At 36.4% G+C, this 72,089-nt stretch overlaps 2 protein-coding genes across 4 annotated transcripts; one reads left to right on the plus strand and one right to left on the minus strand.

The window, feature by feature from the left end:
* The first annotated feature begins 13,167 nt into the window (after nucleotides 1-13,167).
* On the plus strand, nucleotides 13,168-38,307 carry LOC108202882 (rho GTPase-activating protein 7). The gene is made up of 22 exons (XM_017371480.2): nucleotides 13,168-13,563; nucleotides 14,265-14,301; nucleotides 16,563-16,639; nucleotides 17,206-17,276; nucleotides 17,378-17,456; nucleotides 17,666-17,810; nucleotides 17,943-18,062; nucleotides 18,431-18,508; nucleotides 19,112-19,167; nucleotides 19,494-19,563; nucleotides 22,099-22,186; nucleotides 24,188-24,431; nucleotides 28,628-28,849; nucleotides 31,802-32,137; nucleotides 32,683-32,732; nucleotides 33,049-33,109; nucleotides 33,204-33,287; nucleotides 35,408-35,521; nucleotides 35,604-35,776; nucleotides 35,896-35,965; nucleotides 36,716-36,907; nucleotides 37,804-38,307. The coding sequence occupies exons 1-22, from the start codon at nucleotides 13,522-13,524 to the stop codon at nucleotides 37,984-37,986; spliced, it is 2,592 nt and encodes an 863-aa protein (XP_017226969.1). The 5' UTR covers nucleotides 13,168-13,521; the 3' UTR covers nucleotides 37,987-38,307.
* Nucleotides 38,308-38,900: 593 nt separating this feature from the next.
* LOC108200182 (PH, RCC1 and FYVE domains-containing protein 1) lies at nucleotides 38,901-47,071 on the minus strand. Of its 3 annotated transcripts, XM_017368236.2 has the most exons (9): nucleotides 46,584-47,070; nucleotides 46,215-46,301; nucleotides 44,452-44,541; nucleotides 43,896-43,976; nucleotides 43,586-43,780; nucleotides 41,351-43,474; nucleotides 40,756-40,902; nucleotides 40,024-40,475; nucleotides 38,901-39,538 (listed from the first exon to the last, which is right to left on the minus strand). In XM_017368236.2, the coding sequence occupies exons 1-9, from the start codon at nucleotides 46,638-46,640 to the stop codon at nucleotides 39,409-39,411; spliced, it is 3,363 nt and encodes a 1,120-aa protein (XP_017223725.1). In that variant the 5' UTR covers nucleotides 46,641-47,070; the 3' UTR covers nucleotides 38,901-39,408. The 3 variants fall into 3 exon arrangements, with proteins under 3 accessions (XP_017223725.1, XP_063941021.1, XP_017223726.1); XM_064084951.1 differs by lacking the exon at nucleotides 44,452-44,541 and having other exon boundaries at nucleotides 46,584-47,071; XM_017368237.2 differs by lacking the exons at nucleotides 43,896-43,976; nucleotides 44,452-44,541; nucleotides 46,215-46,301; nucleotides 46,584-47,070 and having other exon boundaries at nucleotides 41,351-43,469; nucleotides 43,586-43,727.
* Nucleotides 47,072-72,089: the final 25,018 nt, after the last annotated feature.

Consider the following 72,089-nt stretch of genomic DNA (forward strand, 5'->3'; position numbering starts at 1 on the left):
TACTTCTTCATTGGTGCCATTGTAGTTACAGAGAAAGCTTGAAGAGAAGTTAGAGTTTGCTTTTGCACAGAGAGAGAAGAGAGCTTTAAGAATTCGAAAGAGTGAGATGAAAGGAAGTGAAAATAAATTAAAACACTTAAATACTTTCTCAGAAAATTGCTGTGATTGGCTGAGAAATTACCGTTGAGAAGAAATTACTCTTATTTATCTCTACAAAAATTACACACACGACCGTGTGTATAAAGTAGGAGAGAGACAAAAGAAATTTCAACGGCTCAGATCTGATAATACTTTCAACGGATGAAATAAGCGCCTCTTTAAACTTCCTATTCAACTGATGAAGATCAGTTGAAAGCGTCTTCAACTGGTGTCATCAGTTGAATGAAAAACAAAACAAGAGGATATTGTTTCAAACATCAGTTGAAACAATTTCACTAGTTCATCAGTTGAAATATTATAGACTTTATCCAGAATTATAACTAATTCAATTTTGATAAATCAAAATTAATCAAATTCTGGCTGCCAAATTACAGAAAAATTCACTCTAAATTAGGAGAAATTTAACATACCTAATTTACTTACCAACCTTGTGAATGTGGATTCATCAAGAGGCTTTGTGAAAATATCTGCAATCTGTTCTTCACTTGGAACAAAATGCATTTCAACAGTACCAGCCATCACATGTTCTCTTATGAAGTGGTATTTGATGTCAATGTGCTTGGTTCTTGAGTGTTGTACTGGATTTTCAGTTATAGCAATAGCACTGGTGTTGTCACAAAATATTGGGATTTTTGAGAGATTTAATCCATAATCAAGTAATTGATTTCTCATCCACAATAATTGTGCACAACAGCTTCCAGCTGCAATGTACTCAGCCTCAGCTGTAGAGGTTGATACAGAATTTTGCTTTTTGCTAAACCAAGAAATCAATCTGTCACCAAGAAATTGACAGGTGCCTGTTGTACTTTTTCTATCAATTTTGCATCCTGCAAAATCAGCATCTGAATATCCAATTAGATCAAATCCAGAGTCTTTAGGGTACCAAATACCAAGATTTGGTGTTCCCTTAAGATATCTGAATATTCTTTTTATAGCAATAAGATGTGATTCTTTAGGATCAGATTGAAATCTAGCACAGAGGCATGTAGAAAACATAATATCTGGTCTACTAGCTGTCAGATATAAAAGAGAACCAACCATGCCTCTATAATTAGAGATGTCCACAGATTTCTCATTAGGACTTAACTCTAATTTGGTGGCTGTTGGCATGGGAGTCTTAGCTTCTTTGCAATCCAATAAATCAAACTTTTTAAGTAGATCATAAATGTACTTAGTTTGATTTATGAATATACCTTCCTTTACTTGTTTAACTTGTAAACCAAGAAAGTAGGTGAGCTCTCCCATCATGCTCATTTCATACTGACTTTTCATTAGATTAGCAAACTTCTTGCAAAGTTTCTCATCTATAGAACCAAAGATTATATCATCTACATAAATTTGAACCAGAATAAAGGCACCATTTACATTTCTGTAAAATAGTGTTTTATCCACAGTTCCTCTGGAAAAATGATTATCTAACAAGAATTGAGACAGAGTGTCATACCATGCCCTTGGTGCTTGCTTTAGTCCATAGAGTGCTTTTAATAAAAAGTAAACATACTCTGGAAATTCTGGATCTTCAAAACCAGGAGGCTGACTGACATATACCTCCTCTTCCAGTTCACCATTTAGAAAAGCACTCTTGACATCCATTTGATAAACTTTAAAGTTTGCATGAGCAGCATAGGCCAGGAAGATTCTTATTGCTTCCAGTCTTGCAACTGGTGCAAAGGTCTCATCAAAATCAATTCCTTCAGATTGAGAGTATCCTTTAGCAACAAGCCTTGCCTTGTTTCTGGTGACAACTCCATTCTCATCCACCTTGTTTCTGAATACCCACCTTGTTCCTACAATAGTTCTGTTTTTAGGTTTGGGTACCAGCTTCCATACATTGTTTCTCTCAAATTGATTTAATTCTTCTTGCATAGCAAGAACCCAATCAGCATCTTTGAGAGCATCTTCTATGACTTTAGGTTCATCCTGTGAAAGGAATGCACTGTACAAACACTCATCTTGAGTTGCTCTTCTTGTTTGTACAGATGCATTTGCATCTCCAATAATTAGCTCAAAAGGGTGATCCCTTGTCCACTTTCTTTGTGGTGGAAGTGATTGTCTTGATGATGTGGCTTCATTATTGAAGTTCAGGTTTCCATGTTGGAAAGCTCCCCCTAAATTTGACATCTCATTATTTCTAGACTGATTGAAACTTTGAGACATTCTTTCAACTGATGATCCTTGAGGTGTTTCAACTGATCCCTCCAATGTAGTTTCAACTGATGCTTCAGTTGAATTTCCAATTGCAGTTGTTTCTTGCACCAAAGAGTCATCAGTTGGAATATTAATTCCAGGATTAATTCCAACATTTTGAATAATGTCATCATCATCATCACTGTCATACAGATCACCTTCACCTTCATTCTCAAATCTGAGATTATCATGAAATCCTTCATCAGAGAATCCTTGAATTTTCTTATCATCAAAAACTACATGGATTGATTCCATAACAATGTTGGTTCTCAGATTATATACTCTAAATGATTTTCCATCAGAGTATCCAACAAAAATAGCTTCATCTGCCTTGGCCTCAAATTTTCCAAGATTTTCACCTTGATTTCTTAGAACATAACACTTGCATCCAAATACATGAAGAAAGCTAATTGTTGGCTTCTTTCCTTTGAAGATTTGAAAAGGAGTTAGATTATGAGGTTTGGTAATTAGTGAAATGTTTTGAGTGAAACAAGCAGTGTTCACAGCTTCAGCCCAAAAATAGGTTGGAAGTTGAGCTTCATTAATCATGGTTCTTGCAGCCTCAATAAGAGTTCTATTCTTCCTTTCAACAACACCATTTTGTTGTGGAGTTCTTGGTGCAGAGAACTCATGAATAATTCCCTCTTCTTCACAAAATTCTTTCATCACAGAGTTCTTGAATTCTGTTCCATTGTCACTTCTTATCCTTCCAACTTTGACATCTGGATTGTTGTTTAATGCCTTGATATGATTGATGATGATTTTCCCAGCTTCATCCTTAGAATGCAGGAAGAAAGTCCAAGTAAATTTTGAAAAATCATCAACAATCACTAAGCAATATTTCTTCTTTGAAATGGACATTATGTTGACTGGTCCAAATAAATCCATATGCAAGAGCTGAAGGGGCTTCACAATTGATGAAAGAGTTTTGCTTTTGAAAGAGCTTCTCTTTTGCTTTCCTAGCTGACAGGCTCCACATAATCCATCTTTGGAGAATTCCAGCTTGGGCAGACCTCTTACCAAGTCCTTCTTTACTAACTCATTCAGGGTTTTGAAATTTAGATGAGACAATCTCTTATGCCATAGCCAACTGTCATCTGAGCTTGCTTTGCTGAGAAGGCAAGTGATAGATTCAGACTTTACAGAATTGAAGTCAGCTACATACACATTTGCTTTCCTTTGTCCAATCAAAACCACACTGTTGTCATCTTCTTTGGTGACAACACAGGCTGCAGGAGTGAAATTAACTTTGTAACTTTTGTCACAGAGCTGACTGATGCTAAGCAAGTTGTGCTTAAGACCAGACACCAATGCAACTTCATCAATGATGACATTCTCTTTTGCAATCAAGCCATATCCCATAGTATATCCTTTGCTGTCATCTCCAAAGGTAATGCTAGGGCCAGCTTTCTCCACAAACTTTGTGAGCAGGGAGGAATCACCAGTCATGTGCCTGGAGCATCCACTATCCAAGTACCACAAATTCTTCTTGTGGTTTCCCTGCACACATTTCACAAACAGATCAAGTTGATTTTGGTACCCAAATTGCTTTGGGTCCAGATTTGTTAGTCTTAGCAGCCTTTTCCACTTTCTCAATCTTTTCCTTGGATTGAATTGGTTCAATCTTTGGTTTTGGTTGAGAAATTGGGATATCAACTCTGTTTTCAAACACAGGCCTTTGAGACATGCATAAATTGTTCATTCCATGCAAATTTGAATGAAATTGAGGCATGTTAAAGGCATTGAAATAAGGATTGAACATATATGGCATGTTAGGCTGAGAATAAGGATTGTGAGGCAATAAACCAGGCATCATATTCATAGCAGATAAATTCATGTGAGGAACAGATGTCATAGGAATAGGCAAGGATAAATTAGGGGCAACCACAGTTTTACAATTAGCAGATAAATGATTTACACTACCACACTTACTGCAGGTTTTCCTAAGAGCACTAGCATTGGGAGTGTAATTGGTGTGCTTGTTAACTCCTATTTTGCCATTTCTATTTCCTTTCTTCTTTTTAGTCTCCTCAGATTTATGCTCACTAGTATCCAACTTCTTCTTGTTCTTGTTACTGGAATGAAGAGTGTTATTAACACTATCACTGGTCTCAGAAGAACTATTCTCACCTTTAACAAAATTCTTTTTAACAGGACCATATTTCTTGTTAAGCTTCTTGAGAACACTCTTGTCAACTGATGAGTTTTTGTTCAACTGATGACTCTCATCAGTTGAGACTTTGCTCTTCAACTGATGATCATCATCAGTATTCTCATCACCTGAACTGTTCTCAGATATCTTAAGCACTTTCTTATTCCTCTTCCACTCATTCTCTACAAAGGTCTCTCTACCTTGCATGTTGATGATATTGGTGGAAACATCCCTGCCAGATTTCCATTTGGCAATAATCTCTTGTTCCTTATCAAGCTGCTTTCTTATGATCTCTTCTCTTTTCAGAACAACCAAGAGATCATCCTTGGCTGTCTGACACTCAATTTTCAGCTTCTCAAACTCAATAAATTGAGCTTCTAAGACACTGTTTCTATCACTAAGAAAGGTGTTAGCTTCCTTAATCCTACTATTTTCCTTAGTGAGAGATTTTAAAGAAACATGCAAGTGATACAATTCTGTAGACATTTCATTAATAGTAGCATTGCATTCATCTTTAGTTAACTCAACTAGGTTTGTAGTGAATACCTGACTACTGCTTCCAGTGTTTTCTTCTTGATCTGTGGAGTTGGCCATTAGAGCTAGATTGACAAACTCCTCCTCTTCATCAGAATCATCTCCAGCTGCCCGATCATCCTTTGTGATGAATGCTCTTTCCTTTTGTTTGAGAAGTTCATAATATTTCTTTTTGTAGTCAATGTTTTCACTTGACTTCTTCTCAACTTTAGGCTTTCTGCACTCATTTGCAAAGTGACCTGCATTCCCACAGTTGAAGCACTTGAATTTTGATCTGTCTACCATGCTTCTATCAGACTTGGGATTGCCTTTAAAAGATTTTGCAGAATTAAAATTCTTTTTGAATTTCAGTTTGGAGAATCTTCTTGACAGGAAGGCTAGATGTTCATCAATTCCATCACTTTCTTCACCAGAATCAGCTACTTCTTTCTCCTTTCTTCTTCCTTTGCTTGACTCTGAGCTCTCCTCTTTGACCAACTTCTCAGTTTCTTCAACTTGAGACTTTCCCTTGTCCTTGACAGTATCCTCCAGAGATGCAACTAGAGCCACAGATGAATGCCCTTTCTTTTGGCTTTTCTCAATCTCTTCATCTTGTTCCATTTCAAGCTCATAAGTCTTTAAGGTTCCATACAGTCTCTCTAGAGTATAGTCTTTAAACTCTTGTGTATTTCTGAGAGAGACTGTCATGGGCTTCCATTCTTTGGGAAGAGCTCTTAAGAATTTCAAGTTTGAATCCTTAACTTGATATACTCTTCCAAAGAGCTTTAGACCATTTAACAGTTTTTGAAATCTGTTAAATGTATCACTCAAACTTTCACCAGCCTTGAAATGGAATGACTCATATTGTTGAATCAGAAGCTGCATTTTGTTCTCTCTTACTTGCTCATTCCCTTCACAGATGGTCCTGATGGTGTCCCAAACTTCTTTGGCACTTGTGCAGCTAATAACACTATCAATCATTTCTTGATCCAAACCATTGAACAGAAGGTTCATGGTTTTCTTGTCCTTGTGCACTTCTTCAGTATCTTCTTGAGAATATTCATGGATAGGTTTTGGAATCATCTTACCTACCATGTCTTCACCATCAGCTCCAATACTTGTGCAGACCTTCATGGGGACATGAGGTCCTTTTTCAATGCAGTTCACATAGCTTTCATCAATGGACAACAGATGCAGATGCATTCTCACTTTCGAGTGAAAATAGTTGTCTTTGTCAAGAACAGGAATCTTCACTCCAGCATCCTTCTTTCCCATCTTTCTCTAGCAGTGTTGATCTTTTTCCCTGCTTGTTGGGAACCTCGCTCTGATACCAATTGTTATTTTACACCAACTATAAGAAAGATTGTAGAAGGGGGGGGTTGAATACAATCTTTTACAAATTTAAAAGATTCAAGAATAATACACTAAGAACACAGGAAACAGAAAAACACCAAGTATTAAAAATACGGGTGGATTGAATGATCCACCCATGAGATTTTATATAGAAGAATCTGTGGATTGTTTACAATTCGCACAGCTGCTGGTTCATCACTCAAACAAGTTCTAACTCTCAGATTTTTCTCTCAAGTAATTTGAACAAGTTCAACTGATGCTACTAACTTGGTTATATACTCCAAGTTTTACAAAGCTTTTAGCTAGATTACAAAATGTACTCTAATCTAAAAACAATGCTGCACAACTTTGTCTTATGCATGCTTTCTGAGATGTCTTCATCTTTTACCATCATCTTGATTTGATCCAGATTGCACTGCATGAGATAAGTATGTTTCTGCTTCTTCTTTATTTTCCTAATTAGGCTTCCATGTCTATTTTAGTGTAATTCGATCCATGTGATTTGTCAGACTTAAGCTCTAGTCACTTTCAACTGCTCTTTGCTTCATCAGTTGAAAGTTCTGGTTGCTTTCAACTGCTCTTGACTTTATCAGTTGAATGCCCGGCTTATCAGTTGAATGAATTACAGACTCCATCAGTTGAATGCTGTTCCAGTCTCATCAGTTGAATTCCTCAGCATCATCAGTTGAACACTTTGTCATCAGTTGAATGCTTGATTTTCATCAGTTGAAACATCATCCAGTCTTCATCAGTTGAATAGTTACATCTCATCAGTTGAACATCCTTCACTTAGATAAAATTACATGGCATTGGATATTTACAATTAGCCATCCTATTCTACCCATCCGTTGATAATTCCCAAAGACAAGAAATATAACAATTACAACTGAAATTTGATAAAGATTCTAAGTAAGACATGTTACAAAAATGTTTATGTTATCATCAAAAATTATTGATTCCTAACAATCTCCCCCAATTTATGACTGGAGAAGATGCAGACATAAATTCTACACTTGATGATAACAAAACATTAATAAAATAAAATGCAGAATTTAAATACTAGAGTTAGAAAATATTACAGATGATTATGCTCCTCTAGACTGAGCAGTTACTTGTTCCTAGAAGATCTTCTTCTTCTGGACTTAAGTTTTTCTTCAAGAATATTAATCTGCTTTTGAAAGATCCTGTAGAACCATTCTTCATCACTATCTTGTCTGTTGAGCTTGGATTGGAGAGTCTTCAGAGTATTCAAGCTAGCAACCTTGAGTTGATCTTTAGGTCTGAAAAATCTCCTAACACCTTGATTATCCCTAAATTCCATGACTGGAGTAGGTTCATGATGAATTTTCTTTCCAGTGTAGGGAATTTTCAGCCTTCTTTGTAGACTAGCATCTGAGTTCCATTCCTTCCTGATCTCAAGGATTCTCTTTAGTACCATTTGCTTTGCAGGTGGTGTAAATCCTCCAGTCCTCTTCATAGATCCATATATTTTTGTTAGAGAACTGAATCCCTCAGAATTCAGAACTCTGTGAAGAGGCCAGATGACATCACCCTTGTTTTTGTAAGAGAATACCAATCTTTCAGGTAACTTTGAAGTTGCTTCTATTCCTCTTACTTCTTGAAGATCATCCAGCTCCAGATCCAACTCAGAAATTTCTTCAATGTTAGCAATGATGAGATAGTCATCAGGATTTTCAGGTTCTTTTGGAGGTTTAGGAGGGTTAGCCATCCTCTTAGCCACAGACTTGACTTTCTTCTTTGGCTTAGAAGATTCTTGAACAAGAAAAGCTGGAATTGGGATATCTTCCAAGTCAATTGGCTCCTCCTTTGGCATTATTGGCTCATCATGGAAGTTGACATCTGGATGTACTACTGTGGTATCCTTGATTGGAGAAGAAGGCTTTGAGATAGGCTTTTCTGGCACTTCTTCTCTTCTCTTGGCTGCCTCAGGCATCTTAGTTTTAGATTTGACTCTCTTTTTCTTTGGAGAAGATTCAAGAGGCAATCTTTTCTCATTTAGAAGCTCAGCTGCCAACTCCTCTTCCAGCTCAATAGCATACCTTTCATCAACCTCTATTTGGTTCAAAGAGAGTTGGGATTCAAACTCCTCTTTTTCACATTCTCTGGCCACCTCTTCAGCTTTTGCAAATGAGTAGTGAGGATGGCCAGTTCCAATAAACAGCTTCTGGCCTTCTCTGTAGATGATGGCAAAATGAGCTTTTAAAGCCACATCTGCACAGTCTTTGTAACTTTTGATCTCTTGGCCCAAAAGCTTGTATTCATTTTTGTCAGGCCTGGCTGGTGGAAAGTAGATTGAGCTTGAGTCTTTTCCAGGCTTGGAGTAGCCACAATTGTTTGGAAACAGAATGGGCTTGAACTCATTCAAAAATGATGGCTCACCCTTTTCTGTCTTGGAAGGGATAACAATCTCAGGTGTAATCACCCTGAGAATTGTGGTTGTGGTTGGAAAAGAGATTTGAGCTGTGGTGGCTGTAGAAGATGTGGAAGATTTCTTGCCCAGTTGAGCCACTCTCTTTGCAATAGAGTCCAATTCTTTCATCCTTGCAATCTTCTGCTTTTCCCTTTCAGTGTGGAAAGGAGGAGGAATTTGACTGATCAATTCTGCAGGAGTTGGTAATTCTTTCTCCCCCTTTTTGTTAGCAGCAAGTGTAGGGGATGGACTGGGAAGTGAAACACCAGAGGCAAGAAGAAGATGTTGAAGAAGTCCAGTCTGAATTCTTTGATGCTGCAACATCTCATCCATTCTAGAGTTTAAGATATAGACATTTCCTTCCAGAGCTTCCACTTGCTTTTCCAATTGGAGTTGTTTTTGTTCAGATTCAGAAAGAGCTGATTTGACCTGAGCTGGAAGCTTTTCATCAATTTGTTTGGTCAGATCAGTCTTAACAGAGGCAATGAGAGAATTGAGATGCTCTATCTCATGCTGAAAGTGGAGAGATTGATACTTGTGGAGCTTGAGATTGTCCAGAGCTTGACTGGCAATGGTGGCAGAGATGGCTGGAGAGGAGGATGAGCTTCCAGATTGTGATTGAAGAATGGTTGAGGCTTGCCTTTCCAGCTCCATGCTAACAACAGTGGCATTGGCAGACTGCATGGAGAGCCATGAAGGAAGAGAAGTTGAAGGTTGTTCAACAAGGGATTCCTCAAGAGCATCATTGAGGTCTTCATCACTATCATCATAATGAAAATCATCTCCAGCATTGGCAGGCAGAGCTGTAAATGCCTCCTTTGCTCTAAGCATAGAAGATGTAGTGTGAATCAGATTGAGGTGCCTCTCAGCTGCTTGATTGTCCAGTCTGGCAAAATCTTGAATGGAGGACATCCCATGAGTAAAAGTCTCAGGGTCTAGTGAAACACTATCCAATATGGATCTGTATTCAGCTTGAAACTCTTGTTCACTAAACCCTTCATTGACACCTGCATTTCTCTCAATTTCTCTCTTTTCTTGCATCAAGGGCTCCCCTTGGCTCACCACACCACTTACCTCTCCCTCACTTACCCTTACTAAAGGGTCACTCTTATAGAAGAATCTGTGGATTGTTTACAATTCGCACAGCTGCTGGTTCATCACTCAAACAAGTTCTAACTCTCAGATTTTTCTCTCAAGTAATTTGAACAAGTTCAACTGATGCTACTAACTTGGTTATATACTCCAAGTTTTACAAAGCTTTTAGCTAGATTACAAAATGTACTCTAATCTAAAAACAATGCTGCACAACTTTGTCTTATGCATGCTTTCTGAGATGTCTTCATCTTTTACCATCATCTTGATTTGATCCAGATTGCACTGCATGAGATAAGTATGTTTCTGCTTCTTCTTTATTTTCCTAATTAGGCTTCCATGTCTATTTTAGTGTAATTCGATCCATGTGATTTGTCAGACTTAAGCTCTAGTCACTTTCAACTGCTCTTTGCTTCATCAGTTGAAAGTTCTGGTTGCTTTCAACTGCTCTTGACTTTATCAGTTGAATGCCCGGCTTATCAGTTGAATGAATTACAGACTCCATCAGTTGAATGCTGTTCCAGTCTCATCAGTTGAATTCCTCAGCATCATCAGTTGAACACTTTGTCATCAGTTGAATGCTTGATTTTCATCAGTTGAAACATCATCCAGTCTTCATCAGTTGAATAGTTACATCTCATCAGTTGAACATCCTTCACTTAGATAAAATTACATGGCATTGGATATTTACAATTAGCCATCCTATTCTACCCATCCGTTGATAATTCCCAAAGACAAGAAATATAACAATTACAACTGAAATTTGATAAAGATTCTAAGTAAGACATGTTACAAAAATGTTTATGTTATCATCAAAAATTATTGATTCCTAACAGCGTTAATTGTGCCTTAATTGAAGGCTTAATTGTCTCTTTTATGAGTTATGTTTGTGGAATATTTTGACCACAATTAAGTGTCATTTATTGACGTGTTTTTATTTTTAATTAATTACTATTTAATGTTGGTGTATTTGAATTGTTTCCATACTATTTTATCTTTAGTGTTCGCTAACTATTTTTATTTAATGTTTATATTATCTTGCAGGTTCAATGTTAAATATTGCACTCTACGGAATTTTAGAGGTAGCAGATGGAAAAGGACATAAGTGTACAAATCATTTTAGCATCGGAGTATACGAGTTTTATCTTGTAATTTCTTTGTAAAGGATGTATATTTGCTTTGTAGGGTACTCTTTTTCCCCCTTGAGTTTTTTTCCCATAGGGTTTTTACTTTTGCGGGGTTTTAACGAGGCCCAATTGGTGGGTTTTCTTTTCGGACATTAAAGGTCATATCGTCTAAGCGTCCGGGAGTACTAGCTTACTTTTCGGTTAGATGGTATACTTTTGTGGATGAAAGAAACTCTGTTCCGTCGGATATTGTATCTTTGATATTTAGTATCAATGGAAATTTATTTTCCTTTTCAAAAAAAAATAAAAAATACATCGAATGCTAGTTCATAATAGTTCGTAAAATTCATCATTATAGAGCATTTCTTTCGTATAAAAAAACCTGCAAGAAAGATGAAAAATTAAAAATTGATATGACTAATGGAGAGACATGAATAATAATATTACGATTTTTGTTCTCTAGAATATGTTAACAAAAATAACTTAGCTAAAGTTAATTAGGGTAACTAAATCATCCGATTTGATAAATTGTATTACTCAATATAAATATTAAATGCAAGAAGATATTATAACTTTGAATTTCAACATTGTCCTTGTATTTATGGTATACTATTTAGAAATCTTTAAATTACAACGATTCAATGGTGATTAGATGAGTTCTTTGCTTTTCTCAACTATATAAGTTATCCCAAGTTTTTAATATATATATATATATATATATATATATATATATATATATATATATATATATATATATATTTTGCAATAATTTTCTTGCAAAATTTATATAATTTTTTAAATTATTTAACAAAATATTGGTCATGCGAACATATATTTTATAAGACAATACATTTTATAATATTTCTTACGGAGAAGATACATGGTCTCTACGGACTCCGCTCAAATATGGTCTCGGCAGAATTTAATTTATATATATGAAAACACAAAAAATCTAAAAAGATACACTAAAATAGTAAATATATACAACTAAACTGATTATATATCCTCAAGAAGAATTAGATTCAACCACTCTAGTACGTCGCCGCCAAGCAGTCATATTTAAACTCATGACATTTGTGAGATTTAAGAACTCCATATTCGTATTCCGCACATGAGCTCATGTGCGTTTCATATTTATCTTTTGCAATATTATTTTTTAAATATTTTTCATTTATAAAATATATAAAGATATAAGTTAAAGTTGAATGTTTGAAAAAATAAATTAAAAATAGATTATAATTTGAAATTAAGAGTTATAGTTAAAGAAATGTGTTATGTAATAAAGTTATCGGCATTTTTTTTTTGACTAAAAGTTATCGGCACTTATATTTAAGTAGAAGTATATATTATTTTAATAAGATATATATAATTAATTATATTTTACTTTTTTAGTATTCATCTTCGTCGTCTACTTGAAGTATAAAAATTCATTTATATTCTACTATTTAAACTTAAACTCTTATCTTTCTTATGCACAAACCCATAATTTTCTAAAAAATAAATTATAAATTTTTTCAGAATCGGTATTTATATGATTTACATGAATAATATAAAATCTAAAATAATAGCAAGAAAAGATGTATCATATCCTCTTAGTCACAGGTTCGACTTGAGGAGGATTTGTAATTATGCCTCCTGGACCAGAGCCTGTCGCTTAAGTGCGGTTTACCTTGGTTCACGTGATTTGCAGGCTATTACGTGAGCTCGTGGGTTTACCCAGTGCGCACCCAAAAGATAGCGGCTACGGGTTTCTACGTTAAATAAAAAAAAATGTATCACAGGGGTGTTTGGAATCGGGTTTTTTGAAATCCATAATATTTGGTTTAGAAAAAATTTTGAAATTCATAACTAAGACTCCCAAAACACGAGTTTTTGATATCTTATGAAAATGAACTTAGTTCTCATATTTTTATCTTTATTCACGTAATTAAATATAAACAATAATATAAAATTAAATTAATAATAAATGTATATAATAATAATTTTATCAATAATTTTATTAATTCGAAAATATAATTTATGTTCTTTTTAAAATTAAATATATTATTGATTCCTAAATTTCTGGATTATTATACGATGATTTTTGAACTAAACACCATCTTACATCAATTTCTATTTTAGGAGGAAAACTCCCATATGACCAAAATTATAGTTACCAACTTGCCAGATATATTTAGAGTTGCCATGATTTGGACTCCCTTTGGACCAAACAAGAACCCCTTGTGACTGAATGTAATACAACAGACATACACTTCCAGATAAACACCGTCTCTCCCTCTCTCAAAAATCTCTCTCGCCCAAAAAAGCAATATAGATTAGGTGAAAAAGGAGGGAACCCCCTACACAACTTCACCTAATCAGAAACACCCATTAATATCATTCTTTAGATCTTGCTTTTATTTCCTATCTAATCTGTGTTCAAGGAGGAAGGCTTGAATTGGGTCTCATCTGTTTGCTTTTGAATGCACATAGTTAGGTGCTTTTAGTGTGTGTAATTGTCTGCTCCCATGGCTTCTGTGGAGCGGCCTCGAATCGGTTCTTCTAATACGGTAATTCTTATGATTTTCTTGTTTTTTTTGGGTATTAAAAGGATGAATGTGTTGTGTTGATTTTAGTTGATTAAAGTTAACTAGGCTGAATTAAGTTTTGATCTTTTGGGAATTTGTGATTAATTTGGAGTGTCGGAACAGGCTCTTTAGTTGGATGTATTGGTTTAGTTTGTGCTTGACTGATGTTTTATATATGGACTGTGTGAAAAAGTTGTGGTTTTTATTAGTTATTAAGTCCATGAAAACATTGCATTGTCCGGGTACAAGCCGATGATGTTTCCTTTAGGGGGTCATGTATTGACAAGTCATTCTTTATATTGTTACGAAGAAGATGTGTCAGGATTGGAAATTCGACACACACCACTATTATTGCTAGATTTTACATCTTTATAAATTTTTATGCGAATCAGTATCCTTTGGTTCTGTTTATGATTTAAGCAATTAATTCTTTTTTCCCCGACACTCGCCCATCCACATCCAGATATTGACTGTGTTCATATTGATAAGATAAATTAACTTAAGGGGCTACAGTAATAAGGATTTGGCTCTCAATTTATGTGAACTGTATCTATTGACTGTATAGATGTTGCATCCTTTTTCTCTGTTAATCAACAAATACACGATCTGTATAAATCTACTACACTGAGAATGCAATACTTCTTCTTGACGGATGCGTTGTATATGGCTATTTTTCTATATAGGTTTTCAAGAGTGGGCCACTGTTCATATCATCAAAAGGTATCAGTTTCAAGCTTTTTTAATTATTTTTGATTTAAATGCTTACATATGTGTAAAGCAGTGTTGTTTAAGGCGTAATATCTTAAAAAAGCGCAAGACCTAATTTTGAAGCGCGACTCGTGAAGCTCCATTAAGCGAGCGCTTTTTTGTCAAAAAAATAGGACCATAGATTTAAAAAAAAAAAATTACTTATTAGATTCTTAACTTTCAAATAGAGCATAGCATGTCTAATATAACAAACTAATCAAAAATAAAGCGTCAATCAACAATGTTCAACAATTTAAAAGCTTCGGAGTCATTTAGTTTGATTTTCGATCTTTCTAATTCTCGTTCTTCCTCTTCCTCTTCTTCTATTAAAATTGAAGAAGACCTGCGTGTTGCATTTTGAGGCAATAAAGAGGTTCCTCAACACCAGAAGCAATACACACATCATTCCGATCAAGGCCTTCATCTTCATGGAGATGCACCAAACTTGAGCGATTATTAGTGCTGACGCGCTATTTTGTTGATTTCACTTTTCAAAATTACATTAAGTCACTAATATTTGAATCGCAAATCTTGCACCTAATCACAAAGCGCCATTAATTGCGCAAATAAGCGTGCCTTTAATAACACCGGTGTAAAGTACAACATACTAAATGCATTTGACTCTTTGTTGCAATAAACGGGTAAAACCCTTGAATAATGTATTTATCTATATGTTTTATATGTGGGGTTAGGAGTTTATTAAGTAGTTTATTTATAATAAACCCAATTGTTACGGGCCTTAATCTATTAGGTTATTATTAGGATGTTCTATTCCTACATAAGCATTGTAACTAAGACTGAGCATTCGATTGGTTCGGTCAAAAACTGAACTGAACCGAAAAAACTGAAAACCGAAAATCAAAAATTTTGAAACTGAACTGAATTTCTGATGTAAACCGAACCAGACCAAACCGAAAAATATCGGTTAATTTGGTTTGGTTAAGATTTAAACCCAGATTTTGAAAATCCTATGTATGTATATATAAAGATTTTGATTGAGTTTGTATATCTATTAGTCCATAATTAAAGAACAAATTAACAGATTCTTAGAAAGATTAGAATCATAATTGAGCATGTTTTCATGACAAACATAGTCTTGAAAAAATGAATTAATTAGTCATACTATAAGCACATCTCTTTAATAGAGTAGATGAAGAAGAGTATTTGCTTGGTTCAAACTTACCCAGTAGAGAGGAAAAGAAACATTGAGTATCCAGATGGAAGAGACAGAGAGATGTGGTAGAGAAGAGTGGCAGTAGGTTAATACCTTAACACTGTATATGTCATAAACAATATAAAGTTACCTTAGTGATAATGATGATGGGTTGAACAACCAACGTACACATTTAACTATTAAGTGTATGAATTCTGTATATGTATAACATGTATTATATAATAAAAAGTTCAGTTTATTCGGTTTAACCGAATTTAATATTTTGAACATCGAACCAAAAATTATTTCGGTCCCAACCAAAATAACCGAAATAACTAAAATATAAAACTGAACCGAACTGAAATTACACGGTTCGGTTCGTTTTTCCGGTTTTGCTCACCCCTAATTGTAACCCCCCACATCATAAATAGACTTGATTAATAGAATGATTTTGATATCAATATTATTTTGGGTCTCTTTGGGGTTGCGATCCATTAGCTTAGTCTTTCTTTTGCAATCGGGATTTCCTGGGGCAGTGGGTTTTCTGGGGGTTAATCCAGCAAAGGTTATCTTTTAATTTTTCTGTTTGTATAATCGTTCTTTCTACATTATGTCCTACATCACCTAGTCACTTTGATATTCAAATAAGTTTCTACTTGTGTAGTTACAATATCTGGGTACACTATTTCTTTTTCACATTCAATTTTGGTTAGCTTTATTTAACTAATCATACTTTGAGAATGCGTAAAAGGCTATAGCGATTTAATTTTCATTTGTCGCCTTTTGGTTGGTACTTCCATGTAAAACATAAATATGAACTTTCTGGAATTATTTCTGCAATCGGGATGAAATATAAACTTTTCATCCTTGTGGTTGGATTATCGGGAAAAAAAAACTATGTGATTTGTGGTGCACTAATAGAAAAGTTTTCTATAGTGTGCTATATAAACTTCAAGCCCTTTGGTAGTCAACAAAGTACATGTCCACTACAATTTTATACACAATTTTCTGTTGAACGATATCGTTCAAAAATCTTCTTCTTGCAATCATATAAACCTTTGAAAATCTGCTCTGTTTGCAGGTCTAGGTTGGAAATCATGGAAGAAACGTTGGTTTATCCTCACGCGCACCTCTTTGGTCTTTTTCAAAAACGAACCTGTCAGTATAGTCTTCAATTTAGACTAAATTTTAGTATCTGAGTGCTTTGTTATTATGTTACTTCTGTTATATATTTTTCCTCAATGTTATTAAGTAGACCTGTTCATTTTTTTCCTGAACACAAACTATATATTGGTGAGGGTATGTGTACTTAAGTAATGAAATGGTGCTATAATCCTCTCTCTTTTTAGGTTGTTTAGACATTTTCTGTGAACTATATTGTTGATTAATGAACTGGCTGATACCAATGCGTTTATGTATTAATTGTTTCTAGACATCGTTATAGTGATCCTTGGGGTAAACGCGTGTGAAACGCAAGTACTTGTCTTCAACATTAAATGATCCCCTAAATTTTGTGTTGTGTTACTTGTGCCACAACCATTGGCCCTCTAAGTTTATTCATGAATGTGAATTGAACAATGATTCATGGATCATAATATGCATAAAATACTGATCAGTACATATATTCACCTTGTAGTCACACTGGATGATGATGATTTATAGCCATTAACATATTCGTTTCTGCTTACTGGTCCTTATTCATTATATTTGGTCTTTGTAATTAGAGCTCGCTTCCCCAAAGAGGAGGTGAAGTAAATTTGACGTTGGGAGGAATTGACTTGAATAATTCAGGGAGGTATGGATAACAAATTTTCCAGCTAAATTGGTGCAGCTAGTAATTTAGTGATAAGTTAAGTAGTGTTTTTTCTTGTGGCTAATATATGTGCCTATATTCAGTGTTGTTGTTAGAGAAGATAAAAAGCTTCTAACTGTCCTGTTTCCTGATGGGCGCGATGGACGAGCATTTACTCTTAAGGTGTTTGTTTATCTTATATCATTCTTTCAGCATGATTTATTTTATCTCATCATATTTTCACAAGTCCTATGCTTGGAAGGAGGGGGTGTTAATTCTTTTTACAACTCTTCTTTTGGTTGCATGTATTGTTCATATCAGGCGTCTTCCATTACTTAGTCTTGTTTTCTGTTGATTTTTCTTTTTCCTCAAGCTTAGAATTTTCTTTTCAGGCAGAGTCATCTGAAGAGTTGTATGAGTGGAAGGCTGCCCTGGAACTTGCTCTTGCACAAGCCCCAAGTGCAGCCCTGTCGATGGGACATAATGGGATTTATCGAAATGACTCTAATGATACAGTGGAAGGTTCATTCAATCAATGTTAGTACATTTTTTTGGTGTCTGTCCTTTTAATTCAACTTTCCATTTCCTTTCCTAGTATTATTATGCTATCCGTGCCATACTTCGTTAGCCCAGGACATGTTTGTAATTTCTTGTGAATATATCGATTAGGGAGAGAAAAGCGTCCTGTTAAGTCTTTAGTTGTTGGAAGACCTATTTTGCTGGCATTAGAAGATATAGATGGAGGGCCGTCCTTCCTAGAGAAAGCTCTACAATTTCTCGAGAAGTATGGTATGTAATACGACCTGCTCAAATGAATATATCTATTATTTTTGTCTTTTTGCTAATTTTGATATGAAGTTTTTATTTTATTTTATTGTGACTGAAAATTTGTAGTATGCTTGTCCTGACCTTATTTTTTGCACAATCTCTTAGTCCTATTTGAAATTTAGGTCTTATTATATCTTTAATGTTAACATCTATTACCAGTTATAAGATTGTAATTTTTGCATCGCTGCAAGCATAGGTACTTGCTCATAGCTGGTCAATCTTTTTGTTTTATACTTATGTTTCATGTGAAGTTCTACATTAAAAGATTATATATATTTTTCATGCACAATGAGTAGCCTCTAATGATGTTTTATTGCATTCTGCAACAGGAACTAAAGTAGAAGGAATTTTGCGACAATCAGCAGATGTTGAGGAAGTGGATCACAGAGTTCAAGAATATGAACAAGGTAAGGATTCTTTCTTTTCTTGTCTAGCATTTTAATTTGACATAAAAAAGTCATATATGGCAGGCATCATTTTCTTCAAGTATCAGTTTTACACCTCGATCACTATAAAGTTAAGTATTTACCCTTTGACTAAGTTTTTAATTCGAAAACATATATTTTTTTACTTCATACTGAATTCGTTATTCACTTCCTTATAACCCAGTAGTCTTTCTGTCAACTTTTACATTTTTATATAAACCATAGCTCATTTTATATTTAATTATATGTGCTCATATACTTTTGTGTCAGGGATAAGTAAGTTTATAAAATTATCAAAGCTACCTAACTGATGTCCATGTAATTTTCTTTGGTCATAGGCCCCCCTTTCTTCCTCTCTCTAATTCATTTTATGTTTTGTTTTGCATATGCATATGATGTCTCTGTCATCGTAATCTAGGTTCATATTCTTGTTTATATATATAAGTCGGTATTAAAATGTGACAAGTAGAACATTACTATTTTTGTTGCTTATTGTAAAACATTATTTATTGGTTGTAGTAATTGTGAATTTACTTCTAATTATAATACAAGACTGTAAACTGAAGCTTGCAGTTTTGTTTTTAGGAAAGAGTGATTTTGGTGAAGAGGAGGATGCACATGTTATTGGTGACTGTGTTAAGGTACTAGTTTGTATCTATTCGAATAGATCTAACACATATTTATTTTAGTAATTTTTGATATTTCACTGATGGTGATAAGTCCAATGACAGCCCACAATACATCGAAATGGAGTAAAACTGTAAACATGGGGTTAAACTTATCATCCTATAAGTTATGGTGACTTGATAGCCATACATTTTTGATAATAGGAAACGATCTACTATTTTTTAAAGCTTTACTTCATTTTCCTTTAATACTGGGATGTTAATAGTGTGTAATTCATTTTTTTTTTTTGTAAATGAGCTAAATATACTATAATTAACCTTCAAGTAAATTTCATTGGCAGCATGTTCTTCGTGAATTACCTTCATCTCCCGTTCCTGCTTCTTGCTGCAACGCTTTGTTGGAAGCTTATAGTAAGTGATAGACCACTTCTCTTCTTTAAAGATTGTGTATTCGGTTTTGAGCTAGGGAAAGGCTACAACAATGCTATAAATTGCAAAGTTGCTTTTGTGTTTTTTCTGTCTACGTGGAGTTCTTAAACTGCTGAAATTTTGATGCTTCTACAATTATGATGTACCAGTGTCACAAAGAGAGCATAGCACGGGCTTGTACATTAACAAAATATAACTAAATTAAATAAAACTATATGTGAAAAAAAAATTAATAGAATAACTCATGGTTGTCATGTCGGTCGACTAGTCGCGACTAGTCGACTAAACGGTGAATGGATGTCGACTCAACTTTTCGACTAGCTGAATGTTGATATTTCGGCCGACTAGTCGACTAAGCGGTCGACTAGTTGAGCTGCTAAATTTCCTGCTTTGGTTTTCTCTGATTATATTTTCTGCTCTGTTTTTCTGCAATCTGCACAATAAGTTCTGCATAACTCTGTATATATTATTTCTGCGCATATTTGTTGCTTACTTGCTGCACTACCACATCACATCACAGTATCACACAATTGTTATATATCAGTTGTTACATATTTTACTTTGTTTTATTGTTATTTGTTAACTCTTTTCGCTTTCCATCATTCTCTTTAAGTTTTCGATTCTTAATTCCTCAAAATCTGAAATAAAACATTGTGGAAGGTGTTAGAACTTAAAAATCTAATTTACATGATATATATATGTGTGTGTGTGTGTGTGTGTGTGTGTCTATATATATATATATTATTCTTAATTTATAATAATATTTTTTTTGTCGACTAGTCTACGACTTGTCAACGATTAGTCGACTAGTTGATTAGACGGAGGTCCATCGACTCCCCTCGACTCATCGACGTGACAACCATGGAATAACTATCCACTATATAGTATTCCAAGGATAAATTACATAATATAAAAAACCTTTTAAACACACAATAAATTTATGTAATACAAAAATGTTGAACATTTTTTAGCTAAACCATATCTCTAATTCATGTATGACCGTCTGATATATGTGCTGTTTGATTTATGTCAATAGAACTCCCATCAATCAGACTACAATGTTATATTTGCGAACTGTAAAGTGTATTTTCTGAAGGAACAAACAGATACAAAGACATGTATTTCACTACTACTGTATTTCATGTACTAACAGTACTTTCTCCGCATATGGTACAACCAAACAGATTAAAGGTTTAATTGGCCTCAGATCCTCTACTGAATGCCTTTAACTAACGTTGAATCATATACCAATACAAAATCTCTGGCTTCTAAAGATTTAAAACAGTCAATCTAGCGTGCAGGATTAAAAGCAGGGTGATGATTCTAGCAGTGCAAACATATGGAAGATGACCAAATCTTCTTCCTGACCCAGAATTGGAGCTTGACTATTCCCAAGACAACTGCAACAGGAGCCCATTTCCGGATCAAGGCTTGTCGATTCAAATCCTTTGCTTTATCAGCATAGATGCGAGACTCTGATGTCAACTGGCTGGACTTTTGATCATTAAAAAGAGGGAGAGCACACAAAAGCATTTAAAACAAACATAGCATGAAAAATTTGAAATTAAAAATTATACACACTAAATATTATATAACACATTACAAAAATTTAAAATTTACATAATATAGAACACAAAAAATATAAAGTATAAAAACATTATAGAATACATAGTATATTAAGTTTCAGAAGAGAGTATAAAAAAATTACAGAGCACACAGAGAAAACTCATATGAAACACAAACAATTGATAAACTAAAAAACTTACCGCACGAAAAAATAATGAAACACAAAACAAAATTAAATTTTCGTAACATAGAACCTAAAAAATACAATATACAAAAATAAGACATAATATAAAAAATTATTGAGCACAAAAAAGAAAGAATAGCAAATTGCAGAACACAAACAAAAAATTAAAATTTGTATAACATAGAGGAACAAATAATACAATCACCAAAATTATAATATACAGCACATAAGATAAAAAAGATAAGATGCAAAAATAGAAAATAATAAATTATAAAACCTTGAAGAAATATTAAACATATTGACAAAATACCCACCTGCAACAAAAAGAAAAAGAAGTTGTGAGAACAAATTAAATAATCACTTGGGTAAGCGCTAAGCACGAAAATGTGGAATTTGTTTTAAATTATACACATGATATCAGTACATTTATCTTATAATCCGCCAATTCTTTAAGGAACTTTTTGTTGTATATGTGTTTGTACCTCCTCAACTTCTTTGTTTACTTTGATCTTTACAAAACTTGTCTTGTACAGAATTCCCTTTTTTGTTTTTCTGTTGTTACCTTTGTACATACTAATTTTTGCAACTACAAGTATTCTTCAGAAATCAGAATCTATTTTTCTCTCCTGAATCCTGATACATTTTTGTTTATCTGTTAAAGTACTTGGCTGAACTGTATGTTTTATTAAATGAACATTGAATGCTTTGGAACCTAAATGTTAAATTAATCTTAATCATTGATCTTGTCTTTTCGATTATTTGATCAGAGATTGACAGAAAAGAGGCTCGATTGAATGCAATGCGTTCAGCTATATTGGAGACATTTCCTGAACCAAACAGGAGGTTATTACAAAGGTTCTCTCTCTATCGATTTGTTTTCTGATTTCCAATTTGATAGCCAGAAACTGTTTGGAAGTTGCACCAATTTTTTATTATTTTTGTTTGTGTCAGATACATGGAAAAGCTTATATATATAAACTAAAATGAAAACACTGAATGACGAAATAAATTGATAGCTGAATGTCATATATATATATATATATATATATATATATATATATATATATATATATATATATATATATATATATGAAAATACCTAAATGTCCATATTTTATAGTATAACCCTGCCATGAACTGAATAAATTAAGACATCTGATCAGATTTGTTTTGTTTTTCTTTATCATCTAAATGTTAACAAGCTCTTTAAAAATGGAACTTTATTTTGTGTATGTAGTATGCAATTGACTTCAAAATCTGTTAATTGGTAGTAAAGGAAAAACTATACATGTTGGGAAATGTATCCATGTTTATAAAGTTTAGTAAATAAAGCATGGTCTTGTAATAATTATACAAGATACGCTTGATATTATCTACAAATAAATAAAATTAAGTTGAAGTAGTACATTAAATATGATAACATTAGTGTTTAAGCTTACGAATTCTAGAAAATTTGATATCCTGGTGGTTTGCTGAAAAGAGATGCTGGCGCAATACACATTTAGTTGTTTTATTTTTATTGTCTGCCATATTAGCCCAGCATTTGAAGTTACTAAACACTTTTATAGGCTGGGCTAGTCAATCCTGTTTAGCTTTTAAGGGGTCGTTTGGTTCGTGGGTTTCTGGAATCAGGTATGGGGTTTGTCCATTCCAAACCCATACCTGGTGTTTGGTTGAAAAAAACAAAATCTGAAACCCATACCTTAAACCCCCAAGGTATGGGTTTTTGATACCCAAGTGGGGAGGTGGGTATGAGATGGAGGTATGAGCTATATTCATTTTTTATTTTTTTTGTCTTTCTTAAAGTAATAAAATATTAATGTTTGATACAAAATTAAATCAATGATGCAAAAATATATGACAATAATAATTTTATTAATATTTTTAATTAATATATATATTAATAACTTATTTTTTATAAAAATTGTATATATTGATTCCAGCACTCAACCAAACACATGATATCAGATATGATACCTCAAACCCATACCAGCTTAACCCGATTCTTCATTCCAACCCGATACCACTTTTCGAACCAAACGACCCCTAAAGGGTTTAGCAATGTGACCAAAGTTGTATTTTGTTATTTAGTAGCCACAGATGTGACTATCGATTTTGAGTTGCAGGAGTTTGCTTTATTTGTTTAATCATTAAAGTGAAAGTTGGAGGTCCTCATTATTAATTGTGTAATGTTGTGTAAATATCCAATGGGTCAGTGTTAGAATGCTCCCACTGCCCCAACAGACCTGTGGCCTGAACATGTGTAGCAGAGTCCGATCTCTTGCAACTTTACAAGTTCACTAACATAAAAGCATAGTCATCAAGGCGCTAGGCGACGAATATCTGAATTAGGCAGTCAACTGTATATATTAACTATTTTTTATATTGTATATTTTAATTTCACTTATTTTTTCACTACAGAGTTTCTTAGAGTGGGTAGCATTTATGTACTATAGGTTTGAATTACTATACTCATTACAGTCTCAGAATTTTTAAAAAAAATCTATTGAATGTGATCAAATAAACTATTCTAAAATTTGTAAGATTGTTAATAAATGAATCGAAATATGTCTGCATCAAATTTAATACATATTAATACTCAAATAAAATTGTGTCTACATTATATAAGATATAATTTTTATTTAATAAATCAAAATGCGTCTACATAAAATGTGATATATATGCTTGAATATGGTTGAATAATGCTAGTGGACACCGAGGCCTCCAGGCAGTTTGTTACCGCGTTGGTTTGCATTTGATGCATTGGCAATTATGCATAAAAGCCGCCTCAATCTATTTTGCCAGCTTCCTTCCCAACATACAAAAAAGAATTTATCTTTCAATTTTGACTTGCAGAATCTTAAAGATGATGCACACAGTTTCAATGCACTCTTCTATAAATCGAATGACTCCGTCTGCTGTTGCTGCCTGTATGGCTCCATTACTTCTAAGACCTCTTTTAGCCGGCGAGTGTGAATTGGAGGATGATTTTGATATGAATGGAGACAGTTCTGCTCAGCTTCTTGCTGCTGCTAATGCTGCTAACAATGCTCAGGCCATCATAACGACACTTCTGGAGGAGTATGAAAACATTTTTGATGTGAGTTCTCTTTTTCTGATTCTTGATTTAAAACAATGGTATATGAATGAACTTTTTTTTCTTCTATTGTATGATAAAGAAACTTGCCATATTGTACGTCATGGTGAAAATTAGGCCATTAGTGAGAGGTGGATTAGCAGGATGTTTCTTATCTTTTTTCTTATTGTGCATGTTATCTTGTTTTCTGATTGTCCCTCTATCCCCATTTACCTAAAACAAGATTTGGTAAGAATCTTAATATGGAGATTGGGCATAGGACTTAAATAGGACTTGAGATATCGATTGTTCTACTATTTGAGGTCATTTTGGTAATAAGTCACCATTTGTTACTTTGCTATTATGCCTCTCCCAACCCTAAAAGAAACCTAGATAATTAAGGGGCTCCAAAGCCCACAAATAACCCATGTGGACAGTACCTAATATGTGGCAGTGAGGTCCAGAATATGGATACCCTTACATGAGGAATGTTTTTCTTACATATGAAGGTAGATATTTATCATAAAAGTTAAAATCTTTTCTCTGATCTATGTTATGTGGTTTGGGGTAGGGGTGTCCGACAAGGTGCAGATCCAAATGTCAGATTCCTAATTTTTATTAGGAAACTTGGATATGGGTCCGAAAATGAACACGGGTTAGGGGACTCAGCTTGTAAATTTAACATACAAAACGATATGTATTATACATGTTAAATGTTCATTTTTATACATGTTGAAATTTTCCAACTTTTAACCTGGAAGGAGGTTGTTGGCCTATATGAAGTTGCTAAATTTTCTTCCCTAAATAGAATTGTATCCATGTAAAGATTGACCTCAAATATTATTTGTTTTTGACAACGGTGTGTAACTAAGCAAGAGTGAAGATTATATAAATACAATAAAGGCAGTGATAGGTTTCTTTCTTATCGAAATGCCCAACGAGGTCCTACATTAAAAGAATTGCTTCCTTCCAAAAGATTATGCTTAAAGCATCAAGAATTGATAAAAAGCTTATATGAAGTTACGGCAAGTCAGACGGTAGTAGCCCTTTTAGATAATATATTAGAATTGATTACCCTGTGGCGTCAATATGGCTCCCTTTGCCTTTATATATTTTTTGGGTAGTTTTTAAGTTATAAAGAGATGATGGTGGAACGCAATTGAAGAATTCTTATATATGTTATCAGTTAATATAAATACATTTAGTTTATAAAAAGAAGTGTGTTTATCTATGTATATTGTGTTATCCTAGCATATTATCATTAAGTAGTTTATAAATGAATATACCCAATTGTTAACAAGCCATAGTCCTTTAGGTTTTCTATTCCCCTATAGCAAGTATTGTAATCCTGACATATTATTTTGAACTTGGTAATGATAATTTAAAACAATATTCAATTGAGGCACCGCCCGAGATATTTCTGTGAGTCCTGGAAATGTATCTTCTTGGGTTGTGATCCATAGTATTTTTGCAGTTAATTTATCCGGTTATATCTTTATGGTGTCCTGTTATATATATATATATATATAGAGTCATACTCCAATAGAAACCTCCTTATTCTAGAAACTAAAAACCAAGCTGAAATATCGCTAAATCCTAAAGCAAATACCACTAAATTCTTAAACAACCCCATATCCACCTCCATCTTCACCAACCCCACCTCCACATCCGCCACTGCCACCACCTCTGTCGTCACCTCCTCCATAACCACCACTACCTCTATGCCGCCCGCCCCCTCCATCTCCACCTCCACCTCCATTATTTCTCTAACAACACAATCTCCACTCCATCTTCACGAACCCAATCTTGGTCGCTGCTTCAACCTCCTTCAGCCCCGTTCATACTTCTTTCTCCACCTCAGCTCAACTTCAAAACGCGGCGGAGCCACCACTATTCCGGCAACGCTCCAACCCCCTACTTCAAGCCGCCCACACCTTCGCTACAATCATCCTTCCTCCATCTCCACCTTCACCTCCACCATCTCCACCACCGTCACCACCATCTGAATCGAAAACGTGAACAGATCTGGAGATTTGAGCAGTTTTTGGAACATATAAGGAGATTCTGGGCGGTTTCTGCAAGTTTTCACTAAGTCTTGCAACACAGATCACTAAATCTTAAAGAGAATATCACTAAATTATACTGAGAATATCATTAACTTGTATTGGTTTGTAGTTTTTATTTTAAGAGTGGTTTCTATTTGATCATGAGCCTATATATATATATATATATATATATATATATATATATATATAGAGGCTCATGATCAAATACAAACCAATCTTAAAATAAAAACTAAAAACCATTATTCAAGCTCTTTAAATTACTAAAGGCACTCACCTACACTAATTTAACCCAGCATAGCCACCCCTCCCCCAAATCTGCCCAGATCTTTCCCCTCATTCCACGTCGCCACTATTTTACCCACATGTCTCTCACCAACCCCATTTTTTCTGTCTCTTCAAACTCCGCACATCCGCCATCACTATTCGCTACATCGCTGCTCCTGTCTTCACCATCACCATTATCACCTTTGCCCAACCTCTCCCACCATCACCATCTTCATCTTTTCTTCGCCATCACCATCTTCATCCTTTCTCTGCCATCACTAATTTTTTTCTTTTCCCGTCATGACTATCTCTCTCATCTATGTTCCCCTTCCTAGATCTTTTTCGAACAATCTTTCTCTCAAGAATGATTAGAGCTCAGTCATGAATTTTAACGTTGTTAAAATTCTGATAAAACTGTTAATATATTTATAAAAATCGATGATTTCCTCTGTACAAATTAGTGATATTCGCTTTAGAAAATAGTGATATACGTTGTAAAATTTAGTGATATTTGGTTTGGAAAATAGTGATTTGTGTTACAAAAATTAGTGATTCCTTATAATAAGTTAGTGATTTGTATCTAGTGTTATTGATGATTGGAGATAGCTCGGATATATTAATAAACTAATTGTAATGTGAGATGAATGGAAAGTGACGATGTACAGGATGTCGTCGCATATTGAAGATGAAGAAGATGAACTACAGTGCGTGTTTTGTTTTGTGTGTATAGAATGTGTATATTAGACTGTAATTGGAAAAGGTGGGCGGCTGTTAAAATATTAGTGGGCTGGGCTATAATTTGTTTGGGTTGGGCTGCAGTTTGTAGTTTGTAGAATAAGATGGTTTGTAGTGGAACAAGTCTCTCTCTCTCTCTCTCTCTCTATATATATATATATATATATATATATATATATATATATATATATATATTCATCTTCTCCTAAATCTGTCCTGCATCGAAACTTGAGAGATATCTATATATCAATTAGTTTTACAATATATAATATTGCAAGTCATTTAGATAAATTGTCTTGTTTATGCTTATAATTTCTGTTTAAGAACCGTGTATTATCCAACAATATGGTAGTTAAAACCAAATATCCATTCTAATATGTTAGGTTATCTTTCTGAATATCTGATATTAGATTATAAAAATGTAATCACCAAGCTGAACTGAAATCTATATGTAGACACAACTAATCACTAATGAAGAGTGGAGCAAAGCAAGGATTGGTTACCTTGATTTAACCGGATGAGTTTTGGCTTAGCTTCGATTAGTCAAGATGGTGAACAAAATTTGTCTATTTATTAACTGAAATAAAAATAAAATTTAAGGGTGAAAAAATATCAAAACTTTAATTTACGCTATAGCACTCTGCACGAGTTGTATAAATAGGTCAAATTAACAGCAGTCGAATGACAACCCTTGCATTGTACATGGACAATTGGAGATTTTCAAGGACACTACTTTATACATGTTCATCAAGCACCTATCCAGGGGTCGATATCCAGATCCACAGATAACCAGTTCTGTTTATGGGAGGCTTTATAAGCCTAATACAGAATGTTATAGTGTATAGGGTAGACTAAAAACACATCCATTTTCTAATAGAGGAAGAAAGACATCCATTCTTTAATAAGTAAGAAATGGAGTCAAAGTGCGCTGTACAAAGAGAGTGCTGCAGGCCATATATTCTTCTCACCCGGAAAGTAACTTATTATTAAAAGCAGTAACTAATAGTTGTTTATAGTACAGCTTTACTACATTGTCGAAGTATATTTCTTGGACATATATTCTTTTTCAATATTGTTATTATAGTAAAAACACTTTAATGTTTAATTGCCTTGCTTCCATCTTCTCTAATTCTACTTGCTTTTTTCCGTTTTCAGAATGATGCTATGCATAGATGTTCTATTTCTGCCGATTCTCTGACTGAAAACAGTGTGAGTGATGATTCAACTGACGATGGAACCTTGGACATTAAGAAAAATGGTTACCATGATGCAGAACATGAAGTTGATCAAGAGACTGATGGTGATCAGGATCGTGTACTTAGTGGAAAGTTGAGTGAAACAAGTGGCTATGGTGGTAGTGATCTTTATGATTATAAGGTTCTGTCTTCTTCTCACCTATGTATTCATATGACACACCCTCATTGTCACTTGCACTGTAAATTTTGACATGCAAACATGGACCCTATGTTGTGTTTTTGTGAGGAACTTAGTTTTATAGTTCAAATATTTAAATGTTTCGGCGTTTTCTTGTTTAGGAGTGCAGAATTTGGAGATTACAAGTAGTAAAATAGTGAAATAATAAAGCTAGATTGATAGAGAGAGAACGGAGCAGAGTAAGTATAGAGATCATATAGGGAGATAGCAGAAGTTTAGGGAGGTAGAAAATATAGAGGGGGGGGGGGGGGGGGGTAGAAATCTGTCTAGAGATGGACAGTTTGGAGAGAGAGAGAGAGGTTGTTTTTCAAATATTAGACATAACATCCAAATTGCAACTGATCGTTCTATATATAGCCTCCTGAATTGACCACTACTGGTCTCTTATATCGTTCATCTTACGTGCTTGTCTTGTCTCACAAACTTCTGTATGTCATTTGTTTGTGAGGCCACCTTGAGATCCTGATAAGTGAGTTTGATGTAACATAATTTATTTGGGGATTTTATGCGGTGTGAATGGATCATAAGAACATCAATAGAAGCTACTGAATGAATTTCTTCTTGCGGAGGATGTCCTTATTTGTGCTGGCATATAGCTTGTTATTGTAAACTTTGATAAAAATTCAGATGTATTAACAGTCAAGCTAGTAGGGACTTAGACATTACCTAGTGACATTTGGAGGTCGTAAGGACTTCCGCGCACAACTTGTAGGACACGTCAAGTGAGGAGCCTCCTCAGCAGTTCCAAAAAGAGAAAACTTTTTCTCATTTTCTTGTTTGCTTTTCTGTTAGTACATGCCTTTTAGATTTACAAGCTCCTCCCACTGTAACCTGTGATTAATTTTTTTGTTTCACATTGCAAGACATCCTAGGCTAGCCCAGATCACGACAAAGTAAATCTGTTACTCCTTTTCTGTTAAGCTTAAATAACATATAGCTTCTAGTTTGCACAATAAACTAATAGCCAACTAGAATTAGTGAGTAAAGATATAAAGTATAATCTACATCTTAGAAGTTAGTCATACATAGCAGGTAATTGGTAAGTTTCCATCAGCCACATAATGATGAATTTGTTGAGAGTAGAGCCCTTGCGTGTCTTTATGAGTTGGAAGGAACTTGGAAATTGTAGCTTAATGTTTTAGTGTTTGACCAATCTTGGCAAATATTAGGAGCCGTAATAGTAGAGGTGCGTCTAGCTCAGCTTTGCTCAATGCACAATGGCTTGAAACAGGCCTATCTCTCTTAAAGTGCGGTCCAATTCTGTCTAAGACTTCTTCCCTTTCTTTTTTGCTTCATTCTTTTGTTATATTCTATTCGGATTCTTCCTCGTATCTGCTACCTTTCTTATATGCGTGGGTTGTCAAGTTATATTATGATTATTTATAAGAATAAGTATTAATTTATTTCAAGAATAAGCCCTTTTTTATGTTTTGGTGGTGCTTCTAAAACTGTGATCCTAATGTTCTGCTCTTTTTTTTTTTGTTAATAGAATCAGAGTATATATTTTCAATTATTAGAATTTAAAGTATTACTTCTAAATTTATCTTTATATTTCTTTGTTTGTTCCCCTCTATGTTTAGATTGGTTTTTTCAAGGAGTATTTGCTTCGTCTTGAAAATTAAATCATGCTTATTATGTTTTATTACAATATTACCCATTTGAGTTGCAGTACATACTTCTAATTTTTTTACAACTCTTACGCTTTACAAGGCACGAACCTCATTCATAGGCTCCCGACATTTGTGCCCCACAGTAGGCCTTATATTTAATGACACCTGTCAGGAGTGGAGTAAAGTAGTGTAACTTTACTCTGGAGTTTATAGGGACGTCATAGTCTCGAGACGGTTATAGAGAGCTCCGTCCTGGTAGTGTTTTTCGTTTACCTTGCTATTTTGTGGCTTGTAAGGGTGATTTTGTAGCATATTTCAAGGACTTCCTGGAGTTGATAACAAATTAGATAAAGAAAAGTCAGTCTACAAAGTTTATGATCATTGTGTGCTATTATTGGACGGTGTAGATTATGTCAACCTACCCCTCTGTATCTAGCAACTGCTTGATAGATTGAACTCCTCAAGTCTTAAGCTGATCAGAATATCAGATTATGTACATCTTACTAAAATTTTAGTATTTTGAAAGTTTGTTGTCTTTATATATTTGTTTAACAACAAATTCCAAATTTTTTGTTTATGTTTTGACCTGTCAATAATGTTTGGTAGACTGTGAACTGAGCTATGCTTTGTGGGGTATTGAAGTGACAAAATTATCATAAAGTCTCTTTCTTGTTATGTTCTAATAAAACACGCGTCTTTATGATCAGAAAAAACTATTTGTGGTTTTTGAGAAATGCTTCCAAGTTGAGGAAGCTGGATGAAAATCGATATGCAGGGAGAGCCAGATATCTAGTATCAAGGAAGCAAATCTGGCTTTTGAACTGCAGTTTTAGCGAGGGTTCTGGTTACTGAATAAATTTTTAACTTTTATCCATAACCAGCTTCACCATTTAGGTGAAACCGTTAACCAAATGAATTCTTATGTTGGGCTTTTGTAATTTGTAATCTTCCATATAGCAAAATATTTGTGGTAGAGAGTTGTTAGGAGACGATTGAATTTGGTTCAGAGCCACTCATTTGGTTCTGTTCATGAAAGAATGTCACTGGAGACTTACAACTGCCAATCATGTGTATTTGTGTTTCATAATGAGGATGAAATTTGGTAGACTGATGCTCAGGATGGAATTTCTTAGTGTTTAGTTCTCAATTGTTTTGTATCTGTGTCAATATGGATGTTGCTTTCGACTGTCAGATTATTTTTCCATTAGATTACTTCTACTTACTGAATGTTTTTAGGCTCTTGTTGAAACCAATTTCTGATGTCTAAGTTTACATGGGTTTTCAGGTGTATGGAGCTAATGATTTAGATGTTGGGTCCCCTGCCGATAAATATATTTTGGAAGCAGAGTCCAGTACACATGCAGACTCTCAATCACGTGTAAATTGCCAAGCCAATGAACAACAAGTTTTACAACCTAAGGCAGTTGAGAATGGATTAAGCACTTCTCTTGCATTACCTGGTGTTGACTCTTACCGGTCTATGGGGCAAATTCTATCCTCGATGGATAAAGAGATACCTTTATCAGTCTCCAGAACAGAATCAAGTAATGAAAGGTCAATGGGAAAACCTGCAAGCTCCAATCTCAATGCTAAGCGGTCAACAATTTGGGGAAGAAGTAGTGTAAGTTCTTCATTTTGGTCGTCAGTTGGTTATATATTGGTTATGCATGTCTAGATGCAATATGCAGATGTTTCTTGATAGTTAATTTCTCTTGGAGCTAGTGCACATTCTCTTCTTTAGCAGACACTTAATTTTAATGATATATTTATTACATTAAACATACTAAGGGCATTGATGTTATTATTAGTTGCTGAATGATAGTAATTTGTGGAAATCAAATTATTGGAAGTTGCAGAATCGCAGCATAGTACAAATGCTAGAGGGTGAAACATGAATAAGATATATACTATAGAAAATGAAGCATAAATTAATTATCCAATTCACTGTGAGCTGTGATTATAGAGTCGTACATGGAAATTGTGATTATGTAGGGTTTTTTTTTTTAAATAATTAATGTTCAAGGTTTTAATTTTTTAGTATCTATCTCTGACTGTTACAGTTTCCTTTTTTCATTCATTTTAAGTCGTCAGCAAGCCATATGCTATTTTGCAGCACATTTATATTTCAAAGATTGTTGAGAACACTTCTACTTTCATATTTAACAGACCAGGAAGACACCCTCAATGGAGTCGATTGATTCTTCTGGAGAGGAAGAGTAAGTTCTTATATGTCTCAGGGTATTACAGTTATTATTGTGTATGGGTAGTACTACTGGCTCAATGTTGAGCTGTGTGAGTCACAATTCCAAGTTGTGTTGAAGATCGAACTGACACAATCTTTACTTTTTACCAGTGGCTATTGCGAGTTGCTGTTTATCAGCTATCTTGAGTTGCACTTTATATGAATTGCTATACTAAACTTAATAATGGACACTAGTAGATTGATGTATAATTAATATATAACTTCTCTTTTATTGTGCTGCAAAGACTATTATGTGCTTCTTTAAATTAACTTTGACGGTATGTATGTAGGCTTGCTCTCCAGAGGCTTGAAATTACCAAAAATGATTTGCGGCACCGAATTGCAAAGGAGGTATGAATAAATAAGATAAATACTAAAATTTCATAATATTAGTATGTGCTTTTAAGGCATAATTCAGTATATTAAATTTGTTGTCATGTTCTAGGCTAGGGGAAATGCAATATTGCAGGCTAGCTTGGAGAGAAGGAAACAAGCATTGCATGATCGTCGCATGGCACTTGAGCAAGATGTATTTTTCCAATCTTAGAACTTAGCTAAATCCGTTTTCTATGTCATGGCTGATTACTATCTGTTTTGTATGTTTAGGGATCTTAGTGTTCTCACTTTGGTCCCTGAATATTTTTTTTTTTTTGAGCTTATTGCAATTCGCACCCCTAGACTTTGGCCCAAAAACACTTTAGTATGCAAACTTTAGATAATTGCACTTCGCCACCCACATGTATTTTGTGCGCGGCAATTCCCACCCTTTCCGTCAACCTCCGTTAAATATTTGTGTTTAACGTTAATTAAGGCATGGGTAAAATGGGAAAAACATATTTAAAGGTCTTCTTCCCCATTTTAATGTATATAAACCCTAATTTCATGTTCATTAGCCCTAATTTACTACCACTTTGTTCCATAACCGTTACGAAACCCAAAACATTCTCCATCCCCATCTGAATATACCCTCGAAACATTGGAACAAGGTAGTAATTGGACTATCCGATTGCGGTCAAACTCACTGTACTTAATTGATACTAATGCCTCTACAGAATGCTCCCAATTGGTGCGAGTAGTGCATTTATATTCACAAGCAAAGCATCTTACATGGAAGTGTTTCTGTCGACTTCATAATGTACATACACAAAGTAATGCTACTGCCATGGAACAGTAGAGACTCTTAGTTTTGGGTTTGAATCACCGTTAGTGTTTATAGCTGAGTTGAATCGCTGAGTAGTCTGTGTATAGCACCGAGTCACTTGATTTCTTTGAGTTTCGTTTCGTTTGAGTTTGCTGCAGAGTCGTTTTTTTACTAGTGTTGATTAATGTTCTGAGTTTGTAGATTTGTATTGCGCCGGTGTAGTTTGTTTCGCTCTGCTGGTTTTTCATCTTGTGGTTTCGTCGAGTTCAGCTAAGAGTTGTGTATTCTGCAGATTTGCCTAAGTCAGCTGAATTAACCCACTAATAGTGGGTTTGTTGTTTAATTTTTTTAAATGTCATAATTACCCTCAACTTTTTAACAGAACCGTTAAGTTTTGACGGAAGGGGTGGAAATTGTTGCGCAGCAAATTCCTGTGGGTGGCAAAGTGCAATTATCTAAAGTTTGCATACTAAAGTGTTTTTGGGCCGAAGTCTAGGGGTGCGAATTGCAATAAGCTCTTTTTTTTTTGTTTATTTGCTTGTAGACATTTGCCAGTTTTCCCTGTTGTGGCTAATTATTTCTGTTATATAGGTTTAGGAATCTTCAGTCTCTACACTTGGTCAATTTATATCATCTTTATAATTGCTAATGGGTATCTTCCTTTCTGTTTACTTTAGGAAGCTGTAAATGTTCAGTTGTGTGTATTGGATAGCATTTGGCTAATAGGACTCTTGCTTGTAAATATAAACGTATAAATAAATGAACAAACATATTAAGGATATTCATCATGTCACAAGAGGCACAGTTTGACGAGCTATGTAATATGCAGATTGTGTTTTCGTTTACTGAGCTCCCTGGCTGGTGTCTTATATAACATATGTTAATAAAAAAGTAGGTTCTCATTACGTCCTGGTTCAGAAAACCGATCTTACCTCACCCAGTTTTCAGATGGGCTACATCTTTACCTTTAATGCTATCTTTCATTGCTTGTGAGATTCCTACCTTTTTGACAGTGGTTTACTTTTCATATTGCTACATATTTGTGCTTACAGCTGACCACACCTAAATATGTATATTTTACACATAGATGGGACTTTGAGGGTAATCAAGGCACTGCACCTATTTTACATTCCCTAGGTTTTTTTCCTAAGTATCTTATTTCTCTATCTTTAATATAGTTATTTACGAATATATCTGTGCAAGTATATAGATTCTTTAAAATAGTCAATCATGATACAGTTGAAGAATTTCACTCCTTTTTTCTTTCCCTTTCACTTCACAGCAGTTAAACCAGTTGCATTATATTTCCTTAAGTACCCCTGATTAATGAACAAAAAAGCACTAGTATCGAACTTTCTGTATACCTAACAATAGTAATATGCTGTTGCTTGGAGTTGACATGCTTAAGATTCCAAATCCGGCAGTTATAATGTGAATGTGCAAGATTCAAAAATTTTTACCGCACTGAACTATTATGTCTTGCACTGACTTTAAGCTTATCATGATAGGTTTCAAGACTTCAAGAGCAGTTACAAGCTGAGAGAGATTTGAGGGCTGCACTTGAAGTTGGCTTAAGCATGTCTTCTGGCCAGTATTCAGGATCTTGTAACATGGATTCAAAGGTCTTATAATATTACAGAATCTGGTTCTTTTGTGTTTTTCTGTTATTGGAGGATGTTCTTACAAAATAAATTTAATGTGAAGACAAGGGCTGAACTTGAAGAGATTGCTCTTGCTGAAGCTGATGTTGCTAGATTGAAACAAAAAGTTGCTGAACTTCATTATCAGCTAAATCAGCAACGTCAAAAGCACTATGGTTCCTTGTCTGATGCCTGTGATCGCCACCAGCATGTGCATAATAATCATAGCACTCAACAGTAAGTGTGAAATCTAGAAATTTGTCCCTGCATTGGACTTGTAGAGTTGTGAATATTCTTCTCAAGTTATTTTGCATGTTATCGGACTCGTGATTATTTTTCTGGTATATTGTTTGCAGGAAATATTTCCAGCAAGACTTTGATACATCACTTGCTTTTGTTAATTATGAGAGAAAACAGAGAATCGAGGTAGCTATCATTCTAGTTAATCTATTATTAACTTTTCTACGGAACTCAAAATATGATAGAACCTCTTCAAAATATTATTAGAACCTTAAGATGTGATTGCAGTCTTGGCCACCCTATCTTACTTAAACTGATCCATTGGAAGTAATGGATGACATTGTCCTTTGCCATTATAAGTAATATTATTAGATACATCTTGCTCAATAATTTCAGTGAGATGTGTTCTTGTTTGCTAGTTAACGGATATGTAATTGGAACTTTTTTAATTACATGGGCAAACACAAGAACTGTGGAAACAGTGATGAATTCAGAAAACATATTTAGCCAGTTGATTTTCTAAGGTTCTATTATGGCAAGGCTTCTGAAGGTGCTCTCCTTGGCCAAATTCTCAAAGAGAATATGCAATCGCCGTAAGTGTATGAAATGTTGAAACATTATGAAAACAATTATCAAACCCTAGTATTCCGTCTAAATTACAATGGTGGTTCTGTTAGTATATAACTACTACTAGAGTTAGACATGAGAAAAGATTAAAGACCCTTGATGAGGAGCTCTAAAAATTTTAGGATGCAAAAAATTAACTGAAACTGTTGGTAACTTTAGTTTCATTCCATACAGCACAATAATTGAAAAACTTCAGTGTGATTAGTATGTGTATATACATAAACCATTTGTATATATTGCCACAAACACACTTAAAATTATGGAAAGAAGCCACAAGAATTGATTGGTGTAATTTGCTTATATCTTCAGGAGACTTCATTGGGGAATAGGAATCTAAAAGGAGAAGGATTGACATCCAGTAGCAGTAATAGGCAGCCTGTTCGGAAGCAACTCATGGAATCAGCAAGTTTTAGTGATTCTAAAAGTACTGAATCCTCTTCCATGGAGAATATTGGGGCTTTTAATCCTGCCTCTGTCCCTTCTTCATCAAGGGCAGCACAGGTTAGTCCTGAACAATTGTATCATTGCTCCCTATTTGTTTTTTGTTTTTTTTCTGGTATACATGTTACTCAATATCTGGTGTTCTGCTAAATGCATCCATTGTTATTATATTTCGAGTTTTAGTCAGTTGTACACAAACCTTAAAGGAAAGGTTATTTATGTAAAGCCGTTCAACTACTGTAGAGTTACAAATAGACTCATGAGAACCTTTTTCGCAATTAATTAAAATTGAAAAGACTGGTCACAGTAGTAAGAGTCAATCGGGAAGTATCTTAAAGAACTCTGTCAATTAGCATTTTTGTTGAGTTTGTTGACATGACTTGAGCTGGTGTCCTCATAATTTAATAACATCTATTTATTTCATTTAAGGGTCCTGGTTCCTAACAACTGGTTGTCAGGGTTAGTTTATCTAACACACACTTCCAGGGGCGTCGGATCTATATTTCAAGGGTCCAGATTAAAACTTTTTTTTTTTAAGTATCCGCTATAATTTTCCGCGGAAAGGAAAAGTTCCGATCCGCGGAAAATTATAGCGGATACTTAAGAAAAAAAGTTTCAATCCAGACCCTTGAAATACAGATATGATGGTAATGGAGCTGTGTGTTAGATAAGGCCTCCCAGCCAGTTGTCAGGGACCAAAACCCTTCATTTAATTATATATTTTACTTATAAGTACATTTTACTAAGCATATAACAACCATCCAAGTTATTTATCTAGATTTTTTTTACAAGTAAATTGCATAGAAGTAACCAAAAAAAAGTAAGTACTTTCATTTCACAGAAAATTGAAAACGAACCTGTTTTGGAAGTGGTTACAATGCTTTCAATATTCATAATGGTGGCTGTTATGTACTCCACAGTCAACTCATCATATTTTAATTTCATGTGTTTTGAAGCTGATGGATTATCCTAGGCATCAGTCTGTAGCTTCTTCAACCCTTGTCGAGCTGACATCACGTCTTGACTTCTTCAAGGAACGTCGCTCTCAGCTAATGGAACAACTCCACAGCCTAGATTTAAACAATGGAACAAGATCTCCGCAAGATTTTATGTATAATTCAACACCAAACTGGAATTGATGGTGAAGGACACCCATAAATTATGGCGATCTCTCAACACCTGTACATCCTTCTGCCTCACAGCACATATTCTTTCACCTTGCAAATTTGCAATATTTGGTACTTCCCTGAATATTGTTCTTGTTTGAAATTTGTTGTCAATTTTGCCAAGAGTCTGGCTGTCTCTCAAATGAGATTTTGTTTCTTAATTTAATTTGGTTTGTATTTATGTATTTGTAAAATATTAAGCATTTTAGGTGCCTCCATGTACAAGGAAAAGACTTAGCAGGAACAAAGCTTGGGAAAAGAAATATTTACAGATTGTTTAAGTTCTGTTCTTCACTGTATTTGTGTTATGGCTTCCATGTGTTCCTTCTTCGTTTATGAACTTCTGGAGGAAATATCCAGATGATTGAAGAAGTGTCGGGTAGAGGTGTTCCTTGTGTGAGAAACTTATGGTAAATACGAAAGGGGTGTTGACTAAAGTTTCGCAGTCCAGAATCTTGATTGAACAGGCCGAAAATTCCACCTGTTCCGTGGCGCCTAGACCTCTTGAATGGTGAATGGCTCTCTCTGGAACCTGGACAACGGGCATAACATTTTTCAATCTAAACATTAAAGGGGAACTGTTTTCTTAGAATGAATCATCTCTATAAATTAATATATAAAAAATACAAAGGCAGGGGCGGACCCAACATGGGCTAGGGCTGGCATATACCATTAATACCTACAGTCGATTTCATCCTTTCATACAACAGAGATTTTGATTTCAACTTCAAACCTGCCCAGTTTTGTACTTTAGTTTTCATATGGTCGTCCAGATCAGGCACATGCACCAAGAGTTGAGAAATCAATTATCCAAGAAAAGAATCAATATCACTCCGTAATAAGTATGATCCAAGAAAATAAAAATACAATCGACTATGCAGCTCTACTGGGGGTGGCTCTCTCAGGACGCCATAAACAAGCCATATTTACTCTTCTATCTTGAGCCGGTAAATTTACATTTCTAACCACAACTACCACTCTTAAATTGGTGAAAGAATATGGAGGACAAAGAGGGACAAAATTAAGATATATGAGCAACAACAGCAAATGCTTATATACATAGCAGCAGCAGCATTCATCAAGAACAAGCAAGCTGGTCTGGATTTTATCGTTTTACAGATCTCAGTGATCTCACCCTTAACTTTCTCCGCATGTTCGCAAGAAAGCATGCCCAAAGAGAATAAGAAACTAAAACCATGCAGCAGACATAATGAGCAGGAGATATGCGGAAACACCAATAAGAAAAAAATCAAGCCTATACTCATCTCTCTGACAGTAACTTATTCTTCCAACCTTCCAATAATGGAAGCCAAAAATGCAGACAGATGATTCTGTCATTGCACCACGTCAAAGAAAAATGTAAGGGACATTTTATATACATAGGATCCTCTCACGCTAGGTGAAGTCGTCAGTCCCGACACCAACACTAGGTTTATCCACCATGCGAATATTGTACTGTTCATACACTCTGACTCTATTCTCCGCCCACCATTGTTCTGCTTGTTTTTCACTAAAGCGCTTCCGACTGTATGCAGAAATTTGATGACTTGATAAGAATTCTCTTGTAAAATTTAAGATAAGATTCAAGTTTAAATGCAAAAGTTAAACATAACAGGACAGGAGTAGGATGGACTTTAGAGTAAAGATTTTAGAACCTACCTTTTCCACTAGCAACAATATTGGCTATATCACAAGGCAAAAACTACTGAACTTAGTTCTCTTTGCTATGTTCACATGTACGCAAGTTATATATCATAATCAGATGTTATTAGTATCAGCAAGTTCGCCTTAACTAAACTACTAGAGACAGAAAGCACTGACTAATATAATCCTAGTAAGATTAAAAGGATTAGTTGACTACTACACATATTTAAGAAGGCAAAACATGCTAGCAAAATTTCTATGAGATTTCTTTAATTAAAGTGAGAGATACAGGGAAACAAGAAAATTATTCAAAAACGAGTAATCCATATACTTGAATATGATGAATCCCAAGGTTAAAAACATTACCTGAAGCGAACACGCTTAAGATCTTTTATGCCTCCAGGTAAGGAGGTAAGAGTAATGTAAACCCCAGGCTCATCTTGTTCAACCCCCTCGATATCATTTTGATAATCAGATCTTCTGTTTCCATTTGTTGATTCTGAATAACCGGGTCTGTTGTGACTGGAACTGTGATCACTGATAGTTCTTGCACCACTGGGTAACTGGCTGTTAGGTCCATTTTGCAGAAAAAAACTGGTTGACCCGTTGGATATAAATTGGCTGTCTAATCCATCAGATAACATGGTTCTGTTTGATATATATGATTCTGATTTCTGGCATGCAACTTGACCATTTAACTGATCAAATGAAGCATTTGAAACATCACTGGAAGCAGAATATAAGCAATGTGAAGTGGCTGGAGGAGAATATATGTTCCGGGATGCTCCAACAGGCAGTCTTTCAGCCATGTCCTTAAGCTGGCAGAGTAGAGTAACATAAATATTGAGATGAAAAATATTAATTGCAAAATCCCTAGTGTATGCATGTTTCATTTTTAGTGCTACAGTGGAAAGTGATATTAAAATCCGTTGAATAACAGGCAAGGCGATGGTACAACTATGAAAGTAGAGGAATATGGATTTGCATGCGAAGTACAGTTGCAGCTAGGGATCAAGCATATAATTTAGGTTCACTTGTGTAAAAAAAGGGGGGGAAACTTAATAACATATTACAGTTTACATGCTAAGATAACCTTACTTGAGCAGTTAGTGACTTGATCACTTCTTTTGCTGCTTTGCATTTAGCAGTCTCTTCCCCGGCAACTGCTACCGCCTCCAATAACTGTTTAGTAGTTTTTTTAAGCTCTGCCTCTTGAAATTGTGCTTTTCGTGTTAGAGTTTCCACCTAATATTTAATTTGCAAGACATGTCACATTGTTAGTCTATAAGAGAAAAGAATTGGATTTGGAAAAACAAAGGTATAACTAGACTATTATGCTAAAAAATGCCACCTATATTTGCCATTTGCACAAATTTTTATTTTTAAGAATACTGCATGGTGTAACTAGATAAGAAAATTATCATCTTCAGACCTAGGAACATGGACCTGAAATAGTTGAAATTGCAAAGATATGGATAAACCAAAAAAGAAAATAAAAATTCATTGCAGGGTTGCGTAAATGTAAGACCAGCACTTTGTTGAGAATACATGACTATCCAAACCACAGAGAACTTTTCCGAATGAAATAACAGCTTTAGTTTAGGAAGCTTTATAAATAAAGAAACAGGGAACAAGAAGAAAATGAAGGTAACAACCACTTGACGAGAGTGAGAATCCAGAAATCAATATATACCTGCCCTCTTAGTTTGATGATTTCTTGGCTGATGTGAGCATTTGTCTCTTTAGCTTCATTGGAAACCATTATTGGCGAAACAAGCCCCCCAAGAGTTGGAGGAGGTGTTGTAGAACGAGGTGGACTGGGCCGTCTCGATACTGGTGATGTTGCTCGAGAAACGATTCTTGATCCAGGAACAGAAGCTGAAAAATATTTCTTGGATGATCCAAATACTGGATTAAAAGCTTTTGAGACATTAAGGCCACCCCACTGTGAAACATTGTTTGAAACAGGAGACACGCGACTGGTAGCAAACTCTAAGTTCTTCTTTCTCTTGGTAATACGGGATTCATTTTGCTTCAAGGATTCTGTAGAGGAAAATCTGGCAAGATTGGAAAGAGAACGGGATTCAAACTTCTCGTCCTTTCCACTTGCATTGCCAAACCCTGGATTCCTATTTCCTCGCCTACTTATAGAAGGGTTAGATTGTGCGTCAGCTTCAATCGTGCTTTTTAGTTTACCCGAACAACTATCGCATACCCGATATGGTCTGTCAGGATTTGGTGCCATAGAGGCCCTGAGTGACTTCCTGCTGCTGCATGAATGACAAAAAACAAGCCCACAGTTATAACAATTGTGACGCTTTCTTTTGAAATTAAACGGTAGACGGCATCCCGAACACATAGACTGATCTATCCCTGAAACCCACTTATGAAGGCAGATAGCAGCGGTGAAATTAGTACCACAGGCAACACTTTTTACTTGCTTGTCTTTTAAAGCTTCAACGTGGTTTGGAGAAGTTCGGTCATCTGTGTCTCCATGACCCAATTGACCTTTTGTACCCTTGCCCCATGTGTAAACTTCAGTTCTTGAAGTTAAGACTGCAACATGATGGGCACCACAAGCTATCTCTTCTACGAAATTATTGGAAAGTTTTCCTTCAACACGAGACGGAAGCTTCCCATCAGCTTGAGGATTACCTAGCTGTCCATAAACAGGACTGCCCATGGTATAGACATGACCTGAGGTTGTAAGGGCAACTGTGAAGCTATAACCGCAGGCAACTTGGCAAAAGTTGGATTTGACAAGAGTGGTAACACAAGTTGGAACAAGTTTAGCTTCCTTGTCACCATGGCCAAGCCGACCTTTATCCCCGTCTCCCCATGTAAATAAATTTCCTGAAGAACAATTGCTAGAACTTGAATTACCAACCATGACTTCTATGACGGCAGCAGTATGCCATACACCACAAGCTGCTCGCACTGTACGACGCCCTTTAAGAGACTCGACCTCTCTGGGTTTTGAGACACTAATACGATCTCTGTGCCCTAAAACACCAAATGTTCCATCACCAAAAGTAAATAATTGTCCAGCAGAGGTCACTACAGCAGTATGCCAGGGACCACACGAGACTGATGAAACATGGATACCCTCCAATGGTCCAAGTACCTTCTTTGGGACACAATGGCTTACTTCATTCCCATGACCAAGAAGACCAAAATGGCCATCTCCCCATGTGTACAGATCACCAGAAAGTGTTACAGCACATGTATGGTACTCACCACATGCCACAAGCTCAATGTTTGTAGCACCAAGGGCTTCAATAAGCTTTGGATGCAGAACATCAGAATCTACACCATGGCCTAGCCTGCCTCCTCTTTCCTCACCCCAGGAAAATATCTCTCCTTGCTTGGTTACAAAAGCAGCATGTCGTCCACCACAAGCTATATTTTGAACATCAAGTACCACTGCGGATTCTAACACTTTGGGCAGTAAAGAATCCACGTTGGCGCCACAAGATTTCCCTACTTTGTGAGGTCCCCCACCAACAACCCCATCACCAGTGCATTCCCCCCAAATAAAAACATCACCCAAGGAATTATCATCATCGTGACCAGACCCTTGGCTTGAAGAACTAACTGCACTAGATAAGCTTATTCTATAAGCATCCATCCCAATTCCTTTCACTTGACTGTAAATCCCATCTGAGTTTCCTGACGATAAAGAATGGACAGATGCGCTAGCAGAATATGGTAGAAAAGAACCTTTAGGCGGCACATCATATTTAATCATATCTGAAAATGCATCAGTTTTAGTAGCATTGTCATATGGAGTATGAAGTCGGTGCTGCTCCTCACTATCCTGACAAGGTACATAAGATATTTGTTGCAGTGTATACTAGAATTCACAAGCACAATCACGTAACAAGGAGGGACTGCCCACAGATTGTATGCTTCAAGATGGAAAAAATACCTTTTGCAAGCTCTCAATACTATAAGCTGGAGAAATTAGAGGGGAGCTTGTTGCAGTGTATGTTCTAGGACTACTAGCTCCAGATGGGATACCATCACTCCTTGATTCGGTTCTGAACTTTCTTTGACGACCACATGATATTAATGCTTTTAGACCACTAAACCATAACTCAGCTTCATCTTTATCCTTGCAAATCTTATGAAAAAAGAGGGGAAGAACACATAAGATTTCATGTCAAATATAACAGTTGTCAAATGGTTGATGAGGAGTTAAGAATCCACATATGGCGGATATCATATTAAACTCTTACCAAATCAAGTGACCTGTCATTGTATATTAATGAGAACGACTGATACTCTTTCTCGGGTCGTGGATACCTCTGAAATATTGGCTGCATAAGTAACAAGCAAGAAATAAAATATCATTACAAAATTTAGAGTTCGAATTCTGAAACTAAAAAACTTGCAAACATAAAAAAAAAATTCTAACACTGCACCAGAAAATGTGATATAAACCTGATCACAGGTTGCTGAACTTTAGTTCAAGAAAGGTGGTCTCATTAATAGAACATCTGTAAGTGATCGATGTGTTGCACATCCGTCACTAGTATAAATATATCTTTCCAGTCAGCGAAGTTATATTATTAGCTGTAAGTTCCTTTGTTATTTGATTTACTCTCCATGTTATTTACTATAAACTTATGAGCAATGATTTGATATTGATATTCTACAGAATGTCTAGTGCTTGATGAGGATATAAGAACCTTCAAACTCTATTTAGTCAAACTATGAGAAATAGTATTGCAATCAAAGTGAACATGATTCACTAAGTCACTTTAAAGTGTAGATCCGTATAAAGAAACTTACAGTGCGTTGCCCTGAGATGATTTGGGACACATGACATAGTTTAAGGTGTTTCTCCTCTTTACCCGAAAACCATATTAGTACAGATCCGTCCTGAAATAAGTGGATAAACAATAGTTTACCATCTATATAACAAATGCAAGGATTATTACTGTGTAGAACAAGAAGATTGGGGGGTGGGGTGGGGTGGGGTGGGGTGGGGGAGGGGGGGAGGGGTTGCTAAGGCCTTTTATAATGTGAAGTAATTGTGTGACAGCAATAAAGAGCTTGGAAGTTTAGTCATAAGCCTTTTTCTTCTTTAGAAAAACTAATTAACAACAAAACTACTCCAGACCCATAGAAGCACCTTTTAATACATAGAAACTAAGTATTTAATCTTTGCTATAACTATTTCATGCAAATATGAAGTATATATTAGCAAGTACCAATCAGCTCACTAAATAAAAGCATTTTGCAATACATAGGAATTAAGTGTATATATCAGCTCACATGCTACAAGCAAATTGACAATTTTTCAAAAGGATGATGAAAAAAATGATCAGAAATACAATGCATTTAGGTCACTGCATGCTTCAAGCAGTAAAATGAAATGTGGTCAAGAATTAACCTAAACCTCACTGAGAATGATGGAATAAGAAATACATTGCTCCCACAAAAAATTGCAACAACCTAAACAGTTCTATGATAAATATATCTATACAACATTGCACTTATTCACCAGCATAATTTCTCCGTTGCTACATTTATTTTCATTCTGATGACTAAATATAGTGAAAATTTCACTTCTCTTATGGAAATTTCTTGTAAATGGCGCTCTCAACTCATCTGGTCTCCAAAACCTTTGCGCTCGCACAAATTTAAGTTGCGTTTGCAGTCTTATTTCTATTAGTAGAGAGGATATTTCTAAGAATTTAATCCCGCAGCTATTCTTACACAGAAAGAGCACTTACTTACACAGAAAGAGCACTTAATAGTCAAATCATGCACATAAACAAAAATTTAATGGACTCCAGTGCAAATTCAATAAAAAAAATTCCATCAATTTGAAAATATCAGCTTCTGGTACAAGAGATATGAAACAATTTATTTTACAGAACAATATACAGATACCTTGCATACTATTTTAAACAGCAGTCTTTTTGTTTATTATGATTCTATATTGCCTTGAAAGAAGATATAATTTTAGTATTATTATTTTTGATGCAACCTAAAAGGGAGGGAGAAAAGGATTCATCTCTAAAACTACAAGACTTGTTTATCATATTTCATTAACTGTATTTATTATAATTCTATGGTTATACTATAAATTGGGAACATACAAGAAAATGTTAGGCACTTTGTTTGAAAATTTTCAGTGTGGCCGTATTGGTATTTTTATTATAAAATCACATCCTATTCACAATGGCACTACTATATAACAACTCCTTGAACTATACTGAAACTAAACATCAGTAATCATAAATGGTTACGAAACTACAGAACATCCGAGTACCGAACTCACATCTCAATCACAAATTAACTGTATATAATCTATAATTGTAAATGCACTTGCAGATCACTTAATGAACCATTCATATCAATTAATAAAAATTCAAGTCTGCTTCAAAACTATATAATATGTAATTACTGCTAACTGAATGATGTACTTGTGAATCCGATTAACAACATAAGCACAACAACAAACGACTGAAGCTTAAGCATTCATTTCCTCATTTCGGGTCACTGACAATCATTATTATAGAAGAGTAGATTAAGCAGAAACTTACATTGGCAAGCCTGAATGGACAAAACTTGGGCTTCCCCCTTCTTCCGTATTTAAGCAAATAGGCTCCTTTCTTTAGAGCAGTAACGGCCTGTTGTAAAGATTAGCGAACAACCTATATTACAGACAATTCAGCTCATTTGTAGTGAAAGATGAAACAAGTGTCATGAATACATAAGTAGAGGATCAAAAATAAGAATAATGGACAACTAGTAATGTATATGTGTAGTTGAATCAATGAATTTGGTTACTAGTATGTTTGTGTGATCTTATTGAACAACTAGTAGTAAAGTAAAATGAACATGTATAGTGACTAAATGAACATAGAGAAACAATTGGAATCAAGAAAAGCAATATGGGAATTAGTATATACCTGGTAAATGTCCCTGTGAGCTTGAGCAACTGTTGTACTACTAACATCTGAAGTCATACCATATCAAATCATTCTGCATTTCATCTCCCTCTCTCTCTCTCTCTCTCTCACCCTCTCTCTCTCTCTCCCTCTGTTGTGTGGTTTTAGTTTTAGGTGTTGAACTAGAGCAACAGGAAACAGGTGTTGTACAAGGCATTCATTGAAAAAAGTAAGAAAAGGGAGATTGATGAGCAGAAAGTGGAGCAAGAGTATAAAATAGATGTAAGTTGATCTGCTTAGTTGATATTTTACTATAAATGTATATAAAAAGAGACAGATAGAGAGTATGTGTAAGTGTATATCTGTATGTGTTGAGGCTGTTTAAAGAGTGCATGTGGAAGAAAAAAGAAATAGCAGAGACTACTGGTAATGAGGGTGTGTGTTACACAAAATAATACCCCACCGGACTCCAAATCAGATTTACAACACCTATTGCAGATCTCTATGATGTTCGTTCAACTGGAAAATTGATCAGAACTTGTTACAAGTTACTCCCCGTCCTATTTAGAGATCTTTTAACTCTAACTTAACTCGTAAAACATTCGAATTTAGTTTGGAAATAATCGAGTCAATCTCGAGTTTAAAACATTATAAAATCTACTTCTACTTTTATATATATAATAGCCCAACAGGTACATGTCAAGCCTCCGGGTTTCGACCTCAAATAACTGAATTTAGGTTGAAAATGCCCCAAATACCCAAATACCCGAAACGTGGCCCTCACTAACCAATAGAGACGCTACTGGAGTAGCGTTTTTGTTAAAACAACAAAAACGCTACATCGTGTAGCGTCTTGGTTAAATATTTTTTTTTAAAACTCAAAAACGCTACACGTAATAGCGTTTAAGTTTTTTAAATTTTTGTAAATGGTAAAACGCTACTTGTAGTAGTGTCTTTATTTTTATTCAGTTTTGTATTAAGTTTTTTTAGCACACTGGCGTTTTAACTAAAACGCTACACTAAATGACGTTTTGTATATTAAAAACGCTATTTCCATTAGCATTTTCTTTTACTGAATTTTTTTAAACCAGTTAAACGCTATACGAAGAAGCGTTTATGTTGGAGGCTTATTTAAAACGCTACTTAGAGTAGCGTTTTAACCTATTTCTTGTGCCAAGGCAGAAGCCTTCTGCCTTCTACCACACAAAAAAATTCAATTCAATGTAAATTTCCCACCACAACTTAAAAACCAAAACTTTTAAACTACCAATTCAATGTAAATTGCATAGACAATATAAACTAATTCATAACAAGATAAAATTTAATTTATATCATAAATCATTCATACAATTTTCGCCAAATTCAAACAACCATATCAAATTGTACTTGAACAATAGTACTACAACAATAAAAACAACTACAGAATCAACTGTCTCTCGATGAAGTCCCTCCATGCTTTCCCCGGCTCTGGAAATCCATCTCGTTCCTGTATCTCGTTGTTTTTCTTCGCCCCTTCCTCTTCTCCATATCGGGGTCATGCACAACTCTCGGGAAAGCAAGCTCTGTAGGATATCGAGGATCACCCCTGTTTAGAATTGGCTCAAAGATACCATTATAAATCTTCGATTGGTTCTCTAACTTATACCAATCTCCAACAAACGCATGGAAGTTCATCTTCACATGTGAAAAACATGCAATTACATGGGAGCAAGGGATTCTATAAGTTTGAAATTTTCTACACGTACAACTAGACTCCATAAGACGAACCGTGTGTGTGTTTCCTCCTTTCAACCCATCCCTCCTTGTAACTACTTGGAATAACCAAGTCCCCCGATCAAATATCTTCACACTATGTCCCGTGGAACGTCTTACAACACGGTTCAAGAAATGGGATGCATATTTGGTGAAAATCTGACCTTTCGATACTTGTGTTGCAATTTCAAGACGACGTTGATCAAAGTACTCAACCGTCTTATGGAATAGTACTCGCACCAATGAAGTAAGCCGGAGCCTCCGAGCGTCGACAATTGCTTTGTTCCAACTCTCAGCGTGGTTGGTAGTCATGATGCCAAAACGATGATGCTCGTGGTCATGTGCCAGTGACCAGTTCCTTACTGGTTTGTCCTCAAACCATGTAAGTGCTCGGGGCTCTAGTGCCAACAACTCCCCCCATAGTAGTTCAAATTTCTTAGGCTGGACCTGATATGCCAACTCAACCAATCTATCCTTCAATCCAGCTTTCTTGAATTTGGTGGAAAAGTTTGTGGCAAAATGTCTCACACAGTACCGATGATGATTAAGTGGCTCATTCATCCCTCCTTCTGCATAGCTGCCATGATCCCTAAATGTTTATCAGAAATGACACATATCTCGTGCCTCCGACCAACCACCAAGCTCCTCAACCTATCCATGAACCAATCCCAGCTAGAGTTGTTCTCCGACTCCACTATAGCAAACGCCAATGGTAGAATGTGACTAAACTCATCTACAGCTGTTGCACTCAGAAGAACACCCGGATATGGTCCATACAAATGAGTCCCGTCTATCAGTATGACGGGTCTTTCTAGCTTTCAACTTCCAAATGCAACCATCATTTCTATACTTGCACGCAACATACCAACTACACGGATCTGATCGTATCACTCCAATCTCTAAGTGATTCTGAATGTGGTATTGCTTCACCACATGCATCAAATCCTTTTTCGTGCTAAATAACCTCCCCTCCTTCAACTCCAACGGGACCTCATTATTGGCAGCCTCGACATCGTCGAATGAGGTCATCCTCTCTAAATGGGAAGTATCGACCGACATGAAGCTATCAACCACATCATAGTCATGTCTAAAACGACTACCACCCGAATCACGCCCACTACTCTTCTCCCCCATACTAGAACTACTCCTTAACAAAATCCCATCACAAGACAATTTCTCTACATAAATTTCAACAAAAAAGGGCATCCCTTTTGACACCACAACACCAAACATTAATTCTACATCATCATCATCTTTGATTGGTATAATCCCGAATTTCAAATCATAGGGATTTTTACACCTATAAAATAGCCTCAACCTACTACTACTATCAATCTTCAACTTGGAATTTAACAAAGCACATAAATTAGCATAATTCATAGACAAATCTAGCCTAACATGCTTCGAAACAGGTTTATCATAAACAAAACCTTCTAATTGAGATTGAATGATATTACCGTCATTGTATATCCATCCAAGAACCGTATTCCCAGCTTTCGAACCCGAACCCGAAGCCATGATTGTATCTATGGAATTTTTTCAAATATCAATTTGTATGTAAGCTAAGGCAGATGTGTGAGGGTAGGAAAATGGGTTAGGGCAGTGTGTTTGGAATGTGTGAAGTGTTCTGCTGGGCTGTGTGTGTTTCTGCTGGGCTGTGTATATAAAACCAAAAACGTTAGACGCAGAAGCGTTTTGGTCTTAAAATTAAAAAACAATACGCTAGTGCGCCTAGCGTTTTCACACACACATATATTTTTTATTTAAATTAAAAACGCTAGTGACATTAGCGTTTTCACTTAATTTTTTTTATTTAAAGTTAAAACGCCAGTTTCATTACCGTTTTGGTTTGTTATTTTTATTTTGTTACTGAAAACACTTATTTTGTATTTTGTTTTGATTTGTTTGAATGAAAAATGAAATGGTTAAAATGAATTAATAATTCTAAAATCCAAAATACTCTATTTGAATTTTTTTTACCTATTTTGAATTTTTTTTCATTTACTTAAAAACAAAATACCAAATCTTTTTTTTCTAGCAAAAAAAAATACCAAATCTTTTTTGATGAAAATTTGAATTAAAGCCTCGCATTAATTTAATTTAAATTAAAGTATAAAATTAACATTCTGCAACCCTAAATGTTAACGGTTGTAAATTTATTTATTCCGCCAGCGTCTCGGCTTCAGGGCCTTCGGCCCTTCAGCCTCGCTTAATTAGGGTTTAGGCTCGAGGGAGTAGGGCCTACCGGCCCTACACCCTCAATCCCAAACTCTAACCGTCAGCCAATTTAATATACAGTATGAATTAATCTTTCTAAAACCCAAACCTAAACTCTAAATGTTAACGGTTGTAAATTTATTTATTCCGCCGGCGTCTCGACTTCAGGGCCTTCGGCTCTTCAGCCTCGCTTAATTAGGGTTTAGGCTCGAGGGAGTAGGGCCTACCGGCCCTACACCCTCAGTCCTAAACCCTAACCGTCGACCCATTTAATCATTAAAACAGTAACGATGTACTAAAATATAAACATAAGACATGAAATTAAAATATATTCAAGATCCGTGCTATCATAAATCACAAGTTCAGCATCCTATCACTAGAAATGTCATCAAAAACCTACAAATCATCCTCTATGTGAACCAGTACCACAATCAGGAGCTTTACTATCCCTCTTTGACCGGCGAACATAAAAGACCTCAGGACCAGCCCGATCAACTCTAACTGAACTCCTCTGCGTACCAGGCTGACTAGGCTGCGTAGAATGTGAAGAGCTGCCCAAGTCAAAAGGGGGTACCTCTGGTGTACCATGCCAAGGCCGAAGCCTGTGCTGACGCTGCACAACAGGAGGAGGCTGCTCTGTACTGGTATCTGGCATGTGAGAAGTCTGCTGCTCAGGTACTGGCTGTGAATGCAAGCTTAGGCCTAGAGAAAAACTAGGCCACCAGTCACCGGCACCAGTAGTAGTAGCTGTGGCAGAAGCAACAGCAGGGGGAGTAGAAGCCTCAGCTACAGTAGCAGTAGCTGTGGCAGCAGCAGCAGCAGAAGACTCGCCAACAGTATCAGCAGCAGCAGTCGAAGACTCAGGTCCACCATCCTCGCCTGTATCTGCATGATCCTGCTCATCAGCATGATCAGCATCATCAACCGGCTCATCAACTAATCGTCCACCGCCTCAGCCTCCTCTGCCACGAGCACGGCCTCCTCTGCCACGAGCACGACCTCCCCTGCCACGACCACGGCCTCCCCTGCCCACACCACGGCCTCCCCTGCCCTCACCACGGCCTCTCATGCCACCACCACGGCCTCCTCTGCCACCACCACGGCCTCCTCCATCACCTGCATCCTCCACCTCCTCGTCATCTATATCATCCTGCTCCTCAACTGGAAGTGGCTCAAACACGTGTGCATGCCGATCTCGGAGAGCCTGCAGACTCTGAGTGGCTATCTGGAACATATCCGGGAGATGTCGAGTACCGTCTGCCAGAGCTTGAAGCAAGACTCCCTGAAATACAACGAATACAAAAACAATATCACCTACTAGAACTCATCAACTAATGCATGACAACTAATACAACTAATACTCCAACTATTTATAACGAAAATACAGGTATGAGATCACAGAAAGTGCAGATATAATAGCGAAAAGATACTTACCAGGTGGACGTGCAATGCACCAATGTGACTAAGGAACCTCACAGTCCTAGGCAGGTACCAATCCATGTACTCTGGGACTGTAGCATCACCATCGATCAGGTCATCAATCCAAATATGCTCCATACGATGCTGCCAGTGTGTCACACTCGGCTGATGTGTCTGTATATAATCCAAGACCTTCTGCCCCCTCAACATCATAGCATGATGCTGATGTGGCTCGACAATGTAAACACATATCAGGGGGCCGCGATAGCGCCATAGTGGACGGCCAGCCAGACAGTAGTCTGGCAATCTGTCAAGAATCCCGGCATAAGGCTCCCAAATGAACTGAGCTGGAGAAAGCTCATCCAATACCGTCCGAGCTGAAGACACAGTGCGTGCATCACTCTGCACGTAGGAATGTCCAACAAGCCACCTATAGACATTATAGGATTTCAAAAAAGGAAACATTACTCAAATTTGAAAAGACGGTTCACAACTTGAAATAACTAGTAAAAACACAGCTACTACGTACCTGACTCCATGTGGTCCTGGAAGCTGATCCCCCCAGAAACCAACACCCACTAACGGAACAGTGGTCTGAATAGGGGCAAGAGAAGTCAACCTCTCCCATGCCCAGAGCTGCAACAAGTGAAGGCATTCAGCGACCTCCAATCTACCCCCTTTGCAACCACTGCAAAGCTCCCTGTAAAGACGGGCCAAAACAGCTGGACCCCATGCATAACCTCCGAACTCAGCCAGGTCACGAACAAAATGAACCCAAAACGAGTGTATGAGTCCACCTGAATGGTCGGTGAACATCGACCCCCCAAGCAACTGGATAAAGTAACACCTGGCATGAAGCATGACCTCATCATCCCCTGCATCAGCACATAATACTGGTGGAGAGAGCCTCTCGAACCATGTGAGCCGTATCCTCCCCTTGTTGAAAACGTTCTCTGGAGAAATCTGTCCAAATATCTGACCAATGGTGGTCCGCCAGGTATGTCCAGGTGGAGGGGCGATGGGACACATCACGGGCTCTCCATCAATGGGTAACCCAAGCAAGACAGCAACATCCTGGAGTGTGATAGTACACTCTCCCATCGGCAGGTGGAATGAATGTGTCTCTGGTCTCCATCTCTCTACCAGAGCAGCAATCAAATTCCAATCAAGCTGCAGACTGGATACCCGAGCTAGACCATAAACGCCAGCTGCCTGCAGAAAGGGGATCAATCGAACATCCATGTTGATATCAGATTGGTTGGCGTCATGACGCCTGAACCTCTGCAAGGGCGCACCACCAGCTCTCCAGACAGATCGAGACCTATGAGTGGCCTGTAAGTGAAGAAGGCTAGAATCACGAGGTCCCTGGTCTCTAATAATAGCCTGTGAACAAAAAGAAGGAAATACAAAGTCAACACATCATACTAACCTTGGTGAAACTAATTAAAACAAAGCAACTAGTTAATCTTGAAATGGGAACTACAATTTGGTTGAGTGTGTGTGTGTGTGTTTGAATATTAGTGAAACAACTAGTTAATTAGCTATTTAATTAGACAAATGCACAAGTAAAGCAACTAAGTTAAAAGCTCATCTGCACACCACCAATTAAACAATAAAAACAAATAAAGTCTAGCCTAATCAACTAATCAATAATTACACCATTAACTAAAAAGGCAAAGAATCTAGTTTATTTAGAAAAATTATTATTTCACCCAACAAAAATCCATATAAAATCATTTGCATAGATGCTACATTAAAAGGTTACTAGTATACAAATTAGAGCATCAATTAAAAGCAAACATGCGATTATTTGTATATTTCAATCAAGGCATGATCTCTGCAGATTGAGAGATTGCATCGAGGACTCAAGTGTGTCTCAAATGCATAATCTACTGCTCCCTCTAGTATGCTAGTGCTAGATAAAATCGCAGAGTCAAAAGGTGCAATACCATTTCTGGTCACACTGCTAGGCACTTCTTGACTCTATTACAATTATTATGACTTGATTCGTAGATATTTGCAAGAAAAACGAGCTTGTTTTAATAATTAGTAGTGTTAAATAAATTATAAAATACTGTTTTAAGAGGAATTTCATAAATGATTCTGCCTTCATTTCAGCGTCTTCCAGATATAATGGTTCATTAAGACTTAAAATGAGTTGCAACCATGAAGAAGGTTACAAAGAAGCTCTAAAAAAAGTTCAAAAATTAAACAGATCAATCCAGGAGAAGTAGCTAAGTTGGGGTAAATTAGAAATCTGTACTTCAGTTCTGGGCTATAATTTATAACCATTTAAAGAAAGTGAAAGGCATATGTTTAGCCTATTTGTAATTAAAGAGGTACCAACTCAACTCTAATAAGAAAGCAAGGTAAATAGCAAGTACTGTTGAAGGAATCCGTACGAAGAACGTCAAGTGATTTATTGAAATTATATGTCTGAAGAATTTCAGGATGCTGCTGCACACCACTGGAAGAAGTTCATTAATATGTTCAAGCCTCAGTGTACAAATAATCTTTTGTAGCACGTCCAGAAGTCCAGAAGGTATAAAGTTTTAATACTTTATTTATTCAGAAGATTCCATACTATTGTTACTTATGAAGAAGAACTACGAAGACAAAGAATCGACGAACAAGCCACATCTCAAATGTTTATTTGATAAAGAATATTTAATTCAGCTAGATACAGATGAACCAGACAGTACATTTGTGTGTCAGTTACTCTAATTAAGTATTCTGCATCAACTACAAGTGGCCGTTCGATCAAGACAAAGATCTACAAAGTTTAATCAAGCCGGAAGTCTCTGCTGATGAAGATATACATTTATATAAGTATTTATTTAATTATCTCACTTATCAAAATAATTAAATTGGTTGTATAATTTATTTATTAAATTGATTCACCTTCGAATTAATTTAATTTATGAATTTATATAATTAATATAATTAAGTGGGTGATTATCTAATATTTATATATATTATTTAAACTGATTTATGCATTAAAAGACTCGGTATGACATTATCAGATAATGTCATACCGTGTCCATCCATGCGGCATTCCTTGCAATGACTTTATAAGTCATACTGTTGAGTCTTGTATGTCTTAAATCAGTCGGTATGACTTTTCTAAACAAAGTCATACTGTGTGCCTGATACAGACATACACTGGCATGACATTATGTAAAGCATAATGTAACGTAACTGTAATTACGATAACTCAACACAACAAAAGACAGGAAACAATACGTAAGTATAATACAGGAATCTACAGGTTGGAGATTCGATACGAACAGACAAAGACAATCAAGATATCTGAGACGAGCATCCGTCCACTGAAAGAAGTTCATTAATATGTTCAAGCCTCAGTGAAGAACAAAGTTCAATGTGTCTGCTATCAAGATTGCCTGAAGATCAAGTATCAAAGACCAGAAGATTCCAGTATATTTAATTTGATTATTTATAATCAAATTTATCGAAGCAACATCTAACCCGGAATGACTGATCAAGTATATTATCAAGCAAAGGATTCAAAGAATAATTTCAGTTCGAGTCGTTCGTGAACCAGACCAGTGCACAGGACGTCAGGACGTACGAAAGTATTCAGTGGATTCGATCAACGAATTAATTGATCAAGTCAATCGAGCTCTCCAGAATATATTGCCAAAGAATTCATTATATATATATATATATATATATATATATATATATATATATATATATATATAAATTGTGAATTACATGAATTTGAATAATTCAAGTAATTAAATTAACACAATTAATAATATAAGTATATATATATATAATTGTGCAAATGGGAGTACAAGGAAAAATAACCAAGTACACTACAGGGAAGGAGCCAACTCTGTGAAGCGCAAACTTTGACTAAAGTCAAAGTTTGCGCCTCAATAACCTTCCAGTACTTAGATTTTTCTCTAAGTACATACACTGCATACAGATACTACTGTGAAGGGGCGCAAGGTTTGACCTGCGCAATGTTTGACCTCTCACTTGGAAATATTCTAAGTTACACATACAGTGTAAATTCAAGTGAGGCGCGAACTTTGACTAAAGTCAAAGTTTGCGCTCAAATGAATCATACAAGCGCAAGGATGATGGACTTGGAATTCTTCCAAGTTAACCTCACAGGGACACACTGTAGTGGCGCCATCTTTGACCAGGGGCGCCAAGTTTGACTACAGTAGTGTGTGTATACAATTGAGGCGCAACATTTATATATATATATATATATATATACATGTATATGAAAGTTGCGCCACCCCTGATACACACTTGAGTTAGTTTTATTTTTGTAAAACGAATCCGTCCCGAACGAACTCAAGTCGTCCAGGACGAACTCGTTAACCATGGTTAGTTGTTGGAAAGCCTATAAATAGAGGTTGATGTTTTCATTTGAAAACAACTACACACTTTGTAAGTGCACACACTATACACGTTCTCGAGAGTTAAATTAGAAGATCGTATTTATCGAGAGTTTGTAATAGAGTGATTGTAGTCTCTGCAGCCGACACTTGTGTTGGAATTTGTAGCACCCGAGGATTATTTCTAATATAAGAATATTCCCCGACTTGCTGGAGTTATTTATTTACGATTGATTTAACATGGACTGAAATAAGATTATCCGCAATTAAATTAAATCGAAGAAATTGGTACGACGTATTCAACCCCCCCCTTCTACGTCTGATTGGACCTAACAATTGGTATCAGAGCTTAGCTGATCGATATACAGATCTGAGATCCGTAACCAATCTGAAAAGCTAGCTGTCCGTACAATCGTAATTTTATCTGATAACAATGTCGACACACAAGTTAGGAATCAAAGTACCTCCATTTGACAAGGATGACTACAACAACTGGAAGATGAAGATGTTGCTGTACATCAGAGTTGCAAATCCCATGTTCATTGGGATTCTGGAAAATGGTCCATTTGTGCCTATGAAGATTATTCCTGAATCTGTTGAAAATGGTGTTCGTATTCCACAGAAGTCTGTTCCCAAAGAGAAAAGTGAATACACTGACACTGATAAGGAATATGTTGCACAGGATCATAATCTGCAACTCATAATTGTTGAATCAATGACCAAGACAATGACACATCTGATACTAAGTCTGAAAACTTCAAAGTAGATGTGGGACACTATTGAGGCATTGATGGAGGGATCTGAAGAAGTCAGGGAAAACAGATACGATATGCTAATTGCCAGATATGAAGCATTTCAGGCAATACCTGGAGAGAACATTTCTCAAATCTACGAGAGGTTCATGTTGTTACTGAATGAACTCACCCTGCATGGAAAGACTTATCCACAGAAAGAGATTAACAGAAAGTTCTCATTTGTGATGCCACCCCATCTAGTTGTAAAGACAGAGACCATCCGGGAAAGAAGCGACTTCAGGACTATGACTTTGGAAAAGCTGTTTGGAAAACTGAAGACGTTTGAGATGGAACTTGAACAGAGAAAGATTATATATGGTGGTGGATCAACAGAATCCAAGAGTATGGCTTTACAGAAGACCACTGCACTTATTGCTGATCAACCATACTTTGGTTATCAACAATTAGTTGAATATGGTATCAATGATCACACTGTTGCTCAGAGTGATTGTTCATCCATCAAAGCTGACTATCCTTCTACCATTACTGAGATTGTAGAAGCTGAAGTTGATGAAGCTTCTGATGAACCAGAGGATGAGTTCTACACTCAAGAAGAGCTGGAGCAGCTGGAAGATAAGTCAATGGCTTATATGGCTGCAAGGTTTAAGCATATCAAGTTCAGAAAGAACCCCCGGTACAAGAAAGCTTCAGGGAACAAGTTTCAGGGTAAAGGAGGATACTCAGGGTCAGGGTCAAAGAGTACTGGCAGTTTCAAACCAAACATGTATGACAAGAGCAAGGTCAGATGCTACAACTGCAATGACTTAGGGCACTTTGCAACAGAGTGCAGGAAACCCAAAGCAACTCCTGTCAGAAACAACTCATATGATAAGAAGAATTCTTATGAGGATCTGAAGAAAGAGAATGAGAAGCTAAAAGCTAAGTTGGAAGCAATGGTGGCCAAGCACAAAGGAAGGGCTTACATTGCTGAGGGAAAAAGCTGGGATGACACAGATTCTGATGATGAACCTGTCCAGAGCAATTATGCATTTGCATTAATGGCTGACACTGTCGAGGAATCTCCATCTCAGGTATCTCCTGAAATTTCTGTTGATGACATGACTACTGCTGATTATAAAAAGACTATAAATGAACTAGGTCAAGAGATGTACAACTTGCACACTAGTTTATTAGCTTCAGAATCAGATAACTGTAGTCTTTCTCTAAAGATAGCTAAACTTGAAGAAAGAGTAGATGAATTAGCTTTAGAGAAACTCATGAACACTAACCTTAAAGATAGAATTGAATATCTAGAGAATAAGGAGAAGTGTAGTGCAGAAATTGAGGAGTCCCTTAGGTCTCAGATTGCTGACCTAGAAACTAAGCTTAGGGCCTATCAGAATTCTGCTTTTCTACAGAAAGAGATCTTGGATAGTCAAAGGGTTGATAAGAAGGTTGCTATTGGCCTTGACTATAGTTCTTTGGAAAGAGCTAAAAGAAAGAAGAGAAAAGAGAATGAAGGCATATTTGTTCCAGCAGGAACTGAGAATGCTCCTGAAGGAACAAATATACCTAAAATTCTGAAGAACACCAAGACCCCTATCTTTAGAATGGCACAAACAGAACCTCTGATAGAAGAAGACCTTGTCATCAAGGAAGAGTTGAAAAATGAGGAAGTTGTTAAGCCTCAAGTAAAACAGGAATCACAAGATGTACCTTCTAATTCACATGTCAGAGATGACTCAGATAAAACTGGATTAGGAAGTACTAGTTCCAACAAAAAGAAGAACAACAGGAATGGCAAGTTAGATCCTAAGAACACCAATTCTAGGAATTCTAATGCTAGAAAGGCTTGTAATAATTGCAATTCTACTAATCATCTTACTCATGCATGTAAAGTGATTAAAGTAGATAATTCTGTTTCTAGCATGCCTAATACTGTTAACATGAATGCTGTTCATTTGCCATGTGGTAGAGTAGGTTGCATGCTATGTGCTATGAATATGATGTCTGCATGTTTTACCATGTTGAATGCATCTTTTTCTGCACCATCTAATATGAATATGCCTGCACCTTCTGTTGCCCCTGTGGCAAAGACTGCTAGTCCTTCTAAGAAGAAGGAAACTCCCAACTCCAAGTCTAAAAGCACTTCTGCTAAGACTAAAAAGGAGAAGAGTCCAGTCACCCCTGAACAAGCACATGTTAAACCAGTTTCTGTTGATAATCCTGTTTCTACTAAATCACCTGGACCCAAGAACGTCTGGGTACCAAAGAAAGTTTAATCCATTTGTGAATGCAGGGCACAGGAAGGAAAAGTAAAGTTGTGTGGGTTCTTGATAGTGGTTGTTCAAGACACATGACTGGAGAAAAGTCCCTGCTCACAGATGTGGTGATGAGAACCGGCCCAATTGTAATCTTTGGAGATGACAGCAAAGGTTTTACAACGGGATATGGTAAGCTGAAAGTTGGAAATGTCATCATTGAAGATATCTCTCTGGTGGAAGGACTTAAGCACAACTTACTGAGTATCAGTCAGTTCTGTGACAAAGGATACGACGTAATCTTTCAGAAGGAAGTTTGCTTAATCCAGAACCGGAAGAACAAGGATCTTACACTCCGTGGTGTAAGAAAATCAAGTTTGTTTATAGCCGACATAGACTCAGCAAGTAAGGGGGAGGTCAAGTGTTTCTACACCAAGGCCTCTGCTGATGATAGTTGGTTATGGCATCGGAAGCTCTCACACTTGAACTTTAAGACTATGAACTCTTTAGTCAAAAGGGAACTTGTGAGAGGATTGCCACAGAAAGAATTCTGTCAATAAGGACTCTGTGATGCATGTGAAAAAGGGAAGTCAAAGAAAGCATCACACAGGAGCAAAGGCATGACTGATATTGGTTCACCCCTTCAACTGATTCATATGGATCTGTTTGGACCAGTCAACATTCCTTCTATATCAAGGAAAAGATATGCTCTTGTGATCGTCGATGACTACTCAAAATACACATGGGTATTATTCTTACATTCAAAGGATGAAGCAGCACTCGTTATCATTGATCATATCAAGAAGATTGAAAAGGAAGCAGATCTGCCAGTAAGGGCAATCAGATCAGATAATGGAACAGAATTTCGTAATGCTGTTCTTAATGACTTCTGTACTGATAAGGGCATCTCTCGTCAGTATTCAGCTCCAAGGACTCCACAACAAAATGGTATCGTAGAAAGGAAGAACAGAACCTTAATTGAAGCAGCAAGGACAATGATTAGTCAATCAAGACTTCCAATCTATTTCTGGGCTGAAGCTGTGAGTACTGCTTGCTACACTCAAAATCGTACCCTGATTAACAAGGATTTGGATAAGACTCCTTATGAAGTAATGGCCAACAGAAAACCATCACTGAGTTACTTTCATGTGTTTGGTGCAAAATGCTTTGTGTTAAAAGAAGAGCATTTGGGAAAGTTTGATGCCAAAGCTGAAGAAGGCATATTTCTGGGTTATTCTTTGGAGTCTAAGGCCTACAGGGTTTATCTGATCAATGACGACAAGCTGATTGAAAGCATCAATGTAAGATTTGATGATACCAAACTCCCAAGTCTCCAAAAAGAAAATGAATCTGATTCTCTGGAGTTTGAGAATTTAGAAGACATCTATTTAGGAGAAGATCAACCTGAAGCTGATATAAGAGATCCTAATGCAAATGAAGAGAATGCTGATCCTGAACCATCTGGAGGAAGTATTGGCAACAATACAAATGATCATCATGGTCACAGTGGTCAAAGTGGAGGATCATCAAATAGAATCTACATCAGCTCAGGGGGAGTAAGTCAAAGTGGATCCACTAGTCATCACACTCAACACAACTATGATTTTGGTGAATCATCAAGATTGAATCTGCCAAGACAAAGGGTATGGAGTAGAGACCATCCTGTTGAACAAATCATTGGTGATCCAGACACAGGAGTGCAGACTAGAAGAGCAACTCAGAATGAATGCAACTTTGCTGGATTCTTGTCTCAGATAGAACCAAAGAAAGTTGAAGAGGCTCTAAGTGATCCAGATTGGGTATCTGCAATGCAGGAAGAACTCAATCAATTCGAAAGGCAGAAAGTTTGGAAGCTGGTGCCAAGACCTAAAGGAAAATCTATAGTTGGCACCAGATGGGTTTTTAGAAACAAACTGGATGAAGATGGTATTGTTACGAGGAATAAGGCAAGACTGGTTGCAAAGGGTTATTCACAAGAAGAAGGAATTGATTATGATGAAACCTATGCTCCAGTTGCTAGGCTTGAAGCAATCAGGATGTTCTTAGCATTTGCTGCACACTCCAACTTCAAAGTATATCAGATGGATGTGAAAAGTGCAATTCTGAATGGTGATTTGGAAGAGGAAGTCTATGTTGAACAACCCCCTGGGTTTGAAGACAAAGAATTTGAAAACTTCGTATACTTTCTCTTCAAAGCACTCTATGGCCTGAAGCAAGCCCCTCGAACCTGGTATGACACTCTTTCCAAGTTCTTACTTGAAAATGGTTTCACCAGAGGTATCATCGATAAAACTCTTTTCCATAAAAAGCATAAGGATGATATAATTCTTGTACAAGTATATGTCGATGACATTATATTTGGTTCTACTAATAATCTTTTGTGCGAGAGATTTGCTAAGTTAATGCAGAGCAAGTATGAGATGAGCATGATGGGAGAATTGTCCTTCTTTCTAGGACTTCAAGTCATTCAGAAGCCTGACGGTATTTTTATCTGCCAATCTAAATACATCAAGGATCTTCTGAAGAAATATGGAATGGAAGAAGCATCTCCTGCCAAAACCCCTATGCCAACTGCTGTCAAACTTGATCAGGACAAATCTGGTAAGTCAGTTGACATCACGAAGTATCGAGGTATGATTGGCTCTCTCTTATACTTAACTGCTAGTAGACCAGATATCATGTTCGCAACTTGTTTATGTGCTAGATTCCAGGCTGATCCTAAAGAGTCACATCTTATAGCTGTTAAGCGTATTTTTAGGTATCTTAAGGGAACCCCCAATCTAGGGATTTGGTACCCTAAAGATACAGGTTTTAATCTGGTTGGCTATACAGATTCTGACTTTGCAGGATGTAAGATTGATAGGAAAAGTACTTCAGGAAGCTGTCAGTTTCTTGGACGAAGGTTGGTGTCATGGTATAGCAAGAAGCAACACTCCGTGTCTACGTCTACAGCGGAAGCTGAATACATAGCTGCTGGAAGTTGCTGTGCTCAAATCTTGTGGATGAGGAATCAACTACAAGATTATGGACTCATGTTGGATAAAATTCCGATTATGTGTGATAACACGAGTGCCATTGCCATTGCCAACAATCCTGTTCAACACTCCAGGACAAAGCATATTGATATCAGGTATCATTTCCTTCGCGAGCATGTCATGAATGGAACAGTAGAGTTACACTTTGTACCTACTGATCAACAAATTGCAGACATCTTCACTAAACCACTGGACGAATCCACTTTCTCTAGACTGGTTGGTGAACTTGGGATGTTAAATATGTCTAATTAATTAGACAAGAAATAACTGCAATTTGTTCGTAAGTTCACAAGTTTTAAAATGTACATATTTTCAGGACTTGTGAATTTACAAAGTGCATCCAGTATTTTACATATTGATCTGATAATTAGTTTTAATTATTTGCCATGATTTATATGATTTGCATGATTTATGTGATTATGTGATTATTTGTTAAATGGTAGATATTTAGAATTAATTTTCTTGAAATTATTTAAGTGCTTATATTCAATTAATGAATATTAGTATTTATTTAATTCATATTTTAATTATATTTGATTAATGGATTTGAAGCAATTCAAATTATATTAAGTTTTCCATTAATTAAATCTTGATTAAAATAATTGCAGCACAATTTATTAAATATCTCTCAACTAAATTTTAATTTAGTTCAAAGTTATTTAATTTAATTGTGATATCAATTTGCTAGAGTATTTTGATCTTAATCAAAATAATGTCAACAATTGATATGCCTTGGGAGAAATTTCGGTTTTCTTTTTCTCAAAGTGCAACAGGCGCAACATTTGACTAGTCAAATGTTGCGCCCCAGGATTATCTCTGTTCACTACTTGAGAACAAAGTGGAAGTCGAAATTTTTCTAAGTCACAGTCCGTGACTACTCTTGAGAGCGCAACTTTTGACTTTACGGTCAAACGTTGCGCCTCTCAGTACTCGTATGTGATGTTTTGAGAAATCGTCTAAGTCGCGAACTTGCGCCTCATACAGTGTATGTATGAGGGGCATTTTCGTAATTTAAATCGTTGCGCCTAGCGCCTCTCACAGCTTGTCCTATGGAGGGCAACTTGGTAATTAACCAAGTTGCGCCTCATGTTACACTGTGTATATGTATGTGTACTTGTAAGTTTTCATTTTCTTGATTCATCAGTTATACACACGCAGATATACACACGCACTAAAACCTCTCCACTGCCAGTTTTCGAACTCAAGAACTCAGTTTTTAATCCTTCTAAACACAAACGAAACTTTGTCCATTTTGAGTTCTGAGACAAGATTCGTGATCCCCTTGACGAGCACTTCACGTTCATACCAGCTTTTTCACGATCCATTACGGTTTTTCGAGAGGGTTTTTCGAGCCTTTTCATATTCTAGGTCTGATTTGTTCGTGATCTAAGTGTCAATAATTTGCATAACCGATTCCATTATTCTTAGAATTTCAAGAAGTACAACATACTTTAATTTTATCAAAATCTGAAATTCTTGGAATTAGGGTTTTACGGAGCGTTATTAATTAATTATTTTCGTGACAAAGTGAATATTTGTTCGTGTTTATTCGTGAAACGAAATTTATAATCATTTTTAATTTTAATTAAAAATGGCTGCAAATTTTGAGATTCCGAAAACAAATTTCACAATTGTTGAGAATAATAATTTAATTACGCAAGCGAATTATCGACGTTGGGTAAGATATATGTCAGAATATTCATTTGCTAGATTTGCTATGACCGAGTCAGTATATCTTAACAAATCTCTTCTGCGAGATTTCTTGTCTTCTATTTCTGTTGTGAATGCAGGACAGGTACTTGGTATTACTTGTCAAATTCAGGGACGAACACTATCAATTACTGAAAATACCCTGAACACTGCTCTGCAACTTCCAACAGAGGACTTTGAAGCTGTTCCAGATAGGGCTGAAAGGACAAACTTTTTCTTTGCTATTCACTGCCAGAGGGAGAATGGTGATCTTCCAGGGAAAATGTATGTGAAGCACTTACCTCGAGAATGGAATTTCTTCTTTAATTCCATCTCTCATGTATTTGCACCAAAAACTGGAGGGTTCCATGGGATTACCATCTTCAACCAAGAGATTGGAATTGCAATAGCTCAGAATACAAGAATCAATCTGGGACATCTGATCATGGGAGCTTTTCAGGACTCCTTAAGGAAGAACAGAAATATACTTCTCTATCCTAGGTTCTTCCAGATTGTGCTAAACCAGATGCTGACTCCTGCTGAAAGAGCTGTCTATCCAAATATAGACAATGTTATATGCTCTTTCATGACTACAAGGGTGATATCTATGCTGGAGAATCACCAGAACTACACAAACAATGAGGATGTGGTTCTTCCGGAGGCAATGCAAGAATTCTTAAACAACCAGAACGTGCCTCCACCCCACATTCAAAATATTGCTGATCCAGTGGTTCAGGAAGAGGAGGTCCCTACAACTCAAAGTACTGAAGTCCCTGAGTCATCTCATCAAGCTGATATCCCTGAGACTCAAACTTCACAAATGGAAGAAGAGGTGATAGTGGAAGACGCACAGACATCCTCAGATGACAATGCTCAATCTGAAGGAGAGGATTCACTGCAAGACAACTCCACTGATTCTGAAGATGAAGTGAACACTCCGGTTCAAACCAATGCAGCTGATGTGATGGTGGATATTGATGAACTCTTCACCAACACTTACAATCCACTGCTACAATCAGGTATTCCTTCTGACTCTGACAACTTGTCCTTCGATGCACCTGATTGGGTTCAGAATCTTTTGGATTCCAATCAGCTTTCACCACCTATCACTAGTGCCAATGAATTTGAAATCCCCCAAATTCATAACCAAGGCACCACTTCACAAACACTTGAAGCAGAAACATCTCAACCCCTCAGCCAACCACTTCAAATAATTGAGAGCGAGGGAGAAAGTGCCTTAAGTGCACCACATAAGGAGTTTGTTTCTGAATCTGCAGCTCTGTCTCCTAGTCAGGAAAGGAGAATAGAACCTGAGACAACTGCAGAACTGTCTTTTTCTTCACCACCTCAGCCAAACATTACTCCAATGCACAGTGAGGTTGCACACACGATCGAAGAATTGACGGTTGCTAACACTTTGTCGTCCATGTCAAGGATAGACACTGTTGTTTCTGATCCTATTCAGGGTCAAGTGCCTTCACAGGCTTCTGGGGGAAACTTGGATGATTTGCCACATTCTACATCCTTGTCTACCCCCCTGGGAGGAACATTCCCAGATCCTTCAAAGGACTCTTCACCTCTCGAAGGTGAACGGCAATCTATTTCTGAGCCCTTCATATCAGGAAGTGAGCCAGTTGTAGAGGACTTGTCACAAAGTCATTCGCCGTCAAAGGCAGTTGTGGGAAACCAGGGTGCTTCGCCTGTTCAAGGATCACATCCTTCGAGCCCTGTGTCTACCCACCCTGAGATTCCAACTCAGGATCCAACTAAGGACTCACTACTTTCGAGTAGTTGGCAACTTGTTTCTTATGACTCAGATTCATCTGACGAGGAAACTGAGGACGAAGGCTCACGAACCTTCATTGCACCTTCTGTGACCTCTCTAGAAGAGGCTAAGAAGATTTCTTCTGCAGGTACATCTAAGGATGCTGGAAATCCACTGAGTGAGAGGGAAACACTTACAGAACCAATTATACAGAAACCCTCTGCCCCACTGAGTGCTCTAGTGTTGAGTGAAATAAGAGAAACACCTGCAGAACGAACTAGTGAGAACCCATCAACTCAACCTTCAATTGAATCTGCTATTCCAACTGTATCTGTGACAGAATTTGAAGCTCTGAAGTTCAAAGTTCAACATCTAGAAGCTGAGAATCTTGTTCTACGGGAAGAGTTAGTGGAAATAAAATCAACTATGAAACAAAGGTTGGCTGCACTTGAAGCTAAATTGCTGGCATCTCAACCTTCCAGAGAGGATTACTCAACTGAGGGGGAGAGAGCAGCAGAAAAAGCAAAAGGAAAGAGAGTGATTTCAGGGGTGTCTGAAGAACTGATTGATTCTGCTCTTAGGCATCAATTCAGTTATAGTCATGATGAATACATCCCTGAGTTTGTGGATGACAGGGTGATTAGGATGGTTGGTGCTGAGAATGAAGATCTTGAAGAAGGAGAAATCCCAGACACTGAAGTCTTTGCTGATGAACTTGCATATCACAATGACATCTTTCCTGCTGAAGAGTTTGAAATTGCAAATCCACAAGACATTGCTAATGTTGCTAGGGATTATGCTGAGCAAAGGAGAGCAAGGGAGAAGTTAGAAAACCAAAGACGGATTCGAAGGGAAAGGAGACTTGCCAACTTACATAAAGATGGAGCTGAATGGGATGCTGCTAGATCTGTGTTTGATTTCCCAGAGGTCACTCAAGACAATGATGATGACGAAGTAAAAGATATCTTTGACTCCTTCAGAAACAACTACAAGGATTTACATGATTATCACGAGGTGTTAAATGATATCATTTCTACTGTGTCTGTTGCTGTTCTTCCCAGGAGAGGATGGATGGTGAACATATCATTTGAGCTACAGAGAGAAGGCCATGGACTCAAGCATGTGTCAAGTCAGTTTCTCAGAGATCTTTCTTTAACTGAGCTGTTTGTGGTAAGAAACAAGATCATCTCAACCGGCAGAAAGCATAACGAAATATTCAGAGATATGGTGGAAGAATGGATCACTGACATTGGAGTTGAAATTCATGACAAGCCTTCAGTTATCAAGTATTTCAAGAATGGTATGATTCAGAGTATTGGACTCACTGATGAAGCATTATCAACATACAATCCTCGTATACTGAAGTATCTGGAAGCTCAAGTTAGGGAGAAGTGTTCAAGGACTAGCAAGGGAAGACTAACTGCTGAATTGCTATATGCTTATCGTTTGAACTTTGCTGCTCTGAGAGACTTAGACTTGTCAGCCATCAATCGTCAACCACCATATCCACTGCCTCCACTCAACCCTGAAATTCCTGAAAATCCAAATGCACCTGTTGTCACTTACAATCCTACATCTGTACTATTCAAGAAGAAGAAAGACTCTGAAGTCACTGCTATACCACTCACAGAGATTGGAAAACTCAATTCCAAAAGAATCACTCGTGCAGTTGCTGCTGTTAAGTGGTCAGTGGTAAAAGAAGACAAGAGTGTGCTCAAAGATTTGGTTGATCTTCTGGAGATAAGAAAAGCTGTAGAGACTGTCCACAACACTTCTAGAGTTCGTGCTCATCCATCAAGGATCATTATGAAAATTGAAGGAATGGAGATGAATGTCACTTTTAAGAAGTTGAAGAAGATGGTTCACCTGCAAACTTTAGAGAAGATGAAGAAAAATCTAGAGCAACCTCCACCTGAGAATACACTGGAGCAAGTGGCACTGAGTACCATTACAGCAAGGATTGAAGAGATTGAAAACAAGTTTACTCAGAAGAGAGTAGAGGAAGCTGCAAAGAGGAAAGCTGAGCAAAAGCTGCTGAATGCAAGAGCCAAGAAACCAAGGACAGATTAGTTCAGGCTAGAGGAACAAATGGCTGCTTGTATTTACTTTTGAATTCTGGAAAATGTAAAATATAATCCAGACTGTACTTAGTATTATTTCCTGTTTAAATTAGTATGCTTTTTCATTGTGTCAGTTGAGTTATCCTCTTAAAGGATTTGCTTGTCGAACTCTAACAATCAAATAGGGGGAGATTGTAAAGCATAATGTAACGTAACTGTAATTACGATAACTCAACACAACAAAAGACAGGAAACAATACGTAAGTATAATACAGGAATCTACAGGTTGGAGATTCGATACGAACAGACAAAGACAATCAAGATATCTGAGACGAGCATCCGTCCACTGAAAGAAGTTCATTAATATGTTCAAGCCTCAGTGAAGAACAAAGTTCAATGTGTCTGCTATCAAGATTGCCTGAAGATCAAGTATCAAAGACCAGAAGATTCCAGTATATTTAATTTGATTATTTATAATCAAATTTATCGAAGCAACATCTAACCCGGAATGACTGATCAAGTATATTATCAAGCAAAGGATTCAAAGAATAATTTCAGTTCGAGTCGTTCGTGAACCAGACCAGTGCACAGGACGTCAGGACGTACGAAAGTATTCAGTGGATTCGATCAACGAATTAATTGATCAAGTCAATCGAGCTCTCCAGAATATATTGCCAAAGAATTCATTATATATATATATATATATATATATTAATTGTGAATTACATGAATTTGAATAATTCAAGTAATTAAATTAACACAATTAATAATATAAGTATATATATATATATAATTGTGCAAATGGGAGTACAAGGAAAAATAACCAAGTACACTACAGGGAAGGAGCCAACTCTGTGAAGCGCAAACTTTGACTAAAGTCAAAGTTTGCGCCTCAATAACCTTCCAGTACTTAGATTTTTCTCTAAGTACATACACTGCATACAGATACTACTGTGAAGGGGCGCAAGGTTTGACCTGCGCAATGTTTGACCTCTCACTTGGAAATATTCTAAGTTACACATACAGTGTAAATTCAAGTGAGGCGCGAACTTTGACTAAAGTCAAAGTTTGCGCTCAAATGAATCATACAAGCGCAAGGATGATGGACTTGGAATTCTTCCAAGTTAACCTCACAGGGACACACTGTAGTGGCGCCATCTTTGACCAGGGGCGCCAAGTTTGACTACAGTAGTGTGTGTATACAATTGAGGCGCAACATTTATATATATATATATATATATACATGTATATGAAAGTTGCGCCACCCCTGATACACACTTGAGTTAGTTTTATTTTTGTAAAACGAATCCGTCCCGAACGAACTCAAGTCGTCCAGGACGAACTCGTTAACCATGGTTAGTTGTTGGAAAGCCTATAAATAGAGGTTGATGTTTTCATTTGAAAACAACTACACACTTTGTAAGTGCACACACTATACACGTTCTCGAGAGTTAAATTAGAAGATCGTATTTATCGAGAGTTTGTAATAGAGTGATTGTAGTCTCTGCAGCCGACACTTGTGTTGGAATTTGTAGCACCCGAGGATTATTTCTAATATAAGAATATTCCCCGACTTGCTGGAGTTATTTATTTACGATTGATTTAACATGGACTGAAATAAGATTATCCGCAATTAAATTAAATCGAAGAAATTGGTACGACGTATTCAACCCCCCCCCCCTTCTACGTCTGATTGGACCTAACACATTAAATGTCATACCGTGTCTTTGTTTCAGGGATTCTTGGTTGTGTGTATGACTTGAGTGATTATGACTTAGAAAAGTCATACCGAAGTGGTCAGAATGGCTTTTGTGTTGTATGTCATACCGAATGACTTAGTGGCCAAGTCTGATTAAGTCATACCGAGTTTTTCAGTATGGCTTTCTCCTAAAAAGTCATTCCTTCCCTTTGTTTGGCATGGCTTTGTTGTATTAAGTCATTCCTAAGCTAGAAAGTCATTCCTTTCAATGTCATACCTAGATCTAAGTGGTTTGCCTATAAATATGGCTTCACTTCTTCATTTCTCAAGTGTTCATTGCATTGTAAACTTTCAAGTTGTTTGTAACTTGCTATTCGTTATATCCACAGTTTTCTGTGCTTTGATCACTCGGTTGTTTTAATCACTAAAACTAGAATACATCCTGTTGAATTTATTCTACGAACTTTAGTGGACATTAAAACGAACCTTATTAATTATATAACGACTTAAAACATTGTTATATTAATTAATTAAAATCTGATTAACAAGTTTAATTCAAATCAGATTATTCCGCCGCGATTTTTAGTGACGATTGTATTCAACCCCCCCTTCTACATTCGTTTCAGGACCTAACAATTGGTATCAGAGCGAGGTTGATACCATTTTCCGTATCAGATCCTATACACACTCTATAACGTCCAAATATTTTTTATTCGAATTAATTTTATTCCAAAAATTAATTTTGATTTAAAATATTTTTCTTTCAAAAATCCAAATCTCTCTAAACACTATTCACTTTAAATTCTTAAAAAATGAGTACGCAAAAGATCAGTAGCATTAAAATCCCACCGTTCAGCCAGGAACACTTTGGCCTATGGAAAAGGCACATGTTCCTATTCCTCCGAACAGCGAACAGAAAATACATCGGGATTTTGGACAAAGGTGTTACTACTCCGATGAATGTCATATTAGCACACGAAGAGGATGGTGTGTTAATACCTCATCAGGTCATTCCGAAAGAACTTTCTGAGTACACAGATGAAGAGAGTGAACAGATGAACTTAGATGACGCTCTTCAACTAATTTTGGTTGAATCTCTAAATCCAGTGATGTACAATGCTGTTGTAAATTGTACGAACGCCAAGCAAATCTGGGATACATTAGAGATTATCAATGAAGGCTCAGAGGAAGTTAGGGAAAACAAGAAAGAGATACTGATGGCTCAGTATGAACAATTTGGTTCCAATCCCGGAGAAGGGATTTCAGAAGTGTTTATCAGACTTAATAATTTGATAAATAATTTAAATCTGAATGGGAAATTCTATGACAAGAAAGAAGTCAACATGAAGTTTCTCTTAACACTTCCTGAACATCTGGAACACAGAATCACTGCCATCAGGGAAAGCAGAGATCTGAATGAGATATCTCTGGAGAGACTCTACGGAGTTTTGAAAACTTATGAACTCGAGCAAGTTCAAAGCAAGCAGAGATATGGCTGGGGTAAAACACTGAACCATTTGAGAGCTCTAGTTGTTGAGTCACCTGTACTGGAAGAAAAGAAGGATGTTGTTGTTCCTTCTAAAACCACTCAGGAGTTTGTTGTACCTGAGATGGGTCAGACTGCTTCTTCCAGTGGTGATGATGAGTTCTATACAATGGAAGAGCTAGAACTGTTAGAAGATCAATCTCTGTCACTGTTTGCCAAGAAGTTTGGAAACATGAGATTCCGGAAGAACCCTTCCTACAAATACAAACCTACTGTCAATAGGTTTCAAAAAGGAGGTTACTCATCTTCTACAAGCAAAGGAGGATACAAGACTGGGATGGTGGATAGAAGCAAATTCAAATGCTTCAACTGTGGTGAACCTGGACACTTTGCAACTGAATGCAAACAGCCCAAGGTTCAAGGAAAGAGAAAAGATTCGTACGATGAGCTGAAGCAGAAGTATGATGCATTGGTTAGAAAGCATCAGGGTACTTCTGGAGGTCAAAGCTTCAAGAGCAAATCATATCTAGCAGAAGGGAAAAGCTGGGATGATACAGATAGTGATGAAGAAGAGCAGATTGGGAATGTTGCTCTCATGGCTAATGCTGGATCATCTTCACCTCCTCCTGCTGGAAGCTTTCAGGTAGATCCTACATGCCCTAAACTGTTTATGCAATTAGGACTTGAAAGAGATGATGCTATTAAAAGATGAAAGCTGCCAATCTTAAAATTGATACTTTAGTCTTAGAAATTCATGCTTATAAGATGAATGAGATGAAAGTATTAAAACCTAAAATAGAACAGTTGACTATGGATTTAGGATTACAATGTGCTAAAGTCAAAGTTCTAGAGAAAGGTGAGATTGCTTTAAGACTTCAGCTGGACGAAGAGAAAGTGAAATGTAAAGCCTTTAAGGATGCCTCCATGATAGTCAAAGAACTTAATGATAAACAAGAGATCAAGAGAACTGTTGGAATAGGTTTTGACTATAACAAATCTGTAGGTAAGGCTAGTAACATTACTCCTTTTAAGAA

Source organism: Daucus carota, chromosome 9 (assembly GCF_001625215.2).
Source record: "Daucus carota subsp. sativus chromosome 9, DH1 v3.0, whole genome shotgun sequence".
In the NCBI taxonomy this organism is placed as follows: Eukaryota; Viridiplantae; Streptophyta; class Magnoliopsida; order Apiales; family Apiaceae; genus Daucus; species Daucus carota.

Bases quoted from the DNA above. Each gene is read 5' to 3' on its own strand.
- LOC108200182 (XM_017368236.2), bottom strand. From the start codon at position 46,640: ATGACTTCAGATGTTAGTAGTACAACAGTTGCTCAAGCTCACAGGGAC. The intron at 43,475-43,585 runs GTATTTTTTCCA...GTACCTTGTCAG, and splicing joins GTATTGAGAGCTTGCAAAAG to GATAGTGAGGAGCAGCACCG. The intron at 40,903-41,350 runs GTATATATTGAT...ATTAAATATTAG, and splicing joins TCATCAAACTAAGAGGGCAG to GTGGAAACTCTAACACGAAA.
- LOC108202882 (XM_017371480.2), top strand. From the start codon at position 13,522: ATGGCTTCTGTGGAGCGGCCTCGAATCGGTTCTTCTAATACG. The intron at 13,564-14,264 runs GTAATTCTTATG...TTTTCTATATAG, and splicing joins GAATCGGTTCTTCTAATACG to GTTTTCAAGAGTGGGCCACT. The intron at 24,432-28,627 runs GTGAGTTCTCTT...TTCCGTTTTCAG, and splicing joins AGTATGAAAACATTTTTGAT to AATGATGCTATGCATAGATG.